Source organism: Oncorhynchus masou, chromosome 2 (genome assembly GCF_036934945.1).
Source record: "Oncorhynchus masou masou isolate Uvic2021 chromosome 2, UVic_Omas_1.1, whole genome shotgun sequence".
NCBI classification, from domain to species: Eukaryota; Metazoa; Chordata; class Actinopteri; order Salmoniformes; family Salmonidae; genus Oncorhynchus; species Oncorhynchus masou.
This window is the reverse complement of record NC_088213.1, coordinates 50,565,306-50,637,394: the sequence shown is the minus strand read 5'-3', so window position 1 is coordinate 50,637,394 and position 72,089 is coordinate 50,565,306. Positions and strand designations below refer to the sequence as shown.

General features: G+C 43.0%; 1 protein-coding gene across 4 annotated transcripts; it reads left to right on the top strand.

Moving 5' to 3' along the window:
- The first annotated feature begins 22,608 nt into the window (after positions 1 to 22,608).
- LOC135506191 (AN1-type zinc finger protein 3-like) lies at positions 22,609 to 66,113 on the top strand. 4 transcript variants are annotated; one of them, XM_064925694.1, is made up of 6 exons: positions 22,609 to 22,978; positions 48,354 to 48,394; positions 50,497 to 50,694; positions 54,617 to 54,682; positions 58,670 to 58,840; positions 64,002 to 66,113. In XM_064925694.1, exons 1-6 carry the CDS (start codon positions 22,917 to 22,919, stop codon positions 64,154 to 64,156), a joined length of 693 nt encoding a protein of 230 aa, XP_064781766.1. In that variant the 5' UTR covers positions 22,609 to 22,916; the 3' UTR covers positions 64,157 to 66,113. The 4 variants fall into 4 exon arrangements, 3 of the variants coding, with proteins under 3 accessions (XP_064781766.1, XP_064781757.1, XP_064781774.1); XM_064925685.1 differs by having other exon boundaries at positions 54,614 to 54,682; XM_064925702.1 differs by lacking the exon at positions 54,617 to 54,682.
- Positions 66,114 to 72,089: the final 5,976 nt, after the last annotated feature.

Here is a 72,089-nt window from a genome sequence, read left to right as displayed (position 1 = left end):
AAATAAACTCCCCCGCTCATTAATTGCAGGGTGCACTGCTGCAATCTCCTGTGTTTCCCCCTCTGTAGTTTCTGGCTGTTTAGAGCTACTTTGATCAGCAGATAGAGTGATGGGAGAGAGGCCCGCCCTGCAAGCTTGCCTGATGACCCCCCGCTTCCTTGCACAAGAGAGAAAGCGAGAGATGAGTTTGGGGGCATTTTGCTTCACGTGTGTGGCTTTGCAATTCCAAGTCAAACAGCTGTTGTTTCCTCCCTCATGCCATGCATCCTTTCAGATATTTACCCACAAAGCAACCTTCTTATATGCCCCCGCAGAGGCCTTTTGGAAGTCATTGTAAATAAGAATTTGTTCTTAACTGACTTGCCTAGTTAAATAAAGGTAAAATAAATATGTGAGTGTGCTACTAAACATTACCAAGAACCTGATCACTTAAGCCTTGGCAGTATATCCCAGCTGCCTCTGAACAAACCATACTCTGGCCGTGTAATAACAGTCAATAGGCACTTCTGAAGAACAACAAGAGTCCCATACCAGCATGGGAGAAAAACTCTAATTTCGATCAGTGCTCATGTAATACATCACACACCATTGCACAACCAATTGCATTCCAGAATTGAGCATGTGTATGCCTCATCGGCAGACTCGACAGCCTTGGTTTCTCAAATGATTGCCTCGCCTGGTTCACCAACTACTTCTCTGATAGAGTTCAGTGTGTCAAATCGGAGGGTCTGCTGTCCGGACCTCTGGCAGTCTCTATGGGGGTGCCACAGGGTTCAATTCTTGGATCGACTCTCTTCTCTGTATACATCAATGAGGTCGGTCTTGCTGCTGGTGAGTCTCTGATCCACCTCTACGCAGACGACACCATTCTGTATACTTCTGGCCCTTCTTTGGACACTGTGTTAACAACCCTCAAGGCAAGCTTCAATGCCATACAACTCTCCTTCCGTGGCCTCAAATTGCTCTTAAATACAAGTAAAACTAAATGCATGCTCTTCAACCGATCGCTACCTGCACCTGCCCGCCTGTCCAACATCACTACTCTGGACGGCTCTGACTTAGAATACGTGGACAACTACAAATACTTAGGTGTCTGGTTAGACTGTAAACTCTCCTTCCAGACCCATATCAAACATCTCCAATCCAAAGTTAAATCTAGAATTGGCTTCCTATTTTGCAACAAAGCATCCTTCACTCATGCTGCCAAACATACCCTTGTAAAACTGACCATCCTACCAATCCTCGACTTTGGCGATGTCATTTACAAAATAGCATCCAATACCCTACTCAACAAATTGGATGCAGTCTATCACAGTGCAATCCGTTTTGTCACCAAAGCCCCATATACTACCCACCATTGCGACCTGTACGCTCTCGTTGGCTGGCCCTCGCTTCATACTCATCGCCAAACCCACTGGCTCCATGTCATCTACAAGACCCTGCTAGGTAAAGTCCCCCCTTATCTCAGCTCGCTGGTCACCATAGCTTCTCCCACCTGTAGCACACGCTCCAGCAGGTATATCTCTCTAGTCACCCCTCAAAACCAATTCTTTCTTTGGCCGCCTCTCCTTCCAGTTCTCTGCTGCCAATGACTGGAACGAACTACAAAAAGCACTGAAACTGGAAACACTTATCTCCCTCACTAGCTTTAAGCACCAACTGTCAGAGCAGCTCACAGATTACTGCACCTGTGCATAGCCCACCTATATTTTAGCCCAAACAACTACCTCTTTCCTTACTGTATTTAATTAATTAATTAATTTTGCTCTTTTGCACCCCATTATTTTTATCTCTACTTTGCACATTCTTCCATTGCAAATCTACCATTCCAGTGTTTTACTTGCTATACTGTATTTACTTTGCCACCATGGCCTTTTTTTGCCTTTACCTCCCTTATCTCACCTCATTTGCTCACATCGTATATAGACTTGTTTATACTGTATTATTGACTGTATGTTTGTTTTACTCCATGTGTAACTCTGTGTCGTTGTAGGTGTCGAACTGCTTTGCGTTATCCTGGCCAGGTCGCAATTGTAAAAGAGAACTTGTTCTCAACTTGCCTACCTGGTTAAATAAAGGTGAAATAAATAAATAAATAAAAATAAAATGCATAGAACCAGTGAAACTAATGGCCTGGATGCTGTAAGGTTGGGGTATCCCTCTCAGGAGGGATACAGCCCGCAAGAACCCCCCCTATCTCACTGGAGGATGTATAACCACTAAAACACCACTTGCTTACGCTGTCAATAACTGTCGGTCCTGGTTGTCTGGGAAGGGTATTAAAAGATAATAAAGGGTCTCATTTATGGACAAACATGTACCCTTAAGGATTTACCATGCAATCCATGGTGACGCTGTTTTGGCAGAGCCTGCATCTGATATTAGCCGCCATGAATCAACTGTTGTTATTGACATGGGTTTTCAAAGCATAAACAAGCTTAATCAGCTGGCATTGTACATGAACAATGATTTGCGTGGGCTGGTATAATCATATTCACTTAGCCAATACAGTACAATGTTGTGTTAGGCCAGACATGCTACTGGCAAGATTGGGTCGATGCTATCCGCCATCTCAGATGTGATGTAGTTATCTGATCTGTTTTCAAATCAAATCTTATTTGTCACATACACATGGTTAACAGATGTTAATGCGAGTGTAATGAAATGCTTGTGCTTCTAGTCCCGACAGTGCAGTAATGTTTAACAAGTAATCTAACAAATTCACAGTGACTACCTTATACACACAAATCTAAAGGGCTGAATGAGAATATGTACATATAAGTATATGGATGAGCAATGGCCTTTCAGCATAGGCAAGCTGCAATAGATGGTATAAAATACAGTATAAACATGTGATATGAGTAATGTATGATATGTAAACATTATCAATCTGGAATTATTTAGAGTGCATTATATAAAGTGACTAGTTGTCCATTTATTAAAGTGTCCACTGATTGGGGCTCAATGTAGGCAGCAGCCTCTCTGAGTTAGTGATTGCTGTTTAGCAGTCTGATGGCCTTGAGATAGAAGTGGTTTTTCAGACTCGGTCCCAGCTTTGATGCTGGTGTGAACAGCGGTGTGAACAGGCAGTGGCTCGGGTGGTTGATGTCCTTGATCTTTTTGGCCTTCCTGTGACATCGGGTGCTGTAGGTGTCATGGAGAGCAGGTAGTTTGACCCCGGTGATGCGTTGTGCAGATTGCACCACCCTCTGGAGAGCCTTGCGGTTGAGGGCGGTGCATTTGCCGTACCAGGCTGTGATACAGCCTGACAGGATGCTCTTGATTGTGCATCTGCAAAGGTTTGTCAGTGTTTTTGGTGACAAGCCACATTTCTTCAAGCTCCTGAGGTTGAAGCGGCGCTGTTACACCTTCTTGACCACACTGTCTGTGTTGGTGGACCATTTCAATTTGTCTGTGATGTGTACGCTGAGGAACTTAATACTTTCCACATTCTCCACGGCTGTCCCTTCAATGTGGATAGCGGGGTGCTCCGTCAGCTGTTTCCTGAAGTCCACGATCATCTCCTTTGTTTTGTTGATGCTGAGTAAGAGGTTGTTTTCCTGACATCACACTCCGAGTGCCCTCACCACCTCCCTCTAGACTGTCTTGTCGTTGTTGGTAATCAAGCTACTGTTGTGTCGTCTGCAAACTTGATTGAGTTGGAGGCGTGCAAGGTCATGCAGTTGTGGGTGAACAGGGAGTACAGGAGGGGGCTGAGCGTGCACCCTTGTCGGGCCCCAGTGTCAAATCAAATCAAATCAAATTTTATTTGTCACATACACATGGTTAGCAGATGTTAATGCGAGTGTAGCGAAATGCTTGTGCTTCTAGTTCCGACAATGCAGTAATAACCAACAAGTAATCTAGCTAACAATTCCAAAACTACTACCTTATAGACACAAGTGTAAGGGGATAAAGAATATGTACATATATGAATGAGTGATGGTACAGAGCGCCCCATATACTGGTACAGAGATGGTACAGAGATGGTACAGAGCGGCATAGGCAAGATACAGTAGATGGTATTGAGTACAGTATATACATATGAGATGAGTATGTAAACAAAGTGGCATAGTTAAAGTGGCTAGTGATACATGTATTACATAAAGATGCAGTAGATGATATAGAGTACAGTATATACGTATACATATGAGATGAATAATGTAGGGTATGTAAACATTATATTAGGTAGCATTGTTTAAAGTGGCTAGTGATATATTTTACATAATTTCCCATCAATTCCCATTATTAAAGTGGCTGGAGTTGAGTCAGTGTGTTCGCAGCAGCCACTCAATGTTAGTGGTGGTTGTTTAACAGTCTGATGGCCTCGAGATAGAAGCTGTTTTTCAGTCTCTCGGTCCCAGGTTTGATGCACCTGTACTGACCTCACCTTCTGGATGATTAAAACTTACTACCCTCTCCACTACTGTTCCATCGATGTGGATAGGGGGGTGTTCCTGAAGTCCACAATCATCTCCTTAGTTTTGTTGACATTGAGTGTGAGGTTATTTTCCTGACACCACACTCCGAGGGCCCTCACCTCCTCCCTGTAGGCAGTCTCGTCGTTGTTGGTAATCAAGCCTAACACTGTTGTGTCGTCCGCAAACTTGAGAGGGCTCAGAACGCACCCTTGTGGGGCCCCAGTGTTGAGGATCAGCGGGGTGGAGATGTTGTTGCCTACCCTCACCACCTGGGGGCGGCCCGTCAGGAAGTCCAGTACCCAGTTGCACAGGGAGGGGTCGAGACCCAGGGTCTCGAGCTTGATGACAAGCTTGGAGGGCACTATGGTGTTAAATGGCGAGCTGTAAGTCGATGAACAGCATTCTCACATAGGTATTCCTCTTGTCCAGATGGGTTAGGGCAGTGTGCAGTGTGGTTGAGATTGCATCGTCTGTGGACCTATTTGGGCGGTAAGCAAATTGGAGTGGGTCTAGGGTGTCAGGTAGGGTGGAGGTGATATGGTCCTTGACTAGTCTCTCAAAGCACTTCATGATGACGGAAGTGAGTGCTACGGGGCGGTAGTCGTTTAGCTCAGTTACCTTAGCTTTCTTGGGAACAGGAAAAATGGTGGCCCTCTTGAAGCATGTGGGAATAACAGGCTGGGATAGGGATTGATTGAATATGTCCGTAAACACACCAGCCAGCTGGTCAGCGCATGCTCTGAGGGCGCGGCTGGAGATGCAGTCTGGGCCTGCAGCCTTGCGAGGGTTAACACGTTTAAATGTTTTCCTCACGTCAGCCACTGAGAAGGAGAGGGGGGCGCAGTCTTTGTTAGCAATCCACGACGGTGGCACTATGTTATCCTCAAAGCGGGCAAAGAAGGTGTTTAATTTGTCTGGAAGCGTGACGTCGGTGTCCGTGACGTTGCTGGATTTCTTTTTGTAGACGTGATTACCTGTAGACCCTGCAGGGGTCTTGTGTCTGAGCCACTGAATTGCAACTCCACCTTGTCCCTGTGCTGGCATTTCGCTTGTTTGATTGCCTTGCGGAGGGAATAGCTACACTGTTTATATTCAGACATATTCCCCGACCTCTTTTTCCATGGTTAAATGCAGTGGATCACGCTTTCAGTTTTGTGCAAATGCCACCATCGATCCATGGTTTCTGGCTAGGGTAGGATTTAATAGTCAGTGGGTACCACATCTTCAATGCTCTCTTTATAAACTCACTCACCAAGTCAGCGTATAGGTCGATGTTGTTCTCTGAGGCTGACCGGAACATATTCCATATCAAACAAAGCTTCTGATTCGTCGGATCGGCGTTGAATGGTTCTCGTCACTTGTACATCCTGTTTGAGTTTCTGACTATAAGATGGGAGGAGCAAGATGGCGTTGTGGTCGGATTTGCCGAAGGGAAATGCATTCTTTCTATGCTTCCGTTCTTAAGTTTAGTTTTAGCGTATTTTACTTTCGGTTTTGTACACCAGCTTGGAAAACGGAAAATATATTTCACAGTGGTTTAGATGCTTCAATGTTTCTCTACAGTATACTTGCTTGTTTTGTCACATAAACTAAAATTAGACAAACTATCAGAATTTTAGCAAACAGGAAATGGCTGAACAATTTCTACGTCTTTAAAGATGCACTCTCAATCATTTTGATAACTTCAGCCAGAAGTTTGGAAAGTGGTGCTCACGAGCCAAAAGTGGTTCCTGTTTTTTTAGGTGTACTACATCATCCATTTCCTGTGATATGCTGCGAATTTTGCAATTTGTGTGATATGTTACGAATACAATTCGTGCAATATGTTACAAATATGTTGTGCTTATGATCCCGGAGTGCGTCTTTAACCATGCAAACCATTTTTATCATCAGCTGCCACTCTTAACAATTTGTTTTCCAAATCATGATTAAATTGCGCCTGTTGGATAGATGCCAATGCAAGGTTTCATCTGTCAGGTCTACTTTTTAAAGGGGTTGTGCATTCTTAATATTGATACACGCCTTCCAAGAACAGGACTTTGGAGTTAAATAAGACATTGGTCCTCATCTGGTGGTTACAGTCCCCTGTCATGTCTCATGTATGGCATCAATGGAATTTATTTCTGAATTCTATTCCATATGGAATGTTACAATATACACTACATGACCAAAAGTATGTGGACACGTGCTGGTCGAACATCTCATTCCAAAATCATGGGCATTAATATGGAGTTCCCCGTTCGCTGCAATAACAGCCTGCACTCTTCTGGGAAGGGTTTCCACTAGATGTTGGAAACTTGCTGTGGGGACTTGCTTCCATTCAGCCACAAGAGCATTAGTGAGGTCGGACACTGATGTTGGGCGATTAGGCCTGGCTTGCGTGTTGGATGGGGTTGAGGTCAGGGCTCTGTGCAGGCCAGTCAAGTTCTTCCACACCGATCTCGACAAACCATTTCTGTATGGAATTTGCTTTGTACACAGGGGAATGTTCATCCTGGAACAGGAAAGGGCCTTCCTTTGTTATTGTATGCTGTAGCGTTAAGATTTCCCTTCACTGGAACTAGGGGCCTAGCCCCAACCATTACAAACAGCCCCAGACCATTATTCCTCATCCACCAAACTTTACAGTTTGCACTATGCATTGGGGCAGGTTGCGTTCTCTTGGCATCCGCCAAACCCAGATTTGTCCGTCGGACTGCCAGATGGTGAAGAGTGATTCATCACCCCAGAGAACACGTTTCCACTCCTCCAGATTTCAATGGTGGCGAGCTTTACCATCACTCCAGCCGACGCTTGGCATTGTTCATGGTGATCTTACGCTTGTATGAGGCTGCTCATCCATGGAAACCCATTTCATGAGCAGTTCTTGTGAACTCGGTAGTGAGAGTTGCAACCGAGGATGCGCTTCAGCACTCGGCAGTTCCATTCTATGTGCTTGTGTGTCTTGTTGCTCCTAGACATATTTATTTCACAATAGCAGCACTTACAGTTGACGGAGGCAGCTCTAGCAGGGCAGAAATTTGACAAGACTTCTTGGAAAGGTGGCATCCTATGACAGTGCCACGTTGAAAGTCACTGACTTTTTCTAAGGAGTGCTCAATTTGATACAGTTGAAATGGCCAAATCCACTAATTTGAAGAAGTGTCCACATACTTTTATGTATATGGTAGGCATAGGGTCTATAGGCAAAGCAATCTGAATGGAAATAACAGACTGCCTCAAGCTCTTCAGTGTGATGATGGATACATGAAAAGAAGAATGTAGCCTTGCCCTTGCATGACAGCCTTACCCTTGCATGAAGCATTTCCCCTCTAGTCATAAATGTTGTGTCACATGAGTGAGCATTCATTAACCTGTGTAGAATTATTTAATTGTGCCATCATAGCGACATCATGTTCTCACTTACTCCTTTGCACATCAAAGTGTTGCTTACAGTGTGTGACAGCCTGGGTTAGAAGTGTATCATCACAAGACTGTGTTAACCTGTTGAGCTAAAGCCTAAGCATTACTTCTGGGATCTAACGCTAGTCTTCAGGTCTCAGGAAGGGTTATATTCATCACGCTAGCATGGTTCATGGAACCACCTGCATTACACATACTAGTAGTTCCCTGAACTAACCTCACCACCTAATATCTTCCTATTAAATTAATCAAAACTCCTCTGAGAGTGTGTTGCCTGTTTCCCATAGTCCTCCTCAGGGCAGAAAACAACAAGAAGTCACACAGCAGTTGTGACTCTTTTGGTCTTTCCAAAGTATGACTGAATGTGACTCTTAGTATGATGCATGTACAGGTAACTAACAAAATAAAGGAAACACTTGAGTAAATGAGGGTTCTAGCGGCTCTGTTATGGTGTGGGGTGCTTTTTCCCGGCATGGTTTAGATCCACTCGGCCTCTTTGAGGGCAAGGTAAATGGCAATAAATACACAGCCATTCTGAGTGATCACCTTCAACCTATAGTAAATCATTTCAATTCTGATGGGAGTGGTCTCTTCCACAATGACAACGCCCCCATTCACAGGGCACGAGTCGTCACTGAATGGTTTGATGAGCATAAAATCAATGTAAACCATATGCCTTGTCCATTTGAACACGAACAGGATTTATCGTGGAAGAATGGTGTCATTCCCTCCAATAGATTTCCAGACACTATGCCAATTCACACTGAAGCTGTTCTGGTGGCTCATGGTGGCCCAACGTTCTATTAAGGCACTTTATGTTGGTGTTTCCTTTATTTTGCCAGTTATCTGTACATGTCTTTCAGCCATTGGTGTTCTCATTCTCTGTAGTTTATCTAGGTGAGCATTCATTGCAAGTGGGCCGCATCCATCTTTTGATCCGGTGTCTAATTAATTCCTTAAGTGCTTGTATTTATTGTGCAGAGTGTACATGTGAAGGTGGTAGTGATGGGGGAAATCAGGCTTTGAAGTTTATGCTGTGCAGTCTCTAGAGACCCTCAGGCCTTGGGCTGGATGATGGCGCTTTTGAAGAGAATAAACCCTCGGCAACATTCCTCTCTCTTCTCCCAACCACTACCACCACCACCAACTAACCATCCATCCATCCTCCTACCCACTTCTCCCATCCCCTGCTGCAGTATCTGCAGTTAACTCTGTTGGTTCACGCCATTAGTTACAGTATGTGTATTGGTGGTATCTTACAAGTGTGTGCTGTAAAGACAATTATTTTGGGGTATAATTTTTTATTTCACTCACTGTTCTGTTTCAGCTGGTATTTCATGAGACATTGTTATTAATTCAACACAATCTGTAACTACTACAAAAAGTTTAAATAAATCCCAAAGAAACCCAAAGTAATTATGCTAGAGTATCAGTATCAGCTAGATTATCAGTTAAGAACAAAATATTCACCAATTGTCAGTGTAAAGTCTGTAATACCAGATTAAAGAAGACTATGAAATAACAGTTAACAACATAGCTAACAATACATCTACTTGAAATCTGACAATGGTAAGTATAGAGGCTGTTAAATTGTAGTATTATCATGATTCCTTATATTTGCCTTGATATTATTAAAGCAATATTAACTTAGTGCACATCCAAAATTAAATCTATAATCGGCTTCCTATATTGCAACAAAGCATCCTTCACCCATGCTGCCAAACATACCCTCGTAAAACTGACCAACCTACCGATCCTCGACTTCGGTGATGTCATCTACTCCAACACTCCAACACTCTACTCAACAAACTGCAGTCTATCACAGTGCCATCCGTTTTGTCACCAAAGCCCCACACACTACCCACCATTGCGACCTGTACACTCTCGTTGGTTGGCCCTCGCTTCAAATTCGTCACCTAACCTACTGGCTACAGGTCATCTAAAAGTCTCCTGCTAGGTAAAGCCCCGCCTTATCTCAGCTCACGGATCACCACAGCAGCACCCACTCGTAGCACGTGCTCCAGCAGGTATATCTCACTGGTCACCCCAAAGCCAATTCCTCCTTTGGATGTCTTTCCTTCCAGTTCTCTGCTGCCAATGACTGGAACAAACTGCAAAAATCTCTGAAGCTGAAAACACTCACAGATTACTGCACCTGTACATAGCCCATCTATAATTTAGCCCAAACAACTACCTCTTCCCCTACTGTATTTATTTTGCTCCTTTGCACCCCATTATTTCTATTTCTACTTTGCACATTCTTCCACTGCAAATCTACCATTCCAGTGTTTTACTTGCTATATTGTATTTACCTCGCCACCATGGCCTTTTTTTGCCTTTACCTCCCTTATCTCACCTCATTTGCTCACATTGTATATAGACTTATTTTTCTACTGTATTATTGACTGTATGTTTTGTTTATTCCATGTGTAACTCTGTGTTGTTGTATGTGTCAAATTGCTATGCTTTATCTTGGCCAGGTCGCAGTTGCAAATGAGAACTTGTTGTCAACTAGCCTACCTGGTTAAATAAAGGTGAAATGAAAACATATATATTTTTTAAATCCCTATATGTTTACCTGAAAAACATGCATTTTGTGGGATATAAGTCCTCGTCGGCATGTCCAGTTAAATATGTTCATATTTTGAGTACAACCACATCCCGGAACCTGATTACTTCTACTCCTCCTGGACTAAAAAGCATGCTCAATTGATAATTTTTCTGGGTCTGAGAAACCGGACCAAGATTATTATATACTGAACAGAAATATTAACACAGCATGTAAAGTGTTTTATAAACTGAAATAAAAGATCCCAGAAATGCTCAATATGCACAAAAAGCGTGTTTACATCCCTGTTAATAAGAATTTATTATTTTCCAAGATAATCCATCCACCTGACAGGTGTGGCATATCAATATGCTGATTAAACAGAAGGTGCACCTTGTGCTGGTAATTCACTCAGAAAATTTGAGTTTGCTATTCACAAGAAGCATTGCCTGATGTAAACCATGCCTCGAACAAAAGAGATCTCAGAAGACCTAAGATTAAGAAATGTTGCATTGCATAAAGCTGGAAAGGGTTACAAAAGTATCCCTAAAAGAAAGTTCACGGTAAGAAAAATTATCTATAAATGGAAATTTCAGCACTGTTGCTACTCTCCCTAGGAGTGGCCATCCTGCAAAGATGACTGCAAGAGCATGTAGTATCTGGGATCTACATCTGTTTATATTAGTTACTATGCGGTTACTAAGCAGTAATGTATTACGGCAGTGTTACGTTACTACACCTAATAGGAAATGCACATGCGCACTAGGGTGCCGGGAACTGTAGAGCACGAGGGGTTTGACTAAACGAAAACTAACTGTACTCCCGTCTCCTGCCTGGTCATTTCTCCACAACACAAATATTACAGTGGCGACGAGGTGATTAAACTACATAAACGGACATTGCTTGAAGGGAAGAATGTTGCGTGATTAATGAAACTCAAATAATTATGTAATTTGTCAGTTATTTTTTATTTTCTTTCGCCAGTAGAGAAGGCAAAGCACTGCTAGTAGGTACAGTATTCAGGAGCTGCCAAGTAGCAAGACTATTGGGAGCCAGAATAGCGACACTGCCCTTTGCTGGTTAAATAAAAAAACTGTCATTGAACCAATTGAAATTAGGCGATCTCAGTGGAGAAATATTGTCAAGAAAAATAAAGGAAGAAGGAACATAACACGGTGTGTACATTATTACAAATGAGTGCAGTGAATGAAGTAATTGCAGAAAGTGAAGAATTAGATGAAAATTCAGAAAAAAAGAAAAATACAAGGAATAAGGAAACTGAACAATTAACTGTGAAAATGGCAACCATTGGTCGAGTACCAGAGTTTGAGGCCACAAAAGAGGATTTTGATTCCTATTTGGAGCGTTTTGAGCATTGGCTGGCTGCAAATGAAATCAAAGATGAAAAGAAAGCAGACGTTATTTCTCAGTGTTTTGGGTCCAACTGAGTATGGATTGCTGAAAGGTCTCATTGAACCAATAAAAGTGGTGGAGTTGAACTATGCAGTGGAGTTGAACTGACTGAAACTCTTTCAAGGTATTTCAGGCCTAAGCCAATTCTCATTGCAGAACGTTGCAGATATTACCAACATCACCAGCGTCAAGGGGAAACTGTGGCTGACTACATCCTTGCTTTAAAAAGGCTGGCAAGTACATGTGAGTTTGCACGATTTCTTAATGATGCTCTCCGAGACAAGATTGTATGTTGTCTCACAGGTGAAGCATATCACAGAAGGCTTCTGTCAGAGAAGGACCTGACCTTTAACCTCTTACATCTATGGGGGCGCTATTTCATTATTGGATAAAAAAACGTGCCCGTTTTAAGCGCAATATTTTGTCACAAAAAGATGCTCGACTATGCATATAATTGGTAGCTTTCAAAAGAAAACACTCTGACGTGTCCAGAACTACCAAGATATTTTCTGTGCGTGCCCTAGAACGTGAGCTTCAGGCAAAACCAAGATGAGACGGCATCCAGGAAATGAGCAGGATTTTTGAGGCTCTGTTTTCCATTGTCTCCTTATATGGCTGTGAATGCAAGAGGAGTGAGTCAACCCTTTCTGTCGTTTCCCCAAGGTGTCTGCAGCATTGTGACGTATTTGTAGGCAGATCATTGGAAGATTGACCATAAGAGACCACATTTACCAGGTGTCTGCCCGGTGTCCTGCGCCGAAATTGGTGCGCAAAAGTCAGCTGCCAGTATTTTTCCATGCGATTCAGAGAGGAAAGCAAGCTTCCACGAACGATATATCAATGAAGAGATATGTGAAAAAACACCTTGAGGATTGATTACAAACAACGTTTGCCATGTTTCGGTCGATATTATGTAGTTAATTCGGAAAAAGTTTTACGTTGTAGGTGACTGAATTTTTGGTTCGTTTCGGTAGCCAGATGCAATGTAGAAAACGGAACGATTTCTCCTACACACAGACGCTTTCAGGAAAAACTGCGCATTTGGTATGTAACTGAGAGTCTCCTCATTGAAAACATCAGAAGCTCTTCAAAGGTAAATGATTTTATTTATTTGGTTATCTGGTTTTTGTGAAAATGTTGCGTGCTAAATGCTACTCAAAATGCTATGCTAGCTTTGCATACTCTTACACAAATTAGTCAATTTCTATGGTTCAAAGCATATTTTGAAAATCTGAGATGACAGTGTTGTTAAGAAAAGGCTAAGCTTGAGAGCAGACGCATTATTTTCATTTTATTTGCGATTTTCAGAAATCGTTAACGTTGCGTTATGCTAATGAGCCTGAGGCTTTAGTCACGATCCCGGATCCGGGATGGAAAGCCTGTGATATAGCACTTGGACTCGAGCTTGCACACAGGGATACTATTGAGCTACTGGGACATGCAGAACGTCAGAAAGGTGTTCACAAGGTCAGTGATGCACGTGGTGAAAAAGGCTCACAAAAGTCACACTTTTCTCAGTCCCGTCCTCAAGGTTACACAAGAACAAAGCAGCCCACATCTCAAAGGTCTAAGCCAAGTTGCTACAGATGTGGGGGAGATAATCATCAGCACAGTGAATGTCGATTCTAAAATGAAAAGTGCCACAATGGTGGTTAGGTTGGACATTTACAGAGAGTGTGTAAAGCCTCGAAACGCACAGCAAGAGCGTACAAAGTGTCAGACACAGCACAAGAAGAGGAAGGTACAACTGAAAGGGTAGTGGAACTGTTCACAGTGTACACAGCTCAACAACAAAAAGATGGAATCTATCTCAACATGGAGTTAGCGGGAAAACCAGTAAAAATGCAGCTGGACACCGGAGTGTCTGTATCTCTGGTTCCAGAGAGACTCTACAAAGAAAAACTGAAAGAGTGCCCTCTTCAGCCCGCATCCATCCGCCTTTCTTCATACACTGGTGACACTATTCCTGTGTTAGGGCAGATCCAGGTACCAGTCCGGTATGAGGGGAAAGAGTGGACGCTACCGCTTGTCATTGTTAAAGGAGAAAAATTTGCCTTGCTAGGCAGAAACTGGCTACAAAAGATCAAGTTGAACTGGGGAGAAATCTTCAGTCTGAGAAATGACAAACCAGTGAGTCAAGCTACACTCACTAACATGCTGGAGACGCACAAAGAACTTTTCAAAGATGTCTACGGTGAAATACAAGAGTGCAAAAAGGAACCAAGCCTATCTTTCACAAACCACGTCCAGTTCCCTATGATGTTAAGGAAGCAGTAGAGAAGGAACTAGACCGCCTACAGAAGAATAACATAATCACGAAAGTAGCGAGGAGCGACTGGGCCGCTCCGATTGTTGTAGTCCCAAAGAAAGACAAGACCGTCAGAATATGCGGTGACTACAAGGTCACAGTAAATCTCTGCATACTACCAGAGGAATATCCACTAACAAATGCTGAAGATCTGTTTGCCACTCTAGCTGGTGGGAAGGTTTTCAGTAAGCTGGACCTGGCATTTGCTTATCAACAACTGAAGCTGGATCCGGAGTCAGAACAGTATCTGACCATCAATACACACAAGGGGCTATTCAGATTCAATCGCTTGGCCTATGGAATCTCGACAGCTCCAGCGATATTACAACACACAATGGATCAGATCTTGGACGGTATAGACAATGTTGTGTGCCTCATGGACGACATCCTCGTGTCAGCATCAACCATTGGAGAGCACCTTGTAGTGCTGGACAAAGTGATGTCAAGACTGGAGAAATACGGAGTGAGAATGAAACGCAGCAAGTGTGAGTTCCTCCAGGACTCAGTGGAGTATCTCGGATACAAGATTGATGCACAAGGCCTGCACCCAACCAACAGCATGGTGGAAGCAATCGTAAATGCACCATCACCCACAAATATCTCAGAGCTGAGGTAATATTTGGGGCTCCTGAACTATTATGGAAAGTTTGTGGCAAACTTGTCCACATTGTTGCATCCGCTTCACCAACTGCTGCAGGCCGATACAAAGTGGAATTGGTCCCCACAATGCGAAGAAGCATTCCAGACTTGCAAACAGCGTCTGCTAAAGAGCAAGTGGCTTGCCCACTATAACACAGAGATGAAGCTGAGACTCGCGTGTGATGCACCTCTATACGGAGAAGGAGCCGTCATCTCACATGCTCTACCGTCAGGTGAAGAACACCCAATTGCATTTGCAACACGGACTCTGTCACCAAGTAGGAAAATTATGCTCAAATTGAGAAGGAAGCCCTGAGCATAATATTTGGAGTGAAGAAGTTTCACAAATACCTCTACGGAAGGATGTTCCAACTGCTGACAGATCACAATTCTCTGTTGGCCATCCTTGGACCAAAATTAGCTATACCAACCCTTGCTGCACTTCGAATGCAACATTGGGCTCTGATATTGTTAGCCTACGACTACGAGATTGAGTACAGACGATCCAGTGATCACGCAAATGCCAATGTACTATCAAGACTACATACAATAGTGACTCCAACAGTGAAGATGATAGAGCAGTTTTCCAGATCTCTCTCATTGACAAACTGCCCATATCTGCTTCAGACATAGCAGAGGAAACAAGGAAAGACCCAGTGCTTTCCAAAGTCTTGGACTTAACATTAGGCGGTTGGCCAACCTTCGTAAATGACGATAACCTTCGTCCATTCATCGACAAGAAAGACCAGTTGTCCACTGATCAAGGATGTGTTCTGTGGGGATCAAGGGTGGTGGTACCTCCCAAATTCCAGAGGAGACTCCTACCTGACCTGCATGAGGGACATCCAGGGATCACTCAAAAGAAAGCACTTCCCATTAGTTAATTGTGGTGGCCTGGACTGGATCAGGACATTCAACAGCATGTAGGCCACTGCTCACCTTGTGTAGCTGTTCGCAACAAGCCTGCTGCTGCACCTCTTTCCATGGTCCTGGGCTGCTACACCTTGGGAACGCATCCATGTGGATTACGCCGAGATTGACAAGCAACATTTCCTTGTTGTCGTCGATGTCCATTTCAAGTGGATGGACGTGTTCCCTACTCAACTGACCACAGCTGAGAAGACCATCAATCTTCTCAGACACCTGTTTGCATCCTTTGATCCTTTGGACTAGTCAAGGAGCTCGTATCGGACAATGGCCCTCCTTTCACGTCAAACGATTTTGAAATGTTTCTCAAGAACAACGGCGTAAGGCACATCCTGTCACCACCTTACCATCCGGCATCAAATGGAGCAGCGGAGAGAGCTGTGCAAACCTTTGAGAAGGCCTGGACTAGACTCGGGGTTCAGTCTGTGCCCACCCACCAAAGGCTTCCCTGGTTCCTGTTTACATACCGTAACACACCACACACAGTAATGGAATGTACACCAGCTGAACTGTTTCTGAAACGCCAACCACGTACCCGCCTGACATTGTTGAAACCAGACTTGTCAAGCACTGTGGCAAAGCACCAGCTACAGCAGAAAAGGGCTCATGACAGACACTCAAAGACTGTCAGAGAATTCAAAGAGGGAGAGAGGGTGATGGTACGTGATTTCGGACACCCCAAGCGCCTGTGGAACTCAGGTGTGATCTTGCAACGCAGAGGACCTTTGACTTACCAAGTCCAAATTGGTCATCGACGTCAACGTTCATGTGGATCATCTGCTACGGTCCAACGCCCCAGCAGAGACATGCCGAGAGAACAAGAACAATAACAACCCCCAGGACTATTCTCCTGACTGTGGACGTACGGGAGAGACAGAGCCTGACCTTCCACCCGAACCTGGCCCACCACAGGAAGCCCAGGAGGAGCAGAGATATCCTATTCGACAGCGAAGGGCACCTCAAAAGCTTGACCTGTGAGTTGAGCTGGTTAAGGAGGTAACGGACAGTAAAACAAACACTTTAATATGTCCTAGATAAAAGGAAAGAAAAAGGACATTACCTGGGTTAGTTATTAGGACACAAACTCCATCTTCGGGGCAGAATAATCCCCTGGATTTGTGCTGGGCTCTGAAAAGTCCGCTTCAACCCAGTAGTTGAAAAATGTTTCAGAATGCATTGTTCAGATATTGCATTAGCAGTTCCCTAACATATTTACCTTGTTCTCTGGAAGTTAAACACTATGGGGGAGGAGTGTAGTATCTGGGATCTACATCTGTTTATATTAGTTACTATGCGGTTACTAAGCAGTAATGTATTACGGCAGTGTCGTCTCCTGCCTGGTCATTTCTCCACAACACAAATATTACAGAGCACAGCGCAGAATGCTCAATGAGGTTAAGAAGAATCCTAAAGTGTCAGCGAAAGACTTACAGAAGTCTTTGGAAGATGCTAACATCTCTGTTGATGAGTCTACAATACGTAAAACACTAAACAAGAATGGTGTTCATGGGAGGACACCATGGAAGAAGCCACTGCTGTCCAACTCAAAAGACAGAAGGAAATCAACAACAGAATGGCTTGAACAGAAGAAAATATGCCTTCTGGAGTGGCCCAGTCAGTCCTGACCTCAACCCAATTGAGATGCTGTGGCATGATCTTGAGAGTGGTTCACACCAGACATACCAAGAATATTGTTGAACTGAACAAGCTTTTTCTAAAGAGGAATGTTGAAAAGTAACATGTTTTCAATTGAAGATGTAAGATCCTAATTTGAGCCAGTTTGCTATAGCAGGAAAATAACATTAAACATGAATTCTTATGTGGATTTTAATTAATGGACATTTGTTTAGGAGTTTATTAATTTTTCGGTGGGAGAAATCAAGTTTGAAATTTCAAAGTAGAAATTACTACCTTTAGAAGCCTTTTTAAAACTCAGAGACCCTCCCCCATAGGTTCAGGTTTTGCGGCCGGAGTCCGCACCTTTGTTTTTCTATGTTGGTTTTTGAGTTCGGCCTAGTATGGTTCTTAGAGGCAGCTGTCAATTATTGTCCCTGATTGAGAATCATACTTAGGTAGCCTGGGTTTCACTTTTGGTTTGTGGGTGTTTGTTTCCGTTTGTGTGTTTGGGCCACACGGTACTGTTTCGGTTTTGTAAATTCACGTATTCGTTTATTGTTTTGATTCAGTGTTCAGTGCTTTCTTTAATTAAAATCATCACGAACACTTACCACTCTGCGCTTTGGACCGATCCTTACTCCTCCTCAGACGAAGAGGTCGATATCTGTTAGAGAAGAGATTCGTCCAACCCATAGCGTATCTCACTACAAAACATACAAAACCTTGCAGAGAGCATATCCGACTGACAATCTCTTAGAAAATAAAGAATTAAAAATAACTGATGGAGGGAATGTAGTGTATATTCTAAAGTGAGTGTTAGACCTACACATAATTTCTTTCAAATATGTCAGGTCTTTTCTGACTTTGTTGGACAGACAGAGAGAGGATGACAGTGTCTGTTGATATCCCACAGTGAGAAAGATAGTTTGTCTCAAAGGGCAGTAGGCCTGATTTAAATCTATGCTGACACTGTCGAAGTGTGCGCTGGAGGTTAATGCAATACCGCTAGACCAGACAGGCCACCTACAAACCTTTTTTGGTGGAATTTCCAATGGAAGAGCAGACATGACAGAATGTGCATTGCAGTGGGGCTCCCGAGTGGCACAGCGGTCTAAGGCACTACATCTCAGTGTTGGAGGTGTCATTACAGACACCCTAGTTTGAATACAGTCTGTATCACAACCGGCTGTAAATGGGAGTCTCAAAGGGCGGTGCACAATTGGCCCAGCGTTGTTCGGGTTTGGCCAGTGTGGGCCGTCATTGTAAATAAGAATTTTTCTAAACTGACTTGCCAAGTTAAATAGGTTAAACTCATTAGCATACCCCTTGTGGCATGGGTTCAAACCCTGCCTGCGTTCAACTTCATATCTGTATTCTTCTACCTATCTGTCTCCCCCTCACATTTGTGCCTTTCTATCTCAATGAAGAGAAAATTCTTATTCTGTGTAATCTGTAAGATGTTTATTTTATTGTGTTTATTTTATAGGAGGGGTGTGTCACTTCGTGCCAGGCTTTTTTTTTTGCTATACTCGACTTGAGTGGGTGAGTCACTGACGTCAGCTCCCTGTCTGGTTTTGCACCCCGTAGGGCTCATGCGGTGGAGGAGATCTTAGTGGGTTATACTCAACCTTGTCTCAGGGTAGTAAGTTGGTGGTCTGTTGATATCCCTCTAGTGGTGTAGGGGCTGTGCTTTGGCAAAGCGGGTGGGGTTATATTCTGCCTGGTTGGCTCTGTCCGGGGGTATCGTCGGACAGAGTCACAGTGTCCCCTGAACCCCCCGTCACAGCCTCCAGTATCTTTGCTGCAATAGTGTATGTGCCGGGAGGCTAGGGTCAGTCTGTCCTATCTGGTGTAATTATCCTGTCTTATCTAGTGTCTTGTGTTAACTTAAGTATGCTCCCTCTAATTCTCCCATCCCTCTCTCTCTCTCTCCTCCCAGAGGACCTGAGCCCTAAGACCATGCCTTAGGACTACCTGGCCTGATGACTCCTGGCTGTTTCTTCTTATGTTCCTGCCTTTCTAGGGAGTTATTCCTAATGACCGTGCTTGTACATCTGCATTGCTTGCTGTTTGGGGTTTTAGGCTAGGTTTCCATATAAGCACTTTGTGACATCTGCTAATGTAAAAAGGGATTTCTTGTTTGATGTGGTTATGTCCAACTGAGTTCCCTTCTATTTTTCCCAGTTGTCAGTCACATTATTGTGGCAAGAGAATAGTATTTTGTCTTCTTTAAATCAAATCAAATCAAATTTTATTTGTCACATACACATGGTTAGCAGATGTTAATGTGAGTGTAGCGAAATGCTTGTGCTTCCAGTTCCGACAATGAGGTAATAACCAACAAGTAATCTAACTAATAATTCCAAAACTAATTTCTTATACACAGTGTAAGGGGATAAAGAATATGTACATAAAGATATGAATGAGTGATGGTGCAGAGCAGCATAGGCAAGATACAGTAGATGGTATCGAGTACAGTATATACATATGAGATGAGTATGTAAACAAAGTGGCATAGTTAAAGTGGCTAGTGATACATGTATTACATAAGGATGCAGTAGATGATAGAGTACAGTATATACGTATACATATGAGATGAATAATGTAGGGTATGCAAACATTATATTAGGTAGCATTGTTTAAAGTGGCAGGTGATATATTTTACATCCTTTCCCATCAATTCCCATTATTGAAGTGGCTGGAGTTGAGTCAGTGTGTTGGCAGCAGCCACTCAACGTTAGTGGTTGCTGTTTAACAGTCTGATGGCCTTGAGATAGAAGCTGTTTTTCAGTCTCTCGGTCCCTGCTTTGATGCACCTGTACTGACCTCGCCTTCTGGATGATCGCGGGGTGAACAGGCAGTGGCTCGGGTGGGTGTTGTCCTTGATGATCTTTGTGGCCTTCCTGTAACATCGAGTGGTGTAGGTGTCCTGGAGGGCAGGTAGTTTGCCCCCGGTGATACGTTGTGCAGACCTCACTACCCTCTGGAGAGCCTTACGGTTGTGGGCGGAGCAGTTGCCGTACCTTTACCTGAATAGCGTTCTAGATGTTTTGTCACTCTGCTATGATTTGAGTTTGGACACATTTCCAATGGTTGTGCATATGCTATCAAATAAGCAAGATAATATCAGTGTACTACATATACGACCTAAAGAAGATAGTAAAATATTAATAACAAACAGTTAAAATATAGAAGACATTGGCAATATTGAATGGCTGACTCCATTTTCATCATCGGAGAAAAACTATTTGACTGAGGTGGTGTCAAGAACGTCAAACAATATAAATTCATATTTAACTTTTTGTTATTAATTCCTGTGAAACAGCTCATTTAGACAACCAAGGAAAAGTTGGTTTTATATTCACATATTCAGACATTCGCCAATGTCCATTTAAAATTGTAAAAATCAATAACTAATTAATTGATTGTCAAAGACACTAAAAATAGATATGGTTTATTCTATAAATGTCTAGCATAGTTTTACAACCTTTGTTTTGATTTAAAAAATCCAGTTTTGATTTGATGGAAAAAAATACAATCTTTAAAATGCAATTTAAAGCCGTGTAAATCAATGACTAATTCACCATTTGTCACAGAATCATCAAACTAGATATGATTGATTCTATAAATGTCCTGTATACTTTTACAACTTTGTTTTGAATAAAAAATTCCAGTTTTGACTGGATAGAAATATATCAAATCTATGAAATGTAATTTAAAACTGTGTAAATCTATAATTCACCGCTTGTCACATAAACGTAAAACTAGTTATGATTTATTCTAAAACTTTCTAGCATGGTTTTACAACCTTTGTTTTGAGGAAAAATTCCAGTTTTGATTTTATAGAAATACACAAAATCTATTAAATGCCATTTAAAGTGGTATAAATCAATAGCTTATTCACCATTTGTCACAGACACATCAAACTATGTATGATTTGTTCTATAAGTGTCTAGCATACTTTTACAACCAAATCAAATCCAGTTTTGATTTGATGGAAATACATAAAATCTCAAATATTGCATTTAGAGATGAAGAAATCAATAACTAATTCAGTGATTGCAGTTACTTGCAATAGCTTTGCAACAGTTTTAGCTTTAAATCACTTTTAATTTAAAGTGCAATTTGTTCTATATGAAGTTAGATAATGTTTACATAAAGTTGTACAATGTTTACAATCTTAAATTGTATGCCAAATCAATGTTTGCATTTTTAGTGCAACAGTTCCACATTTTAAAGTAGTTACAAGGCACAACAGTAATTTATTTATATGTCTCTCTCAGCCAAGAGGCCCCTTCCAATCATTTTCTATTTTGGCTTTGTTGAAATCCTTCTTTGTCATTCACAGACAAGCTGAATGGTACCATCTCTGGCACACAGAGCATTCGACCTGCAGTATTAAAAACATAAAACAGGGTTATAAATTGTAAATTACAATTCTGGAATACCCAAATTATGTTACATGCTTTTGCAATTAGAAACATTTTGAAATTGAATTGGATTTTTGTTCAATTGCTATATTGACTTTAAATTACATGCATTTGACCACAACCCTGACAGAAGCACATAACTGAGGTGTTAATCATCGTTGAGTATTCAGGAAATATAAATCATATAGTAATAAAGGCATACATTTGCAAAAAACGTATGCGTTGATAAAAAAGGTATCACACATCAATGTTGTAATATCAAACATTACAATAATTAGCAGTCTTTGTGATCCAAATCAGTTTACTCGTCACTTGTGACAGATACAACGTGTGTACCTATTACAGTGAATTGCTGTCATAGTATGTATCTAGTATCTCTCATAGTAGAATAATAAAATAGAGTCATGAAAATAGAACATTAGTGCAATAATACAAGGATAACCCTGATAAAAAAAAGTTTTGTACCCTCTAAACGGACTACATGCCCTCTATCAAATCAAAACTGAAATGTTCCTCAAAACAAAGGTTGTAAAAGTATGCTAGACATTTATAGAATAAATCATACCTAGTTTGATGTTTCTGTGACAATCACTGAATTAGTTATTGATTTATACTGCTTTAAATGGCATGTTATAGATTTTATGTATTTCCATCAAGCTAAAACTGGAATTTCTACTCAAAACAAAGGTTGTAAAAGTATGCTAGACATTTATAGAATAAATCATACCTAGTTCAATGATTATGTGACAAACGGTGAATTAGTTATTGATTTTTAAATTTTTAAATGGCGTTTGGCGAATGTCTGTTGAATGTCCGAATGTGTGAATATAAAAACAACACTTTACCTCGGTATTTAGACGCGCGTGTATATCACCAAGGTTTCGATATTCGCCGGCACTATTTTCTGCTTTGGGTCCGCCTTCACTCCAGCTGATCGGCCTCGATCACCCGGTGTGGTCCGTCGGACTTTCCGCGGCCGTTATTTATAAATGATCAATTAAAAACTGTATGGTTGACAGCGGCCGCTCGTGTCGGGAAAGCACTCTATGTTCGTTGACATTTTCATCCGGATATTTTTATTTTATTTTTTACTGTTATTTCTTTAGTTCGTGTCTTGGAATCTCTCTACGGTACCATAACTAGGCCGCAACCCAATCCCCGGTGTCACCTACGTGCATTTAACGTTAACTAGTCATCGACTTCCGACAACCATGGGGGACACAGGCAGTGAACGAAGCAAGCCGCCACCACGCTGTTCCTGTGGATTTTGGGGGTAAGAGTTAACTAGCTAGTTATGAATAATAAATATAGCTATTTAATTAACTCTAACTTGGTACAGCTAATGAAATGTACAATAGCCCCCGGTCTTTCATAGCTTGAAGCCTGCCGCTAGCTAACGTTAGCTAGGTACAGAGGGACAGAAGCATAATGTGGGGGATGTGTTGTTTCAACTAGCTAAAGTTAACATCTAACTAGCTGCTAAATTTGATAACTGGCTAATTTCATGGAAATGGTCAATTTTGTTTTTCAATATTAATGTCTGCCGTACATTAGTAACTACTAACTCCATGTAATGCTATTAAGCTAGCTAACCGACTGTTTAGCTAATGTTAGCATCAGCTTGACAGCTAATGTAAAAGCTAACTGGAGCGATCTAACAAACATATCAATATCTGCTTTGGTGCTGCTGCTGTGACGCTACTTTGACTGCTAAGCCAATGTGAAATGATGTATAATTACATGCCAGATTCAATCCAAACAATAGCTACGTTTCGAGAGAATGTCAGCGGTATGTTGCAAGCTTGTTTAATATGACGTTAAGTTAGCTAGTAGACCTAATTTATATATGTATGGGTCATATTTCCGAGGTCACACCAAATATTCACAATGCACCTCGATAGGGGAACTGATGTATATGCTAAGTGTTCGTGTTCTACTACCGAATTCTCTTGAGGGTTATTGTTTTATTAACCTTAAGAGCTCAGTCTTTATCCAAAATGTCGACCAGAGTAGACCTATAGGTAATATAAGACAATGTTTTTATGAACGCTGATGTATAACTGTTGGTGACCATTGTATCTACCTCATTTTCGAACGCTTTTGAAACAGAAGCCAAACTGGAAAACCTATGGATGCAACTTCCTCCACACCACTAGAAATCACAGCATTAACATCTTTCTGTTAGCCTATACATCCTGACAAAATGCACCATATTAATGGCCTGCTAATGTGCCTGGACCCTGTAGGGCTAAACTACAGAGAAAAGACTCATAACTGAACTGATCCAAATGGTTGCCTAATCAGGCATGCTAGAAAATGAAGCATTCAAAACGCCAGGCGATTATTGAAATGACAATGGCTATTCACTGCAGTTTACAGCCTAGGCCTTAGGCTATAGTTTTGTACCCACTTGAAAACAATAAGATTATTCATTACGTTGTGTTGTGGCCTAGACAGGGTAAATGTGTTGTCCCTAAAAAACGGAATCAATAGGGTAGCTTTTTGAGCTTGATCACTGCTAGACACTCTTTCGACACAGGTATAAGGCCCTCTCCCATCTTCCTTTCAGTAAATCTGACCACACCTCCATTTTGCTTCTCCCTCCTGCTAACAGACTCGAGGGAAGTTCCGGTGGTCAACTCTGTACAGCCTTGGTCCGACCAATCAGAATCCATGCTCCAAGAATGTTTTGATCACGTGAACGGGAATATGTTCCGGGTAGCCTCTGGGGATAAAATCAATGAATATGCTTCTTTCAAAACTTATCTGACTCAAAAAATGTGTCTTGATGGCAGCCTGTAGGTAAACTGAAGGAGAAAGATGCTGCTTATTAACACGCTAAAGTGACTGGGGTCAATGTTATGGTTAAATAGTACAAATGCGACCTATGCAGATCGCTCAAGATGGCGAAATGCATATATAGGGAGAAAGTGGATTAGCAATTCTGCAGGTCAGACACAAGGCATATTTGGCAGGGGCTCCTAACGATCACAGATTACAAAAGAAAAGCTAGCCACGTCGCTGACACCAACGCAGCCCTATCAGAGGAGCTGAACACCTTCTCTCATGCTTCAAGCACAACGACGACTTTGAGAGGTCGAGGAGAGCCCTTGAGAACAACGAGGGCTATGTGCTTATGGTCTCCACTGAGGTAAGTCATTCAAATATGTTAGCCCTTTGAAGGCTGCGGCCCAGAAGGCATCCTGCCCTGGGACTGAACTTCTCTCTATGCAACTTGGTCCTGGACTTCCTGACGAGCTGCCCCCAGTTGGTGAATTTAGACATTACCTCTGATTCTCAACATTGGGGCACCTCAAGGGTGCATCCTCATTCCCCTCCTGTACTTCCATGACTGTTGCCTCACACAGTTCCAAGTTTGCTGATGACACGGCTGTAGTAAGCCAGATAACCAACAACGATGAGACGGCCTACAGGGAGGAGGTAGGCACTCTGACGGCGTACACATCTCTGAGGAGATGAAATGGTCAAACCACACGGACACCATTGTGAAGAAGGCACGACAGCTACTCTTCAACCACAGGATGCGAGGACCTTCCCAGTGTTCTACAGGCGCACCATCGAAAGCATACTGTTGGCTTGCATCGCGTCCTGGTACGGCAACTACATCGCCTCTGACCGCAATGCGCTACAGAGGGTGGTACGCTCAGCCAAATGCACCATTGGGTGCACACTGCCTGCCCCCCAGGACACCTACAACACCAGGTGTTGCAGAAGGCCAAAAATATAAACAGGGACCCCAGTCACTTGAGCCATGGCCTGTTCTCCCCTTTTCCATCGGCTGGACGCAAGTAGTATAGAAGCATCATTGGAAAGTTGTCAGACTAGCCAATAGCTTCTACCCCAGACCATCAGGCTGCTGAATAGCCACCACTTGTCAGATTAACTGCTCCCCCCCTATGGACATTGTACATGTGACTATAAAAAAAAAACTTTTATATATGAGGGATATATATTTAAAAAAAAAAAAAGAAGCTTTTCTCCAGCTGTTCTCGTGCGCAATAGGCTATACACAAGCCTCTCCGCAATAGGCCATTCCTCTACTCGTGATATCCCAGGAAAAGCTATAGGCTGCAAAAGATATAGGACATTTTATTTAGATTTTTTAATCTTAATAGCCTAGTAGGCCAAATTAACTGACAAAAGTTGAGTGGTGTTTTGAACACTTTTGTCCAGTTCTGATAAAATTGGTGCACTGATGCATTGCAAATAGTGGCACAGGACAGCTGAGTGAGATGAGCATGGTGAAAAAGAAGACCCATAGGAATTGACAACAATTAGAAAAATGGAAAACACTTGCAAACCTCTTGAACAGTGAGTCACTGTTGACATGCTGTAACAGATGGGCAGGCTAAATGACATTTATTGAATTGCTACTTTTTAATGCAAGTTACTATGCAATTGTTCATCAGGCCTACATGTAAATCGAAGTAGCCTTTTTTGTTGTTGCCATTTTCACTATGAAAAACCCTTAAATCACTGAATGGTGTTGTTACCATCTTATTTATAGACTGTCCAGTAGGCTACTTTGTTACATTCAACTACATAGAGGTCCTTAATCATATTTTTAACTGCCTGAGTGGCACCAGGTAACTGCAGTGAACTCTGTATATTGTTCCACAAATTGGGGGCAAAAATTCTTAATGCAAATTTTCCCAAATCTGTGGAGACTGAAGGGATCTCTAGTGTGTTTGTGAAAATAGATTAACATTAGGCTAGCCTACTCATTAGGATACTGTTTGTAAATATAGACATGAGCTTGTGTAAGAATAGAGCTTTCGTCCGTCCCCTCTCCCCCGACCCAGGCTTGAACCAGGGACCCTCTGCGCACACACAGACAACTGACACCCACAAAGCATCATTACCCATCGCGCCACAAAATCCATGGCCCTTGCAAAGTAAGGGGAACACCTACTTCAAGGCCTCAGAGCGAGTGACGTCGTCGATCGAAACGCTATTAGTGCGCACCACTGCTGACTAGCTAGCCATTTCACATCGGTTACACTTGCCAACCACAAGGCCTTTTTTCAGCTAAATTTAGCCTAGTCTGGAACATCAGTCATTTTTATTGGTGAAGTGGGTTGTATAGGCTAGGCCTACTCTGTAAAAGTATTGATACATTCCTTTCCCTTTTTCTCTGCATGACCGCTATTGACAATTGCAATGTCGGAACAATAATTATTTTACATTTTAAGCAGTTTGACATCTGTGTTGCTGTTGTGCAGAACAAGGAACAGCCCTACATTGGCTATACTTTTTGCCTTATGAAGGTAAAGAAACCCTTCCATTTTGAGTTGAGAACCTGTTTCAGCAAGGCTTACAGACTTTGTTTGTTGTGCAGACTGTCATTGATTTCAAAAGCAGATGGCTCAGAATTCCCAAACACAAGCATGTGAAGCAAAGTGATATTGGGTAAATCCATACATGTTTACACCTGGAAGAAGTAGTCAGAAATTGACTTTGCAAACTGTTTATCCCGTTTTACACACAATTCACACACAGACAATTCAATGTGTAAGTTAAAGGCACAGTGCAGTTAAACATGTTTGTCACTTTGTTTGATATGGCATATGCACAGCACACTTCAAGGTAGGAAGCTAGCTACACTTACACTAGCCAGTGGATTTGCCGCTTTCATCCCCCTCAAGGCTCTTTCCCATACATCTTGCATCCGGCAACGGCAGGTGGCAGCCAGCAGCAACCTTTTCAAGAAGTAAGTCCAAATAGTTATTCTTCTAGCTAGATATCATTTATTAAAAGTTAAGCAGGGCATGATTTAACTTTCTTTGGACAAGTAGGGATCATGTTATTTTTAGTTTTCCAAAAGTAAAAAAATTGTCTAACACCATTTTTACAGCATTGTATGACACAAGGAACCACTTTACAAAATCATTTGCACTACTATCAGTTAACGTAGTTAGGCTTGAATATGTAGCCTACATTTTTGTCTGTCTCAAAATATAGCACTGCCCCTTTAACCCAATGAGTCCCACCATATCACCGGCGTGTTTTGGACTTCTAATGTGTGTTAGAGCTACAGACTCCTGTGTTATACCATTGAATGAGTTTATCTTCTGCATCTGATAACAAACATTCATTTGTCAGTGATGAACAGGGGCTGAGGTACAGCAGTGTTTGTGAGACAATGGGCCTGTTTTTTCTTTTCTCCAAAAACGTCTATAGTGTCTGACTAGAGCTATAAACCATTAAAAGCCATCTATTTTTAAAAATATTTTATTTCACCTTTTGTTGAACAAGTTCTCATTTACAACTGCGACCTGGCCAAGATAAAACATAGCAGTGTGAACAGACAACAGAGTTACACATGGAGTAAACAATAAACAAGTCAATACAGTAGAAAAAAAGAGTATGTACATTGTGTGCAAAAGGCATGAGGAGGTAGGCGAATAATTACAATTTTGCAGATTAACACTGGAGTGATACATGATCAGATGTTCATGTGCAGGAGAGATACTGGTGTGCAAAAGAGCAGAAAAAGTAAGTAAATAAATAAATAAAAACAGTATGGGGATAAGGTAGGTAAATTGGGTGAGCTATTTACCAATGGACTATGTACAGCTGCAGTGATCGGTTAGCTGCTCAGATAGCAGATGTTTGAAGTTGGCGAGGGAGATAAGTCTCCAACTTCAGCGATTTTGATTTATTTGACTTTTTTTTTTGCAATTTGTTCCAGTCACAGGCAGCAGAGAACTGGAAGGAAAGGTGGCCAAATGAGGTGTTGGCTTTAGGGATGATCAGTGAGATACACCTACTGGAGTGCGTGCTACGGGTGGGTGTTGCCATCGTGACCAGTGAACTGAGATAAGCGGAGCTTTACCTAGCATGGACTTGTAGATGACCTGGAGCCAGTGGGTCTGGCGACGAAATGTAGCGAGGGCCAGCCGACGAGAGCATACAGGTCGCAGTGGTGGGTGGTATAAGGTGCTTTAGTGACAAAACAGATGGCACTGTGATAAACTGCATCCAGTTTGCTGAATAGAGTTTTGGAAGCTATTTTGTAGATGATATCACCGAAGTCGAGGATCGGTAGGGTTGTCAGTTTTACTAGGGTAAGTTTGGCGGCATGAGTGAAGGAGGCTTTGTTGCGGAATAGAAAGCCGACTCTAGATTGGAGATGTTTGATATGAGTCTGGAAGGAGAGTTTACAGTCTAGCCAGACACCTAGGTACTTAAAGATGTCCACATATTCTAGGTCGGAACCATCCAGGGTGGTGATGCTAGTTGGGTGTGCGGGTGCAGGCAGCGAACGGTTGAAAAGCATGCATTTGGTCTTACTTGCGTTTAAGAGCAGTTGGAGGCCACGGAAGGAGTGTTGTATGTCATTGAAGCTCGTTTGAAGGCTAGATAGCACAGTGTCCAAGGAAGGGCCAGAAGTATATAGAATGGTGTCGTCTGCATAGAGGTGGATCAGGGACTCGCCCGCAGCAAGAGCAACATCATTGATCTATACAGAGAAAAGAGTCGGCCAGAGAATTGAACCCTGTGGCACCACCATAGACTGCCAGAGGACCGGACAACATGCCCTCCGATTTGACAGACTGAACTCTGTCTGCAAAGTAGTTGGTGAACCAGGCAAGGCAGTCATCAGAAAAACCGAGGCTACTGAGTCTGCATTTAAGAATATGGTGTTTGACAGAGTCGAAAGCCTTGGCCAGGTCGATGAAGACTGCTGCACAGTACTGTCTTTTATCGATGGCGGTTATGATATTGTTTATTACCTTGAGCGTGGCTGAGGTGCACCCGTGACCGGCTCGGAAACCAGATTGCACAGTGGAGAAGGTACAGTGGGATTCGAGATGGTCAGTGATCTGTTTGTTGACTTGGCTTTCGAAGACCTTAGATAGGCAGGGCAGGATGGATATAGGTCTGTAACAGTTTGGGTCCAGGGTGTCTCCCCCTTTGAAGAGGGGGATGACTGTGGCAGCTTTCCAATCATTGGGGATCTCAGACGATATGAGAGGTTGAACAGGCTGGTAATAGGGGTTGCGACAATGGTGGCGGATAATTTCAGAAATAGAGGGTCCAGATTGTCAAGACCCGCTGATTTGTACAGGTCCAGGTTTTGCAGCTCTGTCAGAACATCTGCTATCTGGATTTGGGTAAAGGAGAAGCAGGGGAGGCTTGGACGAGTAGCTGCGCGGGGGGGGGGGGGGGCTGTTGGCCGAGGTTGGAGTAGCCAGGAGGAAGGCATGACCAGCTGTTGAGAAATGCTTGTTGAAGTTTTCGATTACCATGGATTTATCGGTGGTTGCCGTGTTCCCTAGCCTCAGTGCAGTGGGCAGCTGGGAGGAGGTGCTCTTGTTCTTCATGGACTTTAGTGTCCCAGAACTTTTTGGAGTTATAGCATTATACACTGCTCAAAAAAATAAAGGGAACACTTAAACAACACAATGTAACTCCAAGTCAATCACACTTCTGTGAAATCAAACTGTCCGCTTAGGAAGCAACACTGATTGACAATACATTTCACATGCTGTTGTGCAATTGGAATAGACAACAGGTGGAAATTATAGGCCATTAGCAAGACATCCCCAATAAAGGATTGGTTCTGCAGGTGGTGACCACAGACCACTTCTGTTCCTATGCTTCCTGGCTGATGTTTTGGTCAATTTTTAATGCTGGCGGTGCTTTCACTCTAGTGGTAGCATGGGATGGAGTCTACAACCCACACAAGTGGCTCAGGTAGTGCAGCTTATCCAGGATGGAACATCAATGCGTGCTGTGGCAAGAAGGTTTGCTGTGTCTGTCAGCGTAGTATCCAGAGCATGGAGGCGCTACCAGGAGACAGGCCAGTACATCAGGAGACGTGGAGGAGGCCGTAGGAGGGCAACAACCCAGCAGCAGGACCGCTACCTCCGCCTTTGTGCAAGGAGGAGCAGGAGGAGCACTGCCAAAGCCCTGCAAAATGACCTCCAGCAGGCCACAAATGTGCATGTGTCTGCTCAAACGGTCAGAAACAGACTCCATGAGGGTGGTATGAGGGCCCGACGTCCACAGGTGGGGGTTGTGCTTGCCTCCACGTGCCTGTATGACCTCCCTACAATGCCTGGGCATGCTCCTGATGAGGTGGCGGATGGTCTCCTGAGGGATCTCCTCCCAGTCCTGGACTAAAGCATCCGCCAACTCCTGGACGGTGGATGGAGCGGGACATGATGTCCCAGATGTGCTCAATTGGATTCTGGTCTGGGGAACGGCGGGCCAGTCCATAGCATCAATGCCTTCCTCTTGCAGGAACTGCTGACACACTCCAGCCACATGAGGTCTAACATTGTCTTGCATTAGGAGGAACCCAAGGCCAACTGCACAAGCATATGGTCTCACAAGGGGTCTGAGTATCTCATCTCGGTACCTAATGGCAGTCAGGCTACCTCTCGCGAGTACATGGATGGCTGTGCGGCCCCCCAAAGAAATGTCACCCTACACCATGACTGACCCACCGCCAAACCGGTCATGCTGGAGGATGTTGCAGGCAGCGGAACGTTCTCCACGGCGTCTCCAGACTCTATCACGTCTGTCACGTGCTCAGTGTGAACCTGCTTTCATCTGTGAAGAGCACAGGGCGCCAGTGGCGAATTTGCCAATCTTGGTGTTCTCTTGCAAATGCCAAACGTCCTGCACGGTGTTGGGCTGTAAGCACAACCCCCACCTGTGGACGTCGGGCCCTCATACCACCCTCATGGAGTCTGTTTCTGACCGTTTGAGCAGACACATGCACATTTGTGGCCTGCTGGAGGTCATTTTGCAGGGATCTGGCAGTGCTCCCTGTGCTCCTCCTTGCACAAAGACTGAGGTAGCGGTCCTGCTGCTGGGTTATTGCCCTCCTACGGCCTCCTCCACATCTCCTGATGTACTGGCCTGTCTCCTGGTAGCGCCTCCATGCTCTGGACACTACGCTGACAGACACAGCAAACCTTCTTGCCACAGCTCGCATTGATGTATCATCCTGGATGAGCTGCACTACTTGAGCCACTTGTGTGGGTTGTAGACTCCGTCTCATGCTACCACTAGAGTGAGAGCACTGTCAGCATTCAAAAGTGACCGAAGCATAGGAACTGAGAAGTGATCTGTGGTTACCACCTGCAGAACCACTCCTTTATTGGGGGTGTCTTGCTAATTGCCTATAATTTCCCCCTGTTGTCAATTCCATTTGCACAACAGCATGTGGAATTTGTCAATCAGTGTTGCTTCCTAAGTGGCCAGTTTGATTTCACAGAAGTGTGATTGACTTGGAGATTCATTGTTTTTCAAGTGTTCCCTTTTATTTTTTTGAGCAGTGTGTGTGTATATAGATATTAGGATTTTGCTATGGTGGACCTTATTTTTTTGAGGTTGTGTACGTACTGGTTGTCCTGAAAATAAATACTTTAATGCTAAATTTAAGTTCTGGACATGTAGATCTTTCTGAGATCTCGGTACTGATAGGGTTAAGGCTTTTTGGGGGATGGTTGGCCACCCTTAAAATATTATAATTACAACCAAATACTTTTGTATATGTTCGATGCATAAGAGTCTAGGGCGAAAGATCCAAAATTCATACAACCACTGCATCATTTTTTTTAAAAAGCTATAAGGCTGATGCAACAGATCAGACCGTTTTAGCTTAAAATGTTTTGAAGTTTCATATTGTAAGCTCAAACATGTGAAAGTGGCTGTCGGCTTTTCGAGAATGTCCCAAAATGCATTTAGCGGGGAAACACCGTTCTCAGAAACTCAGGTTTCATGTGACCGAGATAAATATCCTTTTAGAAGTTAGAAAGAGGGGAGATCTAAAGATGCATCAACTAGCATGTTACTAATATGACTAGGTTTATGCCTAGTAGAACATGAGAAAATGCTGGTTTCAATTGCATATTTAAATGTAAATAAAATAATTCCCTCAACATTTCTATGGTTGTATTTTGTTTAGGCTTCTTTAAAACAAGATAAGACATGCATCATAAAATGTCCATGTTTTCAACAATTACTTTTATATTTTCAAAATGCTGACCACCTCCGCTCAGTTTCAAGGTTGATGTGCAGTGCGCAACAGCCACTGACCTTCACTCTATGTATGGTCTTGTTACAATTTGGTCTGAACCAACTGTGCCTCCAGTGTGTAGACAGAATCAAGCCTTTAGACGTTAATTATCCGTCATTGTACTTGTCAAACATGACTGGCGTTTAGCCTATATTTATGTAAATACATTTTTGGCTACGTTATCAGGTACCTCCCTCGTGTCATCTTCGGCTTGGGCATAAAGATGTAGCCAATATTCATATCACCTACACTTTAGTCTCTTTAAAAAAAATGGATGTATATGGAAAAATATTTAAATTATTCCAATGTTGGCCTCTGATTTTGATCGGAGTAATTGTTTGATTTTGTGTTTTTAGACAATTATAAAAAGAACAGGGAAATGAATCTATTCTTTTCCGACATGTATTTATCCAGGACACGTGTTAACGTCGAGCCCTGTAAAGGTCATGATGATGTGGTGCTGCTGCTGCTAGCGAACTACAAACCTCGACCGCAACCCGCATAGCTAGCTAGCGTTGGCTACTGAGCTGATTATTATAGTTCCATAGCTAGGTACTTGTAGCTAGCTAATGTTACTACAAAAGTAACGGCAGAATCATAAAGGGGAAATGCTGGCCTGGGCAGACGTTTCCTTCCACAATGTTCTCCGCATAGCCAGCTAGACGTTCCCCCCCCCCCCCATGTAGGACGCTAGGTATCTAGCTAATTTAGACCGCAGTTAGCTAGGATACTAATGTGACATTTGGCTATATTTGCGATTCTCACATTGCTTTATTATGTACATGTGCCTTAGTACATGTCAAGTAAATATCCTGCGGTCGACGCTAGTTAGCTACCTTGCTAAGTGGATCACCATGGAAAGAGTAGGCTGGAAGATGTACAGTTTACATTGTGGGAGGCAACCCGACTGCCTCACCGCATTTCCCAAAGTGTTCGCCTGATTTGAAAAGGGGATTGCGAGAAGAACCTGCCATTGAATGCAGTCTGATTAGTTTTTTTCCCTCCTGAAAATGTGTCTAACTTTTGAACGGTTGGAACTACAAGCTATTATGACCCCATTCCTGAAAGATTGTCAGGAACACGAGCTGCTCACAAGCTGTGCAGGACTCGTTAGAACAGAGAGTGGACAGGACCAGGCATAATAGGAGTAATCAGACTTGGGGGGGGCATGTCATTGAAAGCAATGATGTTATTTTCTACACAGAAGATCATACACAATTTTTGCCTGGTGATCTTATCACTTCCCAATACCTTTTTATGAATCATTTCACTTCAAACCATACTTCCTTAAGATTGAAATACAAGCTCACCATGACTTGTGAAGCAGGAATGACAGAACCTATTCCCCCTCAGGAGACTGAAAAGATTTGCCATGAGTCCACAGATCCTCAAAAGGTTCTACAGCTGCACCATTGAGAGCATCATGACTGGTTGCATCGCTGCCTGGTATGGCAACTGCTCGGCCTCTGACCGCAAGGCTCTACAGAGGGTAGCGCGAACTGCCCAGTACGTCACTGAGGCCAAGCTTCCTGTCATCCAGGACCTCTATACCAGGCGGTGTCAGAGGAAGGCCCTAAAAATTGTCAAAGACCCCAGCCACCCTAGTTATAGACTGTTCTCTCTGCTACTGCACGGCAAGTGGTACCAGAGCGCCAAGTCTAGGACCACGAGGCTTCTGGACAGCTTCTAACCCCAAGCCATAATACTCCTGAACAGCTAGTCAAATGGCTACCCAAATGGCTACCCCCCTCCTTCCCTCTCCACACCACTGCCACTCTGTTGTCATCTGTGCACAGTCACTTTAATGAATTCTACCTACATGTACAGACTACCTCAACTAACCGGTGCCCCCACACATTGACTCTGTACTGTCACCCCCCTGTATATCTTGTTATTACTTGTTACATTTATCACTTCTTATCCGTATTTTTGGAAACTGTACTGTTGGTTAGGGGGTCGTAAGTAAGCATTTCACTGTTTTATTCGACGCCTGTGACTAATAAAATGTTATTTGACTGATATGTAATGATAGTAAGTCATAGCCCGACTAAAGTATACTTTGGCTGTTGATTGTGTTAACACTTAGCAATAACTATTTTTATGTCACCACATAAATCAAAAGGTAAGGTGTGAGTAAAGTATGGCTATGAAAGTGTTTGAGATGTATTACAGCTCATGGTTTGTTTCTGTCCATTTCTTTCTGCAGACAAGCTCTCAAAGCCATCCGGCATGGTTCTCTTGGCATCCTGGAACTCCTGGTGGATGTAAAGGACTACGCAGGCTGCAGCACTACTCTGTTCCTATGGCACAGATGGACCTAGCACCAACTTACACAGCTCCTATAGGCCAGATACCTGTAATACCATGTCTTCTATTGGTCATACAGCCAATCACAAATAGACCCTGTCCATTGACAATTCCCACTTAGTGTCAAAGGGCATTGTTTAGCCATTCCATGTACTAAAAAATAGTCATTTTTATACACCCAAGATAGTTCTGCTATGGGGACAAAAAGTGATCTTACTTTTTTCAGTGTAGTGGATGAACAAAGAACATTTACCGGAGAATATATCTCTAGCAAGGTTGGTGACGACTCCCCCTACACAAAGTCATACATTCGATCACTTGAATGTATGCTATAGCACCAACCCATTGACAATTCCTACTAAAATAACTTCTATAAGTTATTTTAGTAGGAATTGTCAATGGGTTGGTGCTATCTGTGATTGAATGTATGACTTTGTGTAGGGGGAGTCGTCACCAACCTTCCTGGAGATATATTCTCCGGTAAATTTTCTTCCCAACCATCACAACAGATTCTGTCAAGCAAGTTCTTGTTGAGAAGCTATGTGCAATACTAACTCTTCCACCTTTCCTTTCATGGGAAGAGATTATAGTTGTGTGTAGTGATGTTGGTGTTTGAGAAAGCAGGTGGTGACAATGTAAATAAAAACACAACTTTTTGTACTTTAACCAATCGATGACTATTCTGTTGCTGCTCGACTCCTGCTAATTGATTTGTTTAGCCACAACCTCTTTACTTTCACCATGATTTTTCCTCACACTTGATCCACTTCCAGAGCTTGAGCACATGTGAACTATTAACTTGAAAAGACACTATATATATATATATATATACACACACACACACACACACACACGTGTGTATGTGGACACCCCTTCAAATGAAGGTATTATGTATTTTGGCTATTTCAGCCATACCTGTTGCTGACAGAGTTATCAAATCGAGGTCACAGCCATGCAATCGCCATAGAGAAATATTGGCAGTAGAATGGCCTTACTGAAGAACTCAGTGACTTTCAACTTGGCAACCCTGCTAGAGCAGCCCCAGTCAACTGTAAGTGCTGTTATTGTGAAGTGGAACCGTCTAGGAGCAACAACGGCGCAGCAGTGAAGTAGTAGGCTACACAAGCTCACAGAAGGGGACCGCAGAGTGCTGTAGCGTGTAAAAATAGTCTCCTCGGTTGCAACACCCACGACAGTTCCAAACTGCCCGTGGAACCAACGTCAGCACAAGAACTGTTTGTTCGGAGCTTCATGAAATGGGTTTCTGTGGCCGAGCAGCTGTACACAGCTCACCATGAGCAATGCCAAGCGTCGGCTGGAGTGGTGTAAAGCTAGCTGCCATTAGACTGCGGCAGTGGAAACGCATTCTCTGGATTGATGAATTGCACTTCACCATCTGGCAGTCCGACGGACGCCAGGCGAACACTACCTGCCCGAAGAACTTGACTGGCCTTTACAGAGCCCTGACCTCAACTCCATCGAGCACATTTTGGATGCCCGACTTCACTAATACTTTTGTGGCTGAATGGAAGAAAGTCCCCGCAGCAATGTTCCTACATCTAGTGGAAAGCCTTCCCTGGATAGTGTAGGCTGTTATAGCAGCAATGTTCCTACATCTAGTGGAAAGCCTTCCCTGGATAGTGTAGGCTGTTATAGCAGCAAAGGGGGACCAAGTCCGTATTAATGCCCATGATTTTGGAATGAGATGTTCAACAAGCTTTTGGTCATGTAGTGAACTTGCATGCCATGATTTACACTTTCATTATAACTTTTTTTTTTTTTAAATGTTACCAAAGAAATATATGAAGAATGACAACCTTTCATTGCAGTCTGGCTTTTTTAAACTTTCTTCAAAACATTTCAAAATGTGTCATTTAAATAAGTTCTCCATTATCACAATGTCAATTTTGTAATTAAAAAAAAAACCTGATATTGAAGATTATACCATATAGTCTGCCCTGTAGATAATCATGGCATTCTGCAGGCAGGGTATAGGCCCGGATAGTCCACTGTGGAAAAAGGCTTATATACCTGCATCCTCTGCGTTTTCTGGTGATCTGCATCTACTGCTGACCTTTTGAAAGCGCTACACCAATGATATTGCAAATAAAGATTTATGTATGACTTTTTGTTTTGTTGACAACTAGCCTACACCTGTAGAAGTTCGCTCACTTCAGTGTCCAGCTCAAACTGACCGGTTGAGTACCATGTGCCTTTGTTTTTATTTATGGAAAGGGAGTGGGCTCTAGACGATTCTGTAAATGTATTCAAATTGTATTTCAGAGGCCCAAGGAAGCTCAGGAAATAAATTGTAAAAAGTATATTTGGGTTTTATTTTCTATATGAAAGTGATTTATTAGACAAGTGATAATTAAAGACCACATGGATCTTTAAATATATCTGCGGTTCAAACGAGAGAAACAGCCAAGTGATGGGGTGGAGCAATGGAACCACTCTCACATTCATAGACCAAGTATAACCTCGTTTTGAGGTCACTTAATATATTGTTTTTATACAAGTACATCGTTTAAAAACAATGGTCAGGACAGGCATACTGTAAACTTAAACTCAGTGTCTCTCATAGCTGCCTGTCCCTTTTTTAATAGCCAGGCAATGGCACACATTTCAGTAAACACCTTTTTCCAAATAAACGCTGGGTCTAAAGGAATTGTTAACGAGTTTTAATGTTCGATTTGTTACAAATGCTGAGCACTTGTTGGCTGCTTTTCTTTCACTCTGCGGTCCAACTCATCCCAAGCCATCTCAAATGGGTTGAGGTTTGGGTGATTGTAGAGGCCAGGTCATCTGATGCAGCTCTCCTTCTTGGTCAAATAGCCCTTACACAGCCTGGAGGTGTGTTGGGTCATTGTCCTGTTGAAAAACAAATGATAATCCCACTAAGCCCGAACCAGATGGATGGCGTATCGCTGCAGAATGCTGTGATATCTCTACTGGTTAAGTGTGCCTTGAATTCTAAATAAATCACTGAGTGTCACCAGCAAGGCACCATCACACCACCTTCATGCTTCACGGTGGGAACCACACCTGCGGAGCTCACCTACTCGACAGTTGGTACCAAAAATCTGGATTCATCAGACCAAAGGACAGATTTACGCCGGTGTAATGTGCATTTTTGTGTTTCTTAGCCCAAGCAAGTCTCTCTTCTTATTATTGGTGTCCTTTAGTAGTGGTTTCTTTGCAGCAACAGTTGATGTTAATATGTCTGTTACTTGAACTCTGTGAAGCATTTATTTGGGCTGCAATTTCTGAGGCTGGTAACTCTAATGAACGTATTCTCTGCAGCAGAGGTAACTCTGGGCTTCCTTTCCTTTGGCAGTCCTCATGAGAGCCAGTTTCATCATAGCGCTTGATTGTTTTTAAGGTGGCACTTGAAGAAACTTTCAAAGTTCTTGAAATGTTCCGGATTGACTGTCGTTTCTCTTTGCTTATTTGATATGTTCTTGCCATAATATGGACTTGATATTTTACCAAATAGGGTTATCTTCTGTATCCCACCCCTACCATGTCACAACACAACTGATTGGATCAAATGCATTAAGAAGGAAAGAAATTTCACAAATTAACAAGGCACACCCGTTAATTGATATGCATTCCAGGTGACTACCCCATGAAGCATATTCTATTCATATACTATTGACAGTGTATGAATCGAATATGGCTCTGTACATAGGGCAGTCTAAGGTACACGGTAGAGTACCGGGTGGTAGCCAGCTAGTTAGTAACAGTGACTAAGTTCAGGACAGGGTACTGGGCGGAGGCCTGGAGATGGAAGATGTTTTCCATTCTCTCGGTCGCAGTTTTGATACACGTGTACTGTCTCAGCCTTCTAGATGGTAGCGGGGTGAACAGGCCGTGGCTTGGGTGGCAGAGGTCCTTGATCTTTTTTGGCCTTCCTGTGACAATGGGTGCTGTAGATGTCCTGGAGCGCAGGCGCTGTGCCCCTGGTGATGTGTTGGGCTGACTGCACCACCCTCTAGAGAGCCCTGCGGTTGTGGATGGTGAAATTGCCATACCAGGTGGTGATATAGACCGACAGGTTGCGCTCAAATCAAATTTTATTGGTCACATAGACATGGTTACCAGATGTTAATGCGAGTGTAGCAAAGTGCTTGTGCTTCTAGTTCCGACCGTGCAGTAATATCTAACAAATTCATAACTACCTTATACTCAAGTGTAAAGGAATGATTACGAATATGTACCGTACATATAAATATATGGATGAGCGATGGCCGAACAGCAGAGGCAAGATGCAGTAGATGGTATAAAGTACAGTATATCAATGAGATGAGTACTGTAGGGTATGTAAACATATATAAAGTGGCATTGTTTAAAATGACTAGTGACACATTTATTAAATCCAATTATTAAAGTGGCTAGAGATTGAGTCAGTATGTTGGTAGCAGCCACTCAATGTTAGTGATGGCTGTTTAACAGTCTGATGGCCTTGAGATGGAAGCTGTTTTTCAGTTTCTTTGTCCCAACTTTGATGCACCTGTACTGATGTTGCCTTCTGGATGATAGCGGGTGAACAGGCAGTGGCTCGGGTGGTTGTCACAGGAAGGCCAAAAAGATCATCAAGGACATCGGGTGGTGTAGGTGTCCTGGAGAGCCTTGCGGTTATGGGTGGAGCAGTTGCCCTACCAGGCGGTGATAGGATGCTGAAAGGATGCTTTTGATTGTGCATCTGTTAAAGTTTGAGTGTTTTTGGTGACAAGCCAAATTTCTTCAGCCTCCTGATGTTGAAGAGTCGCTGTTGTGTTCTTCACCACGATGTCTGTGTGGATGGACCATTTCAAGTTGTCATTGATGTGCACACAGATGGTCCTTGAAGCTTTTCACCCACTTCATTTAGCTTGTCTGGTAGGCTCGCGTTGCTTGGCAGCTTGCGGCTGGGTTTCCCTTTAACCCTTTGAGTGGGCTGAACCACACAGCCCACCTACTTTCATCATTTTTTGCTCTCATGCTTTGCTTTTGGACTGTATAGCCTAACCGACACTACCTAAATCTAAGATGCTCCTTTTTGTTTGTTCTACTAGACCTCACCTGGTAGAGTTGACCTTGTGTCATACTTTAGAATTGAGAGGGGGGAGAAACAAATAGGCTACGTCACTGGGCTGGGTGACTATTTGCTGGGATAACCGTTCTCCGTTCGTCACCGTCAAGTGCTCTCCACTCCAGGCATACTAGCTCGGCGTGATGATCGACAGACTCATATCAGACTCTCACCCTAATTATTTTGGGTGCCTCCGCGACCTTGTCCCCGTTTCTAAATGAGGGGGTCCATAACCAACTGAGTGAACCGATATAGGTGCTGTTTTGGAACGGGTGCGCAGGTAACAACAATCACTGAGTTGACGGCAACCCGTGATTTGGCAATCACAGGTAATCGTCATAATCATAAGCCAATCAGGAAGGACGGATGGTGTGTGTCCGTGCATGCATGTGTGGAAGGGGGTTAAGGAATAATGCTTATTAAGACATTAGGGAAACAGGAAAAGAGGACACCCTGAGGGTTTTAAGTAGGCAGCGAGGGCTAATGGCAAGCCTGGTGAACGAGAGGCCGAGCTCTCTGATTGGGGTAGACTGGCAGGCCGGGCTCTGTCGCTATGGGGGTGAGACTTGAGTGACATGGGAGAGGGCAAAGGGTGGTAGTGGTGGTGGTGAAGGAGGGATGCAAAACGGAGGAGGATGAGAGGTGGAGATGTATAAAGAGGACGAAGTGGTGAGCAAAGAGGAAGCTTTATTGAGAGATGATGACAGACTAGGCATTGTTCGCAGTAGGGCTGACCCCATGTAGTTGACTGCTTGTTTGGTCGATAGGCTGTTGGTCCAGCAGTGGCAAATGTATAAAGAAAATGTTTTGGTACACGAGACACCTGTCTTGAGTGGCCTAATCCATTGCAGAGGCTGCAGGGATGGCACATCAGTATTACATTTAATGTTAAATACCATCATTTCTAATCTGTAATGTTTGTTTGGTTACGGTAATATCTGTAAATGCATTCAATTTATTATTGTTATTATTACAGAGCGCACAACCAAGACTTCACTTGTGAAAAAGTTTGGGTAAATTTAATTATATTTATTATGTCTTTTGTGCTACCTGGCCTGCATGGAAATACAGGATTATAAATGTGCCCATTTGGGGATCTGATTCTATTTCTGATTGTCTTATTAACTCACGAGCACTGTGGAGTTTCTGTGATTTTTTTTTTTCTTTGCGTCAAAGAGCAAATAAACTGTCTGTTTTTGCATCCATTGAAAATGACAGTAGTTCCTCAATGTAGCCTATTTGAAAAATATTTCTAGCACTCTCTCCCTTTTAATAACCACTCAGCATGAAAGGTGGGGAAAAAAATGCTCTAATCAGGTGGAAGCGTCATAAAGGCTTACCTGATTACTTCTTATCCTTTGCACAAATAGACTACAGCTGTGTCTGTCTGTCTGGAGCTCACTGGCATGGGAAACTGAGGGCCCAGAATATTTTATACAATGTTGTAAGTTTGTTAGCACCGCTACAGGCAGGACCAAGTTAATAGTTGAAACACAGTTTCAAGTTTCTTGCAGACAGGCCATGCGATTTCTAGCATATTTATTTTTATCCGAGTATTTTCTTCCTGCGGGCTGCAATTTTTTTTATTTGTTGGCATTATGTATGCTATTTTTACATATTCGCAATGGCAATAGAAATTAATTTTGGATTTGTCATTTTTATTAACCATGTGAAATTGAGATATGCAGACTCTGTTATAAATGGAACTGTTCCACAAAAATGTGCATATGAAAATCATACTGGCATGGCAGTAGAAATGGTAGGATAACTTGGCATTCCAAATGGAAAAGGTTGCCGATCGGGAACTTCAGGAGCTAAGGCCAGCAGCAGCGGGAAGAGGGTTGGCTACACTTTTTTTTCTTTTTTCTGGTTAGGCTATATTGATCTATGGCTTACTCGTTAGTATTTTGTGTGTCCATGTTTAATCACAGTGCTTAAAGCATTAGACAAGCTCAGTAACCTACGTGTAGTTGATTTTATTCATATCTATATAATATGAAAAAAACACTTTTGTGTCAGGGACAGCCCTAGTTCTCAGAGATTTTGACAGTGTTCAAGAGAATCAAATCTGTGATTCAATGTGGGTAAATTGTGACTGACTGATCTACAAACAATATTGTAGTTATTTACGATGCAAGGTGATTCTTAGATATGTCAGTTGCTACAATGTCAAACAAGCTCATAGTTGATAGTGGGGTATTGCTGACCAGGAACTGCTGACACCATTTTGATGTAGTTAGTTCTAGGAAAATAGGAAGGAAATGGCTGTTACAATGTTTTTTTTTTTTCATTCATCATTTGTAGAGCCTTAAAAGACATGAGTAGGAGTTAGCACCAGCCAGATAGCACCAGCTACAGCTTTCCATCCAGTTTGGAACAGATTTCCATGCCAATATTCAACAATCTGCATATTTTCACATCAGATATGTTTCTATCTGACTTTTTGCGGATAAACGGCTGTGCGTGATGACGTAATGCACATAACTTTTTACCGTTAAATTCCCATGTACTGAATGAAAATTATAAGTTAAATGGGTTTCCATCGCATTTTCAACTACATATGGTTTTGTCACAAAAACTGTTATACAGCAATTGGTCTTGGCGCATGTGCTCTAGCCAACGGCTCGTAGATACAGTGTAGGTAGGCTGCCTACATGAGATTATTATGAATTAAAGTGATATTAATTGTTTTTGTCAAACTGCAGCCAAGCATCGATCATCATGTCACCAGAGTATGTCACCTGTTTATTGAAAAGGAGCATCAAGCTATTCACCTTACAAATTCACCACCCTGTGAAGTTCATCATAACTTATTTCATCTGTCACCTAATAATCTGCATGCTTTCCCAAGTCGTAGTGGGTGGACCAAACAACATTATCGCGTGACTCCAAGTTTACTTCGATATGATGGTTATTATATCAATATTTGTGGCTTTTCCACCGCATAATCAATTTTACAGACTCAAAAAGATACAACCATGTCGAACAAACAAATTGTCTGTCAGCTTTTTATAACCTGGTGCGACATTTCATGTTTCCATCATCCTGGTCATTTTTTCCTGCATCAGGTAATTAATCTTCATGAAATGGTTGGATGGAAATGTGGTTACTGAGGAAGCTTAATGACCCACACATATATCAAACATACACATTCTCTCACTAATCTAACACAGATAAACACCTGTACACACTCTCATTAATCTAACACACACACACACACACACATTTACTAACCTAACACAAACAAGCATGGGATGCCAGTGATGCATTCAACCCACACCTGTAGGTCTATGAAAATATTATTTGATGAGAACATCATTAGCAAGCCTCTCAAAGGGCTATCGAGTGCACAGACTGAACTCATGTTTTCAATGCCACAACATCAGGTTGAATGTGTGTGATGCCTTTTACAGCCATTGACAGTTTCTTAGTTAAAGAGACACTCGTGTACTTTTTAGTCAGTTGTTCTGAAAGTAACTCTCACAAGCCAAAAGTGGTCCCACTTTTTTGTGTAAGAAGTCAGCCAATGTGTAGGCCTACTACGTAATCCATTTTGTGTGATACATTACACATTTTGCAGTGTATGATATCATACACTTTTTTCATTGTGTGATATATTTTGAAATTGGTATGATATTTTGAAATGTGTGTAATATGTTACCAATCCATTTTGTGCATTATGTTATGCATTTGTTGTGCTTAAGATCCTGGAGTGCATATTTAACTAAGCATAAAGGCCCATGCATGGATTCCCTGAAAAGAGTGTTAGGCTCACCCATGGCAAAGGAAGATCCTTAAGCTAGGTTTGAATGGTTTTTCAGGGGTCAAATAGCCTTAGCCTAGGCTAGTCAACAAATGTTTTGGACCAGACCGGAGTTTGAGCATTTGATTGAGCCTGCCTGGAGTGCAGGTTTTGCTTTTTTTAGGACTGAGCTATTGCCTTGACTCTATTGCTAGCGCAATCAGTCACAGCTTAAGTATTTGAACGTATTTGATAGATTGTGCCTATTTTAATCCAGGTATGGTTTGTGGTTAAAAACATTTCCTGACCACAGCAACACCTCTGAGCCGGACTTTGAATTTGAGAGAAAAAAGAGAGAAGGAAGAAAAGAAGACTCTTGCTCCCTTCCCCCTGTATTTCTTACTTCCACCCTCATTTTAACCCATCACTCAATGCCAATCAAGCCGGCAGCACTCCGGGGGTATAACAAGGCAGGAGACCGGGATTCATTTGACATCTCCTGTTAAATGTCATCCGCAATTAAGGCTTATGAGGGCTGGCGTCGGCAAAGAGCGCCAATCAAGATTCCACCAGCCGGGCGGCCCACGTTAGTTAACCTTCTTCAGGCAAATCAAAGATGGGTGGTGGAAGAATAAAGTGTGTGTGTGTGCATGCCAAAGTAGCCTATTGGTGCAGAGTATGGTCTCCAATGGCAACTCCAACAGGTAGTTTTTCCACTACCGTTACTCAGGCTGAACACCCCACTCTGTTTCCCCCAGGTGTAAAAAAATGTGACCTCTTGGTTTCAATTTCATTCTTTGGTGGTTTTTGTTTTGCAGCCCTGAATGGTGCTTCGGTGGCCTGTGTATGCCCCACTAAGGGGTGAAATGTACTGTAAGGAAAACACACTAAATAAACTGAGGTGCTTAAATTGATTTGAGTTGTTTTGGAGCCTGGAGTTGCAGACTACTATGCTGAATCTCAAACTGAACACTTGGCCGATGAGCCCTTTATTGAGTGGCCACTTTCTGATCTGTATTGATAGTGATCACTCGAGTCTGCTACCATTTCAGGCCAAAAGAGAATTGAGACGATGCGCACTTCCATCCTAACTGCCACTTTGTCAATATTCCAATATTCTAAACCCATTCTCAAGCATAGTCTACCACAACCTATTTTGTAGCATAATTCACTATGAAGATTCATGGGAAGCACTTGCTGCCAAGGGCGGCGAGTTGACACAGGATGCCCACTCGTTAGAGGCTGCCTGAAGGGCTCAATGAAGCCCTCGATCACTCGACAATTAGCCATTGAGATTGACTCGTGGACACGCATATCGCATGATCGAGTGGTCAAAGTGTTCGGTTTAAGATTCAGCCGTAGCATGTTTTATTGGGTTTGCCTCCAAATTAGGTGCAGCAAAAATAAACGCTTCCAAGGGCTCTGAGGAGCTCATCCTTCCAGAATGAAGAAATGTGAGGGAAGGGGCTTAAGATTTGAGAATGTCAACAACATATCCCGACAACTGTTTTGTTGAGCAGAAGTTTAAACAAATGCACGCATACGGTCTGAGGCTGTGTTATCAGAGTGGTCATGTCATGCCAACCTATTCATCCACAGGCTTTCCTTTTATAAACGTCTGCACTTTTTTATCTAGCTGGATAGTTGATGGTAGACTAAGGTACAGTATCAGCCTCTAAAGCTAGGATACATCAATTCCATAAAACAAAACACACAGCCGCTGTCACACCCTCTCAACAATCCCTACCTTTCTAGCCTAGCGGTCAATGTTGATTCATTTCCCTCCATGTGGCATCTGGTCCAATGTATAGGCCTGCCAGTCAAGCAAGGTCTTCCTCACCGCAGCAGGCTTTTCATGAGCCAACACAGAGCAACAATGCCTTGGGTGCCATGTTCAAGAACCTTAGCCTAGGTAAGGTGCATTTTAGTAAATTGCTCATGGAAGAGAAACATTGCGGCTTAATTGAGCTCAACCGCCAACAGGTCAATGGCCAAGGTGAGCAGAGAGAATACTTTTCTCTGCATGTAAAAACTATGGTCAATTGGGCTGTTTATCATTTGCGCTGTTGCAGTTGGACAATGAATCGGGTCCCATAGCTTATTTAATGTAGGTTAAACCATAGTCCCTCTAGTAATTAAATAAGATCTCTGTGATAAACCCTCATTCCAGAATGGGGTAAAAGTTGCATCAATATTGGTCAGGAAGTAATCCAAACTATTCTACACTGACCAACAATATAAACACAAGATGCAACTACTTTTCAGACAGGCAAACTACTGCTTCTTAACACACTGCTTACTTAACCCTGAAGCCAGCCGCACCAATGTGTCGGAGGAAACGCCATTCAGCTGACAACCCATCACAAAAAGTCGCTACAGCACGATGAGCCAAAGAAAGCGCCCCGATCAAACCCTCCCTTAACCCAGACGGCGCTGGGCCAATTGTGCACCGCCCTATGGGGCACCCGGTCACTGCTGGCTGTGACACATTCCGTGATCGAACCCCAGGCTTTAGTGGCACCTCAGCTGCTCCACTCGGGAGGCCCATGAGTAAGACCTATTAAACAGCTTAACATTCGCAAGACTACAGGGCCAGACCGAATAGCAGGACATATACTCAGAGAATGCACTGACCAGCTGGCAAGTGTCTTCAACCTATCCCTGACCCCATCTGTAATACCAACTTGTTTCAAGCAGACTGCCATTGTCCCTGTGCCCAAGAACGCCAAGGTAACCTGCCTAAGTGATTATTGTCTCACATCATGAAATGCTTTTAATGGCTGGTCATGGCTCACATCAACACCATTATCCTAGACCCACTCCAATTCACATACCGCCCCACAGGTGACGCAATCTCTATTGCAATCCACACTGCCGTCACCCACCTGGACGAAAGGAATACCTATGTAAGAATTCTGTTCATTGACGACAGCTCAGCATTCAACACCCATTGTCCCTTCCAAGCTCAGGACTCTGGGACTGAAGCCCTTCCTTTGCAACCGGATTCTGGAATTCCGATGGGCCACCCCCAGGTGGTGAAGGTAGGCAACAACACATCTGCCATGCTGACCATCAACATGCGGGCCCCTCAGGGGTGTGTGCTTTGTCCCCTCCTGTACACCCTGTTTGCCCACAACTGTGTGGCATGACTGCATGGCTGACGACACGACGATGGTAAGACTGATCACCAAAGACGATGAGGTAGCTTATAGGGAGGTGGTCAGAGACCTGGCAGTGTGGTGCCAAGATAACAACCTCTCCCACAATGCCAGCAAGACAAAGGAGCTGATCATGGACTACAGGAAACCACATCGATAGGGATGTAATGGAGCAGATCAAGACCAAGTGTCCACATCACTAAGAATTTAACATGGTCCACACAAACCCAAACAATTGTGAAAAGGGTACGACAGTCTGAGGAGAAAGAAGGCTGAAAAGATGTGGCATGGGCCCTCAGATCTTCAATGTTCTACAGCTGCACCATTGAGTACGTTTACATCCACAGTAATAATTTGATTTTAAACTCATTATGGCAGTAGGCAGATTATGCAATAGTGATGTAAACTCCTTACTCTGCTTATCTTAATTGGCGTGAGGTCAAATTTGAAGTAAGCAAATGCTGTTTAAAACACCTGGTTTTCTGAGCAATCATTCAAGTTTAGGATATATAAATGCTTTGATCTATGCATGTGCTAGCACCAGCCGAGCCAGCCTCCCTCTTTAGCTGGCGAAGTGTCGTAGATTAAAGTTAGGAAGTTGGCAGAGGTAAGGGACAAAAAGGTCCACTGTGAAGGATGATGGATTGGATACAATGAAGGAATTTACTTATATTATTTAGGCTATTTGTCACCTGTTGTTTTAGGGTGTCCATTATTATATACCGAATGTGGCACGATTTATTTGGTCTTATCTAGCCAATTGTTTTGGCATTGGTTAGGTGGTCGTGTTACATGTGGACAACTAAGTTGATTAGAACTGAAGACATTTACATTTTTAAACTGCAGATAAAGGAAACCACACTGCCCAATGTTAAAACTGGCCCACAAGCTGTCATTCTTGTGGACATTTTCATTGTAGGCAATATTGATGCAAAATTACAGCCTGGTTAACCAGCCTGATTGCTGCGTTCACCATTCTGTTTCACTTCACGTATAACTCCAATACCGGTCCAATCAGCATCCTCTCAGGTGGGTTTAGGGCAAAATCCTATGCGGCTAAACACTGTGCTTTGAATTAGGCCATCATCTGGTTGTTTAAAGGCCACGCAATCCCAGACAAGTTAGTTTTAAAGAATTCTCTTTGTTATAGACATCGTATCAAACTGTTTCTATAAGGAGGAATGCCAGACTGATGAAGTAAAATAAAATATTAAACGCAGCGATCAGGCTTGCCGAAGTACACCTGTCCTGTGAATAATAATGTGATGGGCTGGCCTCCTTTTCTAACCTGTCATTGTCTCTTCTCTTTAGGTCCAGCAAAACCATGAACCTTTGTTCCAAATGTTTTACGGGTAGGTCCACTCAACTCCCTTCACACACACCCTTTCCCCTCGCGTTAAGGGAGTTTAAAGCGGACGGCTTTGAGTCATGCAGCAATACCAAAGATTTGTGTGTGTTGGGGAGAGGGTGTGCGTGCGTGGGAGAGACTGTGTGAATTGCAGTGTGTGTGTTAGCTTAGGTGAGTATGCAAATGTGTAGTTTGTGTGTGAGCATGGGCGTCTGAGTGCATGTAAGAGGGTATAGTGCCTGAGTGAGTGTGCGTGTCTGTACCCCACGTATGTGTGCCAGTGCCATCATGACTGAAGGTTTATCTGTTTGTTCACGTCCCTGCTGCTGTGTTGTCACAAGCTGGTGTCCCGCTCTGCTGCTGTGGCCGGCATGGAGTGGCTTTAGTGACGCTGTGTAAACAGGGGGATTGTGTGAAGATGAGGTAGGGAGAGGGACGAGAAACCCTCTCTCCTCCACCATTACGCTCCACAGACCTACTGCTGGATAGTGGATCCATATTGTCCTGCAGTGTGTGGCTAAGCGTGACTTCTCGACTACTCTCTCAAACACATACACAACAAGCAGACGCACACACACACACACGTGGGGAGATGCACATAGGCATACATTGCATTTGGGAAAAGTATTCAGACCCCTTGGCTTTTTCCACATTTTGTTACGTTACAGCTTTATACTAAAATGGATCAAATAAAACATCCTTATCTACACACAATACTCCATAATGTCAAAGTGAATACAGGTCTTTAGAAATGTTTGCAAACCTGAAATACAAACACTTTGCTATGAGACTCAAAATTGTGTTCAGGTGGATCCTGTTTCCATTGATCATCCTTGATGTTAATACAACTTGATTGGAGTCCGCCTATGGTAAATTCAATTGATTGGACATGATTTGGAAAGGCACACACTTGTCTATATAAGGTCCCACAGTTGACAGTGCATGTCAGAGCTAAAAACCAAGCCATGAGGTCGAAGGAATTGTCCGTGAGCGCTCCGAGACAGGATTGTGTCGAGGCAAATATCTAGGGAATGGTACCAAATAAATTCTGCAGCGTTGAAGGTCCCTAAGAACACAGTGGCCTCCATCATTCCTAAATGGAAGAAGTTTGGAACCACCAAGACTCTTCCTAGAGCTGGCTGCCCGGCCAAACTGAGCAAATGGGGTAGAAGGGCCTTGGTCAGGCCTTGGTCAAGAAACCCGATGGTCACTCTGACAGAGCTCCAGAGTTCCTCTGTGGAGATGGAAGAACCTTCCATTAGGACAACTACCTCTCAGACCATGACAATGTTCTCTGGTCTGACGAAAACAAGATTGAACTCTTTGGCCTGAATGCCAAGTGTCACGTTTAGAGGAAGAATGGTGGTGGCAGCATCATGCAGTGGGGATGTTTTTCATCGGCAGGGACTGGGAGACTAGTCAGGATTGAGGCAAAGATGAACAGAGCAAAGTACAGAGAGATCCTTGATGAAAACCTGCTCCTGAGCACTCAGGAACTCAGACTGGGGCGAAGATTCACATTCCAACGGGACAATTTACTAAGCAACAAATGGCTGTGCAGCGACGCTCCCCGTCCAACCTGACAGAGCTTGAGAGGATCTGCAGAAAAGAATGGGAAGAAACTCCCCTAATACAGGTGTGTCAAGCTTGTGTCGTGTCATACCCAAGAAGACTCTAGGCTGTAGTCACTGCCAAAGGTGCATCAACAAGTACTGAGTAAAGGGTCTGAATACCTATGTAAATGGGATTTTACAATGTTTAAATTTATTAATTTGCAAACATGTTTTTGCCTTGTCAGTATTGCATGTAGATTGATGGGGAGGAAATACTTAAAATAATTTTAGAATAAGGCTGTAACAATTTTTTGGGGGGGAAAATTAAAGTGGGTCTGAATACTTTCCTGAATTGCACTGTATGTATATACACACACGCTTAAGTAAGCATATACAGTACGCACACACATACTCTCTCACATACACACACACACACATTTCAATCTCCCCCTCCACAATGAAATGTCTAGAGGGTAGGAGTTATTTTGGAATCCAGCATCTCTCACACATACAAACACACACCCACGCTAGTCACTCTCTTGTATAACCGCAGACATTGAGAAGAAGCAGCCAGGCGAGGACTGTGCCCCAGAGCCTGCCCCCAGCTCAAGCAGCACAAGCAACAGCCAGTCAGTCATCTTCTATAGCGAATCAAGCAGCAGCAGTAGCCAATCCCTTTCGTCAGCGCCTGTCAGCTCAGAGGACCTGTTGCCCAGAGACACAGAAGCCACGCCTCTACCTGAACAAGATGGTAAGGACAGGAGCCTATGTCCTGCAGTTTGGAATGTTTTTTTATTTTTTATATATACATGTGTGATCGACCGCCTCGATTCGGTCTTATGTACATTTTTTTTTTTTATACATTGGACAAAAGTAGAGACTCCAAGCTAGAAAATGGTATATCATACACTGCAGTTGAGGTACAATGGGGAAGTAATTCTGATTTGGAAGTTGATAAACTTTTGAGAAAATGACTCTTGAATGTTTTGGTACACCTACTAGAGGTTTCTTTGTATACCCATTCAGCATCATTCACACCCTCTTATATGGAACGCCGTTTGTGTCTTTGCGTGTCAAAAAAGATACACGTCAAATAATGTGTTGGCGCGTTAAATAAGCTTTTAATTTGGCATGTAAAATAACACAGTTTAATTGTAGAATGTTGTGTTAGGCCCCAACTTCTACATTTACATTACATTTAAGTCATTTAGCAGACGCTCTTATCCAGAGGTATTAGCTATGTAGCCACTTGTTGTTAGCCTATTGAAATTGAACTTCAGGTCATGAAAAGAAATAACTGGACCAGGTTATGTGTTGTGAAGCTAGCCACAATAAGGATTAGTCACAATTTTGGAATTTGGTGTTTGCTTTCAAAATAAAAGTACCTATTTAAAAGTGATGCAAAAGGTTACAATTGGTGGAATCATGCCATATTTTAGACTAGATAATGTTAAACAAGGTTGGAATGTCACGCAATGAAATGGGGTATCAGTCTACTCGGTGACACCCACAGAACACAACTGTGAAGAGTTTACGCAAATATTAGCTTTGTAGCTCTTATCGCGGGACTGTGAATGAAATTCCCTCCCCAGTCAGTCTATTGTGTGTAATGACATTCATATTGCACTGTACACCTTACCTAAGGATTGGGGACCAAGCATTGGGGACCAATGAAATGGGGTATCAGTCTACCCAATATATTTTTTCCCAACGTCCTCCTCAGAGTAATCAGACTCAAAAACATCCACGTAGTGTTGTTTTTCCTTTGGAATAGTGTTCAATCCACATAGGTTGACAGTAAATGTGGCTCAATTCATAGTTCTTTCAGAGTCCCACAATAAGAGCTACAACGCTAATGTTCTCTGGGTGTCAATGAGTAGACTGATACCCCATGTCATTGATCCACAATCCATAGATAAGGCTGTACAGTGAAATAAGTATGCCCCTAATGCAATTTTAAAGTCTAATACATCCAGTGTGATTTCAGCAGATCTCTGTCAAATTAGGGTTATTTTAGATGACACCTAGGTAACTATAGCTACTGAAACAGATTGTCGTTTTGCTATGTTTTTGGGGAAGAACATTGTTTGCATCATGAACTAGCTATCTTAAAAAAAAATGACCCAGCACTGTAGGTGCACGTTTACCAGCATAATAGCATACATATAGATGAATCGTTGTGACATATGAGTGAAAGTGTAATCAATGACTAATAACTACGTAAAAAATGTATCACAGCATTAAATTATTACATGACATGCAGTCATATTCAGGTCCTGATTGGTCAACAACCTGATTTGTATCATATTACTTCACAGATCATACACTTAATGTTAGCCAGCAATGTTTGCTAGTTATCTAACAGTATGCTTTAAATTACAAAATTAGAAACTTATCTGCAAATGTAGCTAGATTCCTACCCGTATACTTGGATGAACGCTTTTGTGGCAGATTGGAACCATTTAACTCCACTTTTGTTTGTAGCTGTTTGACCAGCGTTGTGTCAAGTCACTCCGGTTCACACTGATCGTGGCGTGTGCAGAAATTAGCCCAGCACTTTTTCCAACTGATCTGTCGATAGCACCTGCTGAATTCAGGGCATCAATTTGGTTTAGAAAAGTAGCAAAACTTGTGTAGTTCTTGATGGATAATGTTATATCTTTCAAAAACAGTGCGATAGGACTGTCAAGACGTGCTGAACAGCTTACGTTATAGACTGAAGCATGCTACATGGCAGACCAATCCAAACTCATCTCCCAGCATGTCCAGCCCACCCATTATCTCAGCCAATCATGGCTAGCGGGAAGGTTCCTGACTTTTTCTGTGGCTAAACCAACTTGCCTGGTAATTGACCAATTGTATTCGTATTTATGGATGGAATACAAGTTTGTTATTAAAGCACATGAGAGTTAACGTTCCAGATGGCATTTCAGCCCAAAAAAATGCATTTTGATAAAATATAAATGTTTATGTTCAAATGCCGTGTGAAGTAGTGAAGTGCGATATACACTTAGTTTCCTGAAACGAGTCATATACATAGTACATTTAAAAAACATAACCGGGAATGCACAATAAAGTCAGATGTTGTGGTACCTAGACCACCAGTTAATACAGATTTTTCGTGTCTTCCATGAGACGGACACAGTCTGCTTTCTTTAATAAACACACACACTTACTCCTTTAGTCCAGGAGCCTGCTATTGCCAAGGACACATCTGCTATTTTCTGCAACAACGGTGGAGCTGCCCAGACCAGGCTATATCTGTCCTGGCATACATAGGAGAGAGAGGTGGGAGAAAGGAAGGCAGGAAGGCAGTTGGAGTACTGGGTAGATCTTCCACTATCCACTATCTGGAAGATCTGCCCAGGTTATGTATATGTAACAGTATAATTTTAAACCGTCCCCTCGCCCATACCCGGGCGCGAACCAGGGACCTTCTGCACACATCAACAACAGTCACCCTCGAAGCGTCGTTACCCATCGCTCCACAAAAGCCGCTGCCCTTGCAGAGCAAGGGGAACTACTACTTCAAGGTCTCAGAGCAAGTGACGTCACCGATTGAAACGCTATTTAGCGCACCGCTAACTAAGCTAGCCATTTCACATCCGTTACATATACAAAGAGGTGGTTACAGTCCACTTTACGTTAGCGATCTGTCATGACTGGGATCCATTTAAATGAACGGGAAAATGCATTTCTGAAGCGATTTAGTGTAATATACTTGACTTGTCAGTCACATATCGACTCTTGGTTTTTCAACCTCAATTCAACCTCTGTAAGACCAAGACATGTCAGACACAGATTAGATATCATAGGTAGCTAGGGCCTCCCGAGTGGCGCAGTGGTCTAAGACACTAGAGATCCTGTTTCAAGTCCAGGCTCTGTCGCAGCTGGCCGCGATCGGGAGACCCATGGGGCGGCACACAATTGGCCCAGCGTCGTCTGGGTTAGCGGAGGGTTTGGTCTGTATGGATGTTCTTGTTCCATTGCACTCTAGCGACTCCTGTGGTGGGCCGGGCTGACACGGTTGCCAGGTGTACAGTGTTTCCTCCGACACATTGGTGTGGCTGGCTTCCGGGTTAAGCGGTCATTGTGTCAAGAAGCAATTTTCGAGGACGCGTGGCTCTCGACCTTCGCCTCTCCCGAGTCCATACAGGATTGTAACTACCAATTGGATACCACAAAATTGGGGAGAAAAAAGTGCAAATAAAATATATCATAGGTAGCTAAGTAAGCCAAATGTAAAGATAGTTTGGATCCCATTCATTGGATACCATTTATATGTCATAATCTGTAATTTGTATCATAGGTACACTTCAACTGTGAGAGACGGAATATAAAACAAAAATCCAGAAAATCACATTGTATGATTTTTAAGTATTTAATTTGCATTTTATTGCACAACATAAGTAAAAATTACAGACCTCTACATGCTTTGTAAGTGGGAAAACCTGCAAAATCGGCAGTGTATCAAATACTTGTTCTCCCCACTGTATGTGTGTGTGTATATATATATATATATATATATATACATACACACACACAGTCAGAAAATAACTAGATTGCATCATACCTTGACCCTGCATGTCTGTCTGTCTGCTCTTTGTAGTTGATGGATTGCACCAACCACAAGTCTCTCTTTTCTTTCTTTTTCCCCCTTTCTCTTCCAGAAGTCTCCAGCACAGACACAGCCCACGGCATACTAGTATCCACCCCCACAAAACGGCCCTGCAACTCAGGTAGCTACGCCTCGACGGACCTAACACTAGGTTTCCGTGTCGGGCGCCGTGTTCCCACTACGGGCCTGTCAACTCGACTTAACGGAGCCGGAATGGAGTGAGACTGGTGTCGGAGGGAATTGGAATCAACCACTGTTAATTGATCCAAAATGGCAGAGTTAATTGACCCGATAGGTAGACTGTAAATTGAAAGCAATAAGGGGAGATATGGGGAAAGTAGACTACCTCACATTTGTTAGGTAGTTTTCATTAAGTATATTCCCCATGCAATTGAAACTGCACCCGCATTTCAGTGAGCATGTAAGTGAAGTGACCATAGTTTAGGTGCTCCAGTATTATGTAATATGGCTGGAATATATGGCCTTTCTATCTTATTAAGGTTGACATTAAGGAGTGGACACACATGCACGCACACACACATTTGTCAGCGAGACTTAAACGACTAAGGATCTCCTCTTCCTCTGCTGGAGATCACGTTTCTACCCTCCATTGAGGGCCCTCGTCGCTAAAAAGAATTGAAAAGGCAGAAAGACTGGAGATACCAAAGGGACTTCTACATTCCAAATTGCACCTTATTCCTTACATGGTGCACCCAGAGAGATTCCATAGGATAATGGGCGCGGAGGAATCGATCGGGAATGCCAAAGATTCGCCGGTCAACTTGGCCTAGTTCTCAGAAATGTATCGAGCGAAGATCTTTGTTCCACAGCCGAACCAGTGAGGAAAGAAACGTCTCTGGGATAGAGGAGAAAAATCCTGACCTAAAACTGACTTCTGGGCAGATGCTTGACTAATTTTGTCAATTGCAGCCATTTGAAACTAAAGTACTGTATATGGGTATCATTGTTGTCTGTTATTTTGTTGTAGAATGTGATGGGGGACATGCTTTAATTAGCCCAATGCAGCATTTCTCAAACATCTCCTTGGGGACCCTCAGCCGTTCCTTGCATTTGATGTATTACAGAGGTAGCACATCTGATTCAACTTATCATCAAGCCCCTGGCTGCATTTCAAACTCATAAAAGACACCCTCTTCCACTTACCCTCGTCTTATACACCTTGGGGGAATCCCCGTCACTGTCTTGGAAGTTGGTCCAAATGATTAGCAAAACAAGGGAAGTTCTTAACGTAAGCTCATCAGCCCTTGTTTTTGATCGAGTTTGCAAGTGTACAGTGATGTTCACTCTGGGGCCTGAAACACCCCATAATTCAATTTGCGATGATTGTACATCCGCTAAGAAAAGTTTGCCGAAACTTAAAACGTCAATATGGGAAACTCAACATAAGTAAAAACGAATGTCAAAAGGTTCGAAATTGTGCTACTAATGCACATGACGGCCCAAACACGTCTCAAATCAAATTTTATCTATCACACGCACCGAATACAACATGAGTAGGTGTTTCATCTTACAGTGAAATGCTTACTTACAAGCCCTTAACCAACAATGCAGTTTTAAGGAAAACCCTAAAAAAGTAAGAGATAAGAATAACAAATAATTAAAGAGCAGCACTAAATAACAATAGCAGGGCTATATACAGGGGTACCAGTACAGAGTCAATGTGCGGGGGGCACCAGTGTCGAGGTAATTGAGGTAATTATGTACATGAGGTTAGAGTTATTAAAGTGGCTATGCATAGGTAACAGAGAGTAGCTGCAGCGTAGGATGGGACAATGCAAATAGTCTGGGTAGCCATTTGATTAGCTGTTCAGAAGTCTTATGGCTTGGGGGTAGAAGCTGTTTAGAAGCCTCTTGGACCTAGAGAACAATATACGACTCGGGTGTCTGGAGTCTTTGACAATTTGTAGGGCCTTTCTCATACGCCGCCTGGTATTAAGGTCCTGGATGGCAGGAAGCTTGGCCCCGGTGATGTACTGGGCCGTATGTACTACCCTCTGTAGTGCCTTGTGGTCGGAGGCCAAGAGGTTGTCATACCAGGCAGTAATGCAACACGTCAGGATGCTCTCGATGGTGCAGCTGTAGAACCTTTTGAGGATCTGAGGACCTATGCCAAATATTTTCAGTCTCCTGAGGGGGAATAGGTTTTGTCGTGCCCTCTTTATGACTGTCTTGGTGTGCTTGGACCATGTTAGTTTGTTGAGGATGTGGACACCAAGGATCTTGAACCTCTCAACCTGCTCCACTTACAGCCCGTCGATGAGAATGGGGGTGTGCTCGGTCCTCCTTTTCCTGTAGTCCACGATCATCTCCTTTTGTCTTGATCACATTGAGGGAGAGGTTGTTGTCCTTGCACCACACGGTCAGGTTTCTGACCTCCTTATAGACTGTCTCATCATTGTCAGTGATCAGGCCTACCATTGTTGTCATCAGCAAACTTAATGATGGTGTTGGAGTCATGCCTGGCCATGCGGTAATGTGAACAGGAAGTACAGGAGGGGACTGAGCACGCACCCCTGAGGGGCCCCCGTGTTGAGGATAAGTGTGGCGGGTGTCTTGTTACCTACTCTTATCACCTGGGGGCGGCCCGTCTTGAAGTACAGAATCCAGAATCCAGTGTTTAGTCCCAGGGTCCTTAGCTTAGTGATGAGCTTTGAGGGCACTGTGGTGTTTAATGCTGAGCTGTAGTCAATGAACAGCATTCTCTCACAGGTGTTATTTTTGTGCAGTTGGGAAAGGGAAGAGTGGAGTGCAGTAGAGATTACATCATCTGTGGATCTGTTGGTGCGGTATACAATTTTAAGCAAGTCTTGGATTTCTGGGATAATGGTGTTGATGTGAGCCATGACCAGCCTTTTTAAAAGTATTTCATGGCTACAGACGTGAGTGCTACGTGTCGGTAGTCATTTAGGCAGGTTACGTATTGTTCTTCTGCACAGGGACTATGGTGGTCTGCTTGAAACATGTTGGCATTACAGACAGGGAGATGTTAAATGTCAGTGAAGACCCTTGCCAGGTGGTCAGCGCATGCTCGGAGTACACATCCTGGTAATCTGTTTCGCCCTGCAGCCTTTTGAATGTCGACCTGTTTAAAGGTCTTACTCACGTCGGCTGTGGAGGGTGTGATCACACAGTTGTCCAGAACAGCTGATGCTCTCATGCATGTTTGTGTTACTTGCCTCAATGCGAGCATAGAAGTTATTTGTCTCGTCTGGTAGGCTAGTGCCACTGGGCAGCTCTCAGCTGTGCTTCCCTTTTTTAGTCTGTAATAGTTGGCAAGCCCTGCCACATCCAACGAACGTCGGGCAGTACGTTTCGATCTTAGTCCTGTATTGACGCTTTCCCTGTTTGATGGTTTGTCGGAGGGCATAACGGGATTTCTTATAAACTTCCGGGTTAGAGTCCCGCTCCTTGAAAGTGGCAGCTCTACCCTTTAGCTAAGTGCAAATGTTGCCTGTAATCCATAGCTTCTTGTTGGGGTATGTACAGTTGAAGTCGGAAGTTTACATACACTTAGGTTGGAGTCATTAACTCGTTTTTCAACCACTGATTCCAAGTGTTATTTATTATTATACTATTATTCTACCATACAGAAAATGAAGAAAAACCCGTATGTATGTGTGTGTGTGTATATATGTATATATATGGGTTTTTCTTCATTTTCTGTATGGTAGAATGATAGTGAATACATCAAATCTCTGAAATAACACTTGGAATCATGTTCATTTCACTGGACTATAATAAAAGTGAAATTCAGTATTTTATTGCTAATAGCTAAATGATCCATAGTCATTCTCTCTTTAAAAAATTACATATGTCAGCTTAGAACCCACCGAAGGCTTAGACTTATAATTATTTTGTAAGTTATCTGCTGCAAACCTTTGTTTTGACCTCAATAAGCAGTAGTGGCAGTATGCAAATCAGCGAGCCAAATGAACATCTCTTTCATCGATGTGTTTAGGTTCCTAACGTTCACCATGAAGATTTGTTCAAAAATAGCCGTTTGTTCGCGTACGACCCTTCACTAAAACACACTCTTAATGGATCTGTGTGGCCTTTTTGTGTGTGTTTTCTTTTTGTGTTCGAGCAGCCTCTGAGTCAGAGAGTGACGCATCCCCAGAGAAGAGCGCACGGGTGGGCTCCGGGTCTAAGGAGTCGTCATCTACCAATGGGGGTCCCAAGCAGAAGGGAAGCCGGCGCTGCCACCGATGCCATACCAAACTGGAGCTGGTACAGCAAGAACTCGGCTCCTGCCGTTGTGGTCAGTACACACGCACTCATAAAAACATAAACAGACATAGGCCTACATGTCTCCTGAGTGGCTCAGCTGTCTAAGGCCTCTTGCGTTGAGATGCAGTGTGTCACTACAGTCCCTGGTTAGAATCCAGGCTGTATAACATCCGGACGATTTTGGGAGTCCCATATGGCTTCTCACAATCGGCCCAGTGTCGTCCGGGGTAGGCCGTCATTGTAAATAAGAATTTGTTCTTAACTGACTTGCCTAGTTAAATAAAGGTTACACAAACATATGGGACACTTTTACACATGCAAGCAAACACAGAGGCTCATACATACTTACACTCACACACACACATTCTTACACAAATGCAGGTATGCTAACATTCCTCTGTTGACACGCAGTGCAGTGCATTCGGAAAGTATTCAGACCCCTTGACTTTTTACACATTTTGATAGGCTACAGCCTTGATAGGCTACACCCTTATTCTAAAATGGATTAAATAAAGCATGTTTCTCATCAATCTACACACAATACCCCATAATGACAATGCAAAAACACATTTTTAGAAATGTTAGCAAATGTATAAAAAAATGTATACAGTATATACTTATTTACCTAAGTATTCAGACCCTTTGCTGTACAACTCAAATTTGAGCTCGGGCATTCTGTTTCCATTGATCATCCTTGGGATGTTTCTACAACTTGAATGGAGTCCACCTGTGGTAAATTCAATTGATTGGACATGATTTGGAAAGGCACACCACTATATAAGATCCCACAGTTGACAGTGCATGTCAGAGCACAAACCAAGCCATGAGGTTGAAGGAATTGTCCGTAGAGCTCCGAGACAGGATTGTGTCGAGGCACCAAAACATTTCAGCAGCGTTGAAGGTTCCCAAGAACACAGTGGTGTCTTTCTTAAATGGAAGAGGTTTGTAACCAACAAGACTCTTCCTAGAGCTGGCTGCTCGGCCAAACTGAGAAATCAGAGTAGAAGGGCCTTGGTCAGGGAGGTGACCAAGAACCCAATGGTCACTCTGACAGCACTCCAGAGTTCCTCTGTGGAGAGGGGAGAACCGTCCAGAAGGACAACCATCTCTGCAGCACTCCTCTGGAAAAGCCACATTGCATCCCGCTTGGAGTTTGCTAAAAGCCACCTAAAGACTCTCAGACCATGAGAAACAAGATTCTCTGGTTTGATAAATCAAAGATTGAACTCTTTGAACTGAATGCCAAGCATCACGTCTGGATGAAATCTGGCACCATCCCTATGGTGAAACATGGTGGTGGCAGCATCATGCTCTGGGGATGTTTTTCAGCAGCAGGTACTGGGAGACTAGTCAAGATTGAGGGGAAGATGAACAGAGCAATGTACAGAGATTATTGATGAAAACCTGCTTTGGAGCGCTCAGGACCTCAGACTGGGGTGAGGGTTCACCTTCCAACAGGACAATGACCCTAAGCACACAGCTGAGACAACGCAAGAGTGGCTTCAGGCCAAGTCTCTGAATGTCCTTGAGTGGCCCAGTCAGAGCCCAGACTTGAACCTGATCGAATATCTCTGGAGAGATGGGAAAATAGCTGTGAAGCGACGCTCCCCATCCAACCTGACAGAGCTTGAGAGGATCTGCAAAGAAGAATGAGAGAAACTCGCCAAATACAGGTGTGCCTAGCTTGCAGCGTCATACCCAAGGAGACTCAAGGCTGCAATCGCTGCCAAAGGTTCTTCAACAAAGTATTGAGGAAAAGGTCAGAATCCCTATGTAAATGTGATATTTCTTTGTTTTTGTTTTTAATGAATTCTGAACCTGTTTCTCCTTTGTCATTATGGAGTGTGTGTAAATTGAGGAAAAGCAACTATTTAATCAATTTCAGTATGAGGCTGTAACGTAACAAATTTTGGAAAAAGGCAAGGAGTCTGAATAATTTCCAAATGCACTGTATATACTCAAACTTGACAAAAATACTGTACTGATATTTCTCAGTGGTAATACAAATCTAACAGCACATTTCTGCTTTTGTTTAGGCCTCATTCCGGGACAGAAAGCGATTCCCTTTCTTTACTTTCCTCTGGAGCATTAGAACTGGACTGAGATTTTGTACTTGACACACAAAACTGTAATACTGTTTTAAGAAGCCTACTTTGAGTTAGTGAACTTGTTTTTCATAAAAATTAAACTTTCTACATAGACTCAACTCATCAGAGTTAAGAACTGACGCATAAGTTGCTTTACCCTCGTCTTCAAGAACTGCAGACCTGGAGGCATAGATTTAGGCCTCACTCAAAGAAATAGGCTACAATGTTGGGGTAAATTCCATTTTATTGCAGGGAATTCTTGAAGTTAACTGAAATTCCAATATTCTTAACTGTTTAAAATATATATATATATATTAAGAGAAGGTTAAATGGAATTTCAGGTCACGTCCTGAATTGACTGAATTAAAAGGGAAGTGACCCCAACTCTGACTGGCCTTAGCTTAGAGACAACTAGACGGACACAGATAATCAGCTAAACTAACTTAGTGTTGATTACTTTACTAATATTTAGCACTAGCATAGTTGACTACCCCTATTTTCATGTTGTCAACAGCAAGTACAAATCAATAGTCTAAATAACTTTGAATGAGCTACCTCTAAGGCTTAGATATATATGTATGTGTATGTGTGTGTGTGTGTGTGTGTGTGTGTGTGTGTGTGTGTGTGTGTGTACACTGTATCTGATAACAATCATATCATGTTAGTAAGCCTATCATTTCAGCCACAAAGCAGTAGTTGTAGGCAACTTAATGTGTCATTACTGAAGCCAACGCCCGTGCTTTATTAGCACTGCTATTTATTATGACAACAAGTCATTCTAATGATGGCTTAATGACACGTCTCGCTGTTAGTGACTGAATGCTTCGCCGCCAAATTGATGGCACATTCTGTTTAAAGCCAGCAGCATTTTCACAGCAAAGTTAACTATCACTCGAGAAAGCACTTTCCCTGCCGTTTGTCAGTAGAAGTACCTCACTTGATCCGTTTATCTATTGGCTGTGCGTTGTTTTTGGCTGTGAACGTTTTTCAGTGCAATAGCTTAGTCCCTTTATCTTATATTAACCTTGCTCTGTTTGACGTTGTGTGTTAACTGTTAACACAAGTAGGTACATCTGTTAGCATTTCACATGTCAGAGGGTGTGTGTGTACGGTGCATGTGACCATATATACACAACAGTCACACACACCACTTCAGACACACACACCAGTTACTTTAGTCACCAAACCTCTTTCTCCTCATACTCCCACCAAGCCACGCTCTCCCCTATCCCACTCCCCTTTTGCGTCCATCAGCCACTCCCTCTTCCACCATTACCTTCGGCTCCATGCTAGCCCCGCTGTAGCACCACACCACCCCACACATTACCACATCTTTCTTTATTCATTCCTGTGCATGGCTTAATAATTGCCTCTGCCACTCTTCAATTAAAGGGCGCTTCGGTCGGTGTCGCTCTGAGACTTTAATCAGTGTTCGTCGCTGTCAGGAACATTATGCATATTAACGAATACATTAAGACTCCCAACGTAACTAACGAGTCGCTCTCTCTCTCTGTATTATTGAGACTCCTTTCAGCTAACAGGGCATTGTGGAGGACCGACACAATGGAGACTCAATGGGGAGGATTGCTGGTGGTAGTGTCTTCACTGGAAATTATACTCAGGCAGCTTAGCCCCTAAGGGCTGATTTGAGATCAGGGATCTTTGACTGACAATGAGACTCAGGCTGGAGTGTATTGAAGAATGTGGGTGTTGTACCTCCTAATGACTGACTCGAGGTCAGTCCTAGCTCCTAAGAATTGGTTTGTGATTACATGTTTCAGGCGTAGAGTATTGAAGACAGACGTTGTTGCTTCTTAGGACTGATTTGAGATTCGGTGTTTGATGTACTCATTGGTGTTCTCGTGAACACAGAACTGAGAACAGAGTATAATAGCATTAGAATACTTTATTCTCTATACTCTGTTCTCAGTCCTTAGGAGCTAAGCTGCCTGAGTATCATTGCCAGTGAAGCCACTACCACCAGCGATCCTCCCCATTGAGTCTCCATTGTGTCGGCCCTCCACAAAGCCCTGGTAGCTGCATTAGCTGCAATTGCATTAGCTGGGGTTGAAGCTTTACAACGTGGAGATGCATTTGCTTGTCTCTGTTCTATTGAATTGGATCTGGATGTATTGACGTATTAGAGAAAATGTTGCTACTATACTGTAGCTAGGGGATCGTGGTCTGTGCCCAATTTAACTTTTGAAAGAATTTGAAAAAGTACACTCTTCTGCACCCTTACTCCCCTTCTCCATCTCCTCTATATCTATTCACATCTTCATTTAATCTTTTTTGTCACCCTTTCCTGCCCGTCACCATCAAAATATGTAGCCTAACAACAAGGGTGCTCCCAAAGAGGACAAAATTATGCCTAAAATAACTGGGGGAGGGCCAGAAAAGTAAGGGAGTTTAACTATTGGTGCAACGACACATCTGTAAACCAATTGAAAAAGGAGAACAATGTTTCTCCTGCCTCATTTTCTCCCCACTCCACAACTCCCCTATGTTGAAGAATGCATTACATGTATTTGGAAATGTCCATAAGGCGTATGCTTCCCAGCTGAAACAGTTTGGTAGTTTGTACATCTATGACAACATTCTGTGATGTTTTTGTTAGTTTTGGACTTCGGTGAGGTTTTTTTTCGGCTGTTCAGGCACACATTATTTTCTGGAGGCAAGCCGAAGTCTACGCCCCTTCATCGGTGATTGGTCAACAGTATGGATTCTTCAATAGTCTTTTAATGAGACGACTCATTGTCATGCACATTTTTCATTGAGAAATACTTCACCAAACATCTTACTTAGATGTAAAATTGTGCGACTAAGATCTATTCGGCAAAACGTCAGAATGAATGACAGACTTCTTGTTAGATTAATTCGGACTATTTTGAGAGTGTATACTGGCTACAGCTTCTCAAAATGGACAAATATTACTATTGATAATGCGTTTTTCAAATTTTTCAAGCAAAGGTCTTTTAAGGGAGTATACGATCACACTCGTTCCGTTCGGCAAAGTGCATAGTCAGCACCACTTCAACATTTTTGGGTGTGTCAACTCATGCTTTATATAAAAAGTAAAAAAACATCTCACCTTCTCACCAACAGGCTATGTGTTCTGCATGCTCCACCGGCTGCCTGAGCAGCACGCCTGCCTCTTCGACCACCTGGGGCGCGGGCGGGAAGAAGCCGTCCTCAAGATGGTCAAGCTGGATCGCAAGGTGGGCCGCTCATGCCAGCGCATCGGTGAGGAGTGCACCTGAACCCATCCCCAACGATGAGAGTGAGGAAGAGGAAAGAGACTGCGTCCTAAATCATTCATCTTTATCCAGAAATGTGCACTTGTACAGACCCCGTCATGGATTTCTTAAAAGTATAGGATTGGTGTAAAGCATTGATTGCGTTGTTAAATCAATGTGAGAAAGTGTGTCAGTGGAGACTTCGGGGAAAGGGTGGCAAATGGGGACGGAGACAAATGCTCACTTTATACTCACTCTTGTCCCCACTGCCACTTTTTGTTGTGACAATGCTCTTACCTCAAATAAGCAGACAAAGCACTTCTAGTTTTCGCGCCCTGACAAGGGACTGCTAAAGCCACCTATCTGTGACTTCCCTGTCTGCCAACCTCATAATAAAGACCAGAGCCCCCTCATGTCATCACTATGACAGAGTGAGATGAAGTTATCCCCTAAAGACTGATCTAAGGTCAGTTTTTAGTTCAGGTCAACCCACTGATTTAAGGGTATGATGCAAGGGAGGTTAAGCGGATCTTAGATCTGTACCTAAGGAGCACCTACCACCCCAAGACATCCCTTGAATCCCTCTCCCTCCACTGTTTTGTGATTTTGACTTATGACTTTTGAGCGTGTCACACCCACCACTGCTTCTCAGCCTTAACCCCTCCCATCTCCAGATCAGGGACATCCCTGTTCAGAAAAAAATTAAAGCTATCTGCTGCTTATTGCAACTGCCCTTATCATCATCACCACCTCAGGTTGTGGGAGAATCCAATGAGAGGGGTTTACAGGGGGAGAGGCAGGGGGGTTGGACTATTGCAACTCCCTTCCCCTTACCCCCTCCCTTTCTGACCTGCCTGCTGCTGTTGACACAGCAGCCATTTTCTGTATCTTGGGAGCGAGAACTTCCTTTCTAGACAACAGGCACCGATCGTCCCCTAGTTAGTGGGGTTGGATTAAAAATGTCTGTCTGTCAGGGATTTAATCCATTGCCCCGAGTGAGTTTCAGTCGCTATGGAGATGGAAAACACACCCCTTGAGATTTCCTTTGGCCATGATGTTCATGCTACTACGGGTGCTGGCCAAGGATAAACTTCTAAGATGGACACAAAAGCAAAGAGCTGTCACGAGACCTCTATATGTGCCTCTATTGGAATCTGGTTCCCCTGCACACATGCACACATACATACACAAACACTCTTACATACAGTTCAGCCCACATGCGCAGAGCACAAGGACAGCTAAGCAAAATCAAGTGGTACACATTGGACTGTGCTGAATTTGTGGAGAACCTTTTGACAAAGTTCTTCAGTGGGACGCTCATGGTTGTTCAGGTTTTACTCGATATAACCCATAATATCTTAGCCATGGACTTAATTCCCCATTAGCCCCCACTGTTTGAAATGTTTCTGCGACGCCTCTGTCTCTCGATGCCATCCCCGACCCCTCGGTGGGATTCTAACTCCCTCTTTCTTTCACAGATTCTCTTCTTTCTGCCCTTGCCCGTCGCACACCACTGTCTTTCTCCTTTCACTCTCTCCATTCCATTTCCAGACAGCATGTCTTGCTCTCACCCACCTTACTCTCCATTAATCCTTCCCTCTTTCATTCTCATTTCTCCACAGTATTGATTTTCTCACTTGCTTGCTCTCTCACGCGCACACGCACACACACACCTCTTCTTGCCAAAGAGCGAACACTGAGTGAGAGGTTGGGGCCTGGCCATAGGTGGGGCTGTGGGGCTACAAGCAGAGCGGGGAGGAAAAATGTAATAGAAATTGAATTGTCGTAAAATAATATTGTGTATCTGAAAGAAAAACCCTTATTTAACCCTCTTTGTTTTTTTAAATGTTATTTTACTTACACATTAGCATAGTGCTGCATTTTTTGTTTGACATTTTATGAAAAAATGGATAAGAGAATTCTGTAGCCTTCGTTTTCTTTTGTTCCCTTTTGTTGCTAAAAAATAAAGTAATAAACTGGATGAGAGGAGGTGTAGTGTGGTCAATGTCTCATGTCTCATGGAGAGATGGATGGAGGGAGGAGCATGAACAAACACTGGGCCGTGTTCAGCAGGGCACAATGTTTCGGTAGAAATATGCAATTCAGAACAAACATGCCTATGTCGTCAGCTCTTGTATGAATGTGCGTACATCCTATTTCAACGGCACGTGTGCATGGTGTCTGTGTGCAGTCTACACACATTCACACATTTAACAGGTAGTTTGCTACTTAGTGTTTGCTGGCACTGTGCATGCTGTTGGCTCTGTGCCATGATGGCTGTAGCAGAGTTTTATGGTGATGTAAATAGCTGTTTATTGGCGACAGTATACCCACTTGCAGCTGCTCTGAATTACAAAATTAATTTGTTAAGTGTGTGTGTGTGTGTGCGCATTTACGTGTGCTTGCGTGTGTGGTGCCCATGTGCTTTTGTGTATGGAGATTTTTACAAACAGGCAAGGTGGGTATTTGATGCCATCCTCATATCCACTAATTAGTGTTTTCGATAAAAGATAAACCTATGTATGATCAAAAGGCGGCTTCAAACTAACGCTAACATTGACCAGCAGCCAACATCACATGGGCAGAATTTGTAGTACTCTACTATCCCCAATTTGGATAAGAGATGCTTAGCCCACCGATATGCTCAGTTGTCTGCACACAGCCCAGTTACCTTTCTGCCCTATTCCCTATCTCGTTTTAAGCTTAGTATCCGTTCTATTTTAAATCGAGCGGTTCAAGAAATCTAAAATCCAGATAATTCATTTGATCTTATCCATTATCGTCAGAGCTGATTTTCTGTTCATTCTTACATCTTAGCACTGTTATTACCACTGTGTGGGTGTGTGAGAGAGAGTAGCCTGTGAGTTTGTGTGTTGGTTATTAGGAAATGGGATCTGTAGTTGCCAGTGGCGCAATAGTAAAGGGGGATTTGAAGATGAAATGCTGTTACGGGTAAAGACATCCATTTGCAGCACAGCAAACAAGTAGTCCTATCATTTAGCTGGTTCTTGGCCGGCCATGCAAATGTAATCCATACACACAATTTAACCTCCAATTTTGTTTAATAGAAGGTCATTGAACACAAATGTTTTTGGAATGCGCAATTTAAGGCAGTGAATCTACAAAATTGTAGAGTTTGAGAGCGAGTGTGTGTATGTACACACAGGCTGCCTTAGCTATGTTTCATAGGTTTTAAATTAAACTGAGGCCCACACTGACTGTTTAATGTAAAATATGTTATTCATACATTTTACATTGTGTGACAGCTTTATAGCTTAATAGAAATTAAACATGGTATTTTTAATTGTCAGATAATAATCATAGCAGTTAATTTACGGGGGATAATTTCGGTTAGGGGGGCCCTTCAATGCATTTTAAAACCAGGCCCCATATCGCTTGGTCTGCCCAGGTGTACACGAAAGTGTTCTCTTAAGACTCGAGGTGGACACATTAGTTGGAGTCTGATTCATTTACTAATGCAATAGAAAGGCTGATGTCTGGGCAGCGAGTGAAACCCATGTATATTAGACTTATATTAGATTCCAGAACAATTATCACAAAAGCATGGGTTCAGTTACATCTTAAACACATTATTACCAACTGAGCCCATTTCAGAACGAATAATGTCTCTGATAACCAGTCAATCAGCAAAGTGTATGATTAGTCAGCTATTGTTATATTAATCCTTTATGGCAATTTCAGGGTGGTTTCCTGGACACAGATTCAACCTAATCTTGGACTAAAAAGCATTTTCAATGGAGCTTCTCCATTGATTTGACATTTTCTTCCACTACTAGGCTTAATCTGTGCCAGGAAACTTCCCCTTTAAGTACAGTGGGTGAATACAGTTTGTCTGATCCATGCGGGAATTGAAACCACAATCTTGGCATTGCTAGCGCAACGCTCTCAGGACTATTATTAAAAATCTGTGTAAACTATAGCCAACCTGTTTTAGTTTCATTAGATGCTTTTGGCTTCTATGTCATTCTGTGAGGATGGCGACGATACCAGACGAGCATTGATATCTGAGACGGCATTAAAAGGCCCCTTAGCAGTGCACTAAGTATTGAAAGTGTGTGTGTCCCAAATGGCACCCCATTGCCTACATAGTACACTACTTTTGACCATAAGGCACTGGTCAAAATAAGTGCACAATGTAGGGAATAGGGTGCCATTGGGACACAGACAGCAAGTGTTTCATGGATGGAGCATTTTGTGACATTGTATGTAATGCATCTTGTAGGCCAGTTTTTCTGGACACAGATTTTACAAAATCAGTTCTTGGTCCAGAATTGGTCATATTAATCCAGGAAACTGGTTCTAGTATGGATTCCAATATCCCATTTTTGGCACAGTAGCCTATAAACAGACATTTTCAAACACACATAAACGTCTATAATGACGACCATACAATTTCACCGCTAGGAAATATCTGCTATTCCAGTCATAGCCCAAAACCTCCAAATTTACTTGAACTATTTTCCTCCCACACAGGTTCCATAGAAGCCGCTCTCCCACCTGTAGACCCGTTGATATTTAGTCACATTTAAGAGAAAATCGATGGCGACGGCAGAAGAATCCCAGTGCACCTATTAATATCAGTTTTTCTTGTGACCTTTCCATGCCGCTGACAGTACAGTTTCTGGACTGCCCTCAATAAACCACTAAAATGTATGAATCTTTAATGAAGCATTAGCGATGAATACAGGATTGGGTTCCTGCAGAGTCTGGGAAACAGGAGGCATGGGCGACAGAGGTGGTAAGGTTTCAGCCCGTCGTGACTGGAAAGTGTAGGCCTGTCACTGGGCAAAGACGGGTGGAATCTACATTTCAACGAACATTTTCAGTGTGATGTCATTGTTTTGACAAAAGACTAATTTGATTTTCGAAAAAGTAATTGAAGTTCAAATATTTTGACTTGTTTCAACCCAACTGTTAATCAAATCAAATTTTATTGGTCACATACACATGGTTAGATGTTAATGCGAGTAGTGAAATGCTTGTGCTTCTAGTTCCGACAGTGCAGTAATATCTAACAAGTAATCTAACAATTTCACAACTACTTCCTAATACACAGAAATGTAAAAGGATGGAATAAGAGTATGTACAAAAATATGGATGAACGATGGCCGAGCGGCATAGGCAAGATGCAATAGATGGTATAAAATACATAACTCATCTCATATGTACATACTGTAAGATATGTAAACATTACCTAACCAGTGATCGATTAAAGTGGCTAATTATTTGAGTCTGTCTGCATCTTATCTGTGTTAGTGATGGTTGTTCAACAGTCTTTGAGATATAAGCTGTTTCTCAGTCTCTCTGTCCCAGCTTTGATGCACATGTACTGTCCTCGCGTGCTGGATGGTAGCGGGATGAACAGACAGTGGCTCGGGTGGTTGTTGTCCTTGATCTTTTTGGCCTTCCTGTGACATCGGGTGCTGTAGGTGTCCTGGAGGGCAGGTAGTTTGCCCCAGGTGATGCGTTGTGCAGACCGCACTACCCTCTGGAGAGCCTTGCGGTTGAGGCTGGTGCAGTTGTCTTACCAGGCGGTGATGGAGCCCGACAGGATGCTCTCAATTGTGCATCAGTAAAGTTTGTGAGCATTTTAGATGACAAGCCACATTTCTTCAGCCTCCTGAAGTTCTTCACCAACCTGTCTGTGTGGGTGGACCATTTCAGTTTGTCTGTGATGTGTACGCCGAGGACTTTCCACCTTCTACACTACTGTCCCGTCGATGTGGACAGGGTGGTGCTCCTTCTGCTGTTTCCTGAAGTCCACGATCCCTGTCGGCTCTCGTCGTTGTTGGTAATCAAGCCCACTACTGGTATGTCGTCTGCAAACTTGATGATTGAGTTGGAGGTGTGCATTGCCACGCAGTCATGAGTGAACAGGGAGTACAGGAGGGGACTGAGAACGCACCCTTGTGGGGCCCCAGTGTTGAGGATCAGCGAAGTGGAGATGTTGTTTCCTACCTTCACCAGCTGAGAGTGGCCAGTCAGAAAGTCCAGGATCCAATTGCACAGGGTGGTGTTGAGATCCAGGGCCTCAAGCTTAATGATGAGCTTGGAGGTTACTATGGTGTTGAATGCTGAGTTGTAGTCAATGAATAGCATTCTTACATAGATATTCCTCTTGTCAAGATGAGATTGTGCAGTGTGATGGAGGTTGCATCGTCTGTGGCCTGTTGGGGTGATATGCAAACTGAAGTGGGTCTAGGGTGGCAGGTAAGTTGGAGGTGATATGATCCTTGACTAGTCTCAAAGCACTTCATGATGACAGAAGTGAGTGCTATGGGGTGGTAGTCATTTAGTTCAGTTATCTTTGCTTTCTTGGGTACAGGAATAATGGTGGCCATCTTGAAGCATGTTGGTACAGCAGACTGGGATTGAATATGTCCGTAAACACACCAGCCAGCTAGCTGGTCTGCACATGCTCTGAGGACGCGGCTAGGGATGCCCTCTGGGCCAGCAGCCTTGCGAGGGTTAACATTTTTAAATGTCTTACATCGGCCATGGAGAAGTCCTTGGTAGCGGGCCGTGTCGGTGGCACTATTGTCCTCAAAGCGGGTAAAGAAAGTGTTTCTGGTTAGGGTAGGGTTTAATTGTCACAGTGGGTACAACATCTCCGATGCACTTCCTTATAAACTCACTCACCGAATCAGCGTATACATTTCCCAGTCTGCGTGATCAAAACAATCTTGAAGCGTGGATTCCGATTGGTCAGACCAGTGTTGAATGGTTCTAGTCAAGGGTACATCCTGTTTGAGTTTCTGTCTATAGGACGTAGGAGCAAAATGGAGTCGTGGTCGGATTTGCCGAAGAGAGGGCCTTGTATGCATTGCGGAAGTTAGAGTAGCAGTGGGCCTTAGTATTGCCCGCGCGAGTGCTACAGTCAATGTGCTGATAAAATTTTAGGTAGCCTTGTCTCAAATTAGCTCTGTTAAACTCCCCAGCTACAATACATACAGCCTCAGGATATATAGTTTCCAGTTTACATAGAGTTCAGTGATGTTCCTTGAGGGCTGTTGTGGTATCAGCTTGGGGGGATATACATGGCTGTTACTATAATTTAAGAGAATTCTCTTGGGAAATAATGTGGTCGGCATTTGATTTGAAAGAATTCTAGGTAAGGTGAACAAAAGGACTTGAGTTCATGTATGTGGTTATGATTACACCATGAGTCATTAGTCATGAAGCATACACCTTCGCCCTTCTTCCCAGAGAGATGTTTATTTTTCTGTCGGCGCCAAGAATGAAGAAACCCGGTGCCTGTAACTACTCCAACAACATATCCAGAGAGAGCTATGTTTCCGTAAAACAGAGAATGTTACAATCTCTGATGTCTCTCTGGAAGGCAACCCTTACCCTAATTTTGTCCACCTTGTTGTCTAGACTGGGCATTGGCGAATAATATACTCAGAAGTGGTGGGTGGTGTGTATGCCTTCGAAGTCTGACCAGGAGGTTGCTCGGTCTACCTCTTCTGCGGCGACGTTGTTTTGGTTCGGTCTCTGGGATTAGATCCAATGTCCTGGGTGGTGGTCCGAACAAAGGATCCGCTTCGGGAAAGTCATATTCCTGGTCGCAATGTTGGTAAGTTGACATCGCTCTTATATCCAGTTTTCTGGGCTAACAATGTAAGAAATAATGCATAAAAAAACTAAATACTGCATAGTTTCATAAGGACTCGACGCAAGGCAACCATCTCTGTTGACCCCATCTGGCTGTGTGACATGTCTGAACGTTTTGTTTATTTCACATTGAATTCTGGTTAGTTAACAATATCTTGTGTCCTAGCACAAACTTGAGTTTCCACTGCTTTTTATAAAAGTGACAAAAATGAAAATGCCGTTAGCCTTGGACATGGACCATGTAGGGAGGGAGGTGCCTCTATTAGATTCATTATGGTAATCATGAGATTGTGAACTGTGAGCTTGCTATTGGTCTGTTTGT

Bases quoted from the DNA above. Each gene is read 5' to 3' on its own strand.
- LOC135506191 (XM_064925685.1), top strand. From the start codon at position 22,917: ATGGGGGACACAGGCAGTGAACGAAGCAAGCCGCCACCACGCTGTTCC. The intron at 54,683-58,669 runs GTAGCTACGCCT...GTGTTCGAGCAG, and splicing joins AAAACGGCCCTGCAACTCAG to CCTCTGAGTCAGAGAGTGAC. The intron at 58,841-64,001 runs GTCAGTACACAC...TCTCACCAACAG, and splicing joins ACTCGGCTCCTGCCGTTGTG to GCTATGTGTTCTGCATGCTC.